Source organism: Anolis carolinensis, unplaced genomic scaffold (genome assembly GCF_035594765.1).
Source record: "Anolis carolinensis isolate JA03-04 unplaced genomic scaffold, rAnoCar3.1.pri scaffold_14, whole genome shotgun sequence".
Lineage (NCBI taxonomy): Eukaryota > Metazoa > Chordata > Lepidosauria > Squamata > Dactyloidae > Anolis > Anolis carolinensis.
In genome coordinates this window covers 14,758,454-14,830,542 of record NW_026943825.1, presented here as the reverse complement: position 1 = coordinate 14,830,542, position 72,089 = coordinate 14,758,454, and the positions used below count along the sequence as shown (strand labels likewise).

Here is a 72,089-nt window from a genome sequence, read left to right as displayed (position 1 = left end):
ATTGCATCTACACTGTTGAACGAATGCAATTTGAAACCCCTATAACACAAAGCTATGGAATGCTAGAAGTTGTAGTCTGGAAGCAGGGGCGGTTCAACCGCCAGGCAAACTAGGCACTTGCCTGTGGTGCCATCTTGTAGGGGGCGCCGTTGAGGTGTTCCCGGGTGCTGCCGGCACCTCCTCCTCCTCCTCCTCCTCCTCAGAGGTTGTGAAGTCTGTAGGAAACAATGCAAGTGGGGTTTATTTATCTGTGGAATAATGTCTAGGGTGGGAAAAAGAGCTCTTGTCTGAGGCTAGTGTGAATGTTGCAATTGGTCAGCTTGATTAGCATTTAATGGCCTTGCAGCTTCAAAGCCTGGCTGCTTCCTCTCTGGGGGCATCCTTGGTTGGGAGATGTTAGTTGGCCCTGATTGCTTCCTGTCTGGATTTACCCTGTTTTCAGAGTGTTGTTCTTTATTTAGGCTTTTCCTTAATCTCTCCTTATTATCTAACATTTTTGCTTATCCAACGCTTTTATTTTTCAGTGATTGGTTTTGGGGGGGGGGTGCCAAAATTTCTGTTCGCCTACACTTGAAAATGACCTTGGACCTGCCCTGTCTGGAAGGACACCAGGACTCTTCTGCGATGAAGGCGAAAGACTATGGAAAATGACAATCCCAGAATTCCATCACATCAAGCCATGGCAATTAGAGTCAAACTATGTTAACTTGACAGTGTAGACCAGTGGTTCCCAACCAGATATTTTGGCCATCAACTCCCAGTAATCCTAACAGCTGGTAAACTGGCTGGGATTTCTGAGAGTTGTAGGCCAAAACATCTGGGGACTCACAGGTTGAGAACCACTGGTGTCGATGCACTGAACAAGAAAGTTGACACTTTCTATATGGGTTCAATAGGTCCCACTTACGGAGAAGTTACTTCCTGAAAGATCTCTTCTGGTCCTTATTGATGGGTAGACTAGGTTAAGCCGGTTTACCCCAGAGTAAGAAATTTGGAAAATATCCCAGATTTTGAGAGAAGCTTTTAAATGAAAACATCAGTAAATCAAATAGTGAATGCGGTGACAGAAGGGATGCTCATCAGCAGTCAACAAAAGAAATTTCAAGCACTGTGTTAGAAAACTGTCCAACAGCTGATGCTGGGCTCAGCGTGAAATCTCCTGTTGAATTGGAAAATGGAGATGGTGGTGAGTTTGGGGACTTTGGTTCAGTAACAAAAAAGTTTCCGGACTCTGATGACTTTTCAGACTTCAGTTCTGCTGGTTGTGACCAAGGTGCAGAGTGAAATGCTTTTGAAGCAGAGCAAAAAGATAGCTGCTTATGGGCTGCATTTGAAGATGAACAGGGGGCGGATTCTCATACTGGAAAAGATGAGTGGCCTTCGCATAGAAAAGGGTCAACATCTGATGTTGAACATCCAATGAGTCAGATGACCGACAGTGTTTCTACAACATCTTTGCACGGAAGTGGCAGTGAGCAATTGCAGGAATTGTCAACGTCATCTCAGGTAATTACCATCATTTGCTTCTGATGATAAAGTTTTTCACAATTTACTTTTTCGGGGAAAATTTAAATAGTTCATTCTACGGTATTCAAGTTGTTGCTTTTGTAATCCAGTATGAATGTTTGGAGCTCCTCCTGCAATGCAGTTTCTCCTTATACATGGACCTTCTAAATGCACATGTATTAAGTATCCACAAATTATGTACTGTACAGTTTTAGTAATGAAAAATATTTCTTTTTAGTTAGCAATAATATAGTGAAAGTGCCACTAAATACAGAGAGAGCTTTTAACTGTTTTAACTGTTTAACGTTTTAGTTCATTGTATAACGATGTAACGGCATCAATTGCCACTTGTAAGCCATCCTGAGTCCCCTCGGGTGAGAAGGGCGGGGTATAAATAATTGAAATAATAATAATAATAATAATAATAATAATAATAATAATAATAATATACAGTTGTCTAGTTTGGGCAGAGTGTGGACAGTGTGACTGAATCTGATATAGACCAGTCTACTGCCCACATAGGTCACCACCACCATCTCCTTCTACTTGACCTATCTTTATCCGCTCCCAATACATCTGTGCTGTATATCAATAACAAATGTATGAAGCTGTCAAGAGAGCATCAGATAGAGAAAAGATGTGAATAGATGAAGGTGTCTCTGGTTTGATTTCAATTGCAAGAACAATCCAGTCATATTTGTTATTATTATCTGGAATGTGGGACGTAATCCTTGATCGAACTGGAATGTCACCCGAGTTCAATTATCTCTGCTCTACAATGCTCCAAATAACTGAGATGCTATTGAGTGTTTATGCAATTAACTACCTACAGGTATAAGGAAATAGCAAAGGCATGCGAGGACTGAAGGTATCTGGTATTTTTATTGATCAGCATCACCAATTGAATATGTACATTAAAGCAATTGATTGATACCAAGATCGGGATATCTCTAATTTAATCTCAATTAGAACAAAGTAGAAATAATAATCAGCAATGGGCTATGTTTCCTGGCCATTAAAGAATGGAAATGGGGAATTACGTTGTGCTGGTACGGCTGTACCAGAAGCTCCAACGTTATTTTCTTTCTGCTAATATTTGCAGTCATAGGGCAGACCGCCTGTCCATCATCATTAAGTTTGGTTCCGCCCCTTGTTCAGGGCTCTGGAAGGGAAGGAGCCATTTTTAAGTCAGTCGCACTTAAGGAAGCTAAGCTATAGGACGTAGACCAGCTCGTCCCGTAGAAAAGCTTCATATCTCAAGAACATCTGGAGATATAGAACATCCGAGGAATCAGAAACAGAAATTCCAGGGGAAAGGTCCCAAAGGTTCTGGCTAAGAGCTCACAGCCCCTCAGCCTCATAGCTCCTGAGGGAAACAGCCCTAAAGCTTTCAAAGAAACCTCAGAGAGGGAATAGCACCACAGATCCACGGAACCCCAGCTGAAACACCTGCAAGCCTTGGTTGTTAGGTCCACTTGATACCCAGACACATTTGGAATCAGTAGAGGGACCCACATCAGCTAGGCCCATATAATAGACAGCCTGGGAGAGGTTATAAGAGGGTTTTCTTCTTATAGAGAAAGCACAGTTATCCAAAGCCAATTGCCTGTCCCCTGGGGACAAGACTGAAAAGGCCAACAGTTTATTAAGGAAACCTTGAAGTGTTATTTGACTCCTTGAAGATTTATTATTTGTTCAATAATAAAGACTTTGTTATCTCATTAAAGACTCAATCCTTTTCAGGAAAATCCTCAAGAACCTCTCTTTGAGGCGCCCTGGCTTCCCACTGGGCATAAAGTATACGTCCTACCCTGTTTCTCCGAAAATAAGACATCCCCCAAAAATAAGAGGTTTTGCTGAATTGCTAAATATAAGGCCTCCCCCAAAAGTAAGACCTAGCAAAGTTTTTGTTTGGAAGCATGCCCTGCGCCCGCCAAATAAAACACCAGAACTTGCAGGATCGGTAAATGTACATACCAGTTGTACATGGAAATAATGGTAATAATATATTAAAATGTCATATTATTTATATTTATACAGTAGTAACAAGAAATTCTTGACAGGAGTCATAGTTTGTCTTGTTTGGTTATGTTGGTTTGTGATGACAACTTCTGTACAGTATATAATAAATGCTCATTTTTTTGTTCAACAATAAATGTGAATTCTTCTTCATGGAAAAATAAGACATCCCCTGAAAATAAGACCTAGCACATCTTTGGGAGCAAAAAATAATATAAGACACTGTCTTATTTTCGGGGAAACACGGTATACAAAGACAATAGCTACAGGCCCAGCGCGTGACAGAACATACGTCTTTCCAGATGTTCTGGTGGGCAATCCCACCAGTCCTGGCCAGTATAGCTGCTGGTCAAGAATTGTGGAAACTATGAATGTAAGACATCTAGAAGGTCAAGGTTTTCCATGATTCATCTAGAATTTAGGGTTTATCTACACCAGTGGTTCTCAACCTTTTTTGACCAGGGACCACTTTGACCAGGGACCACTCTCCAAAATTAGTGCCGAAAGGGTTCTGAATCAGTTTTTGTTCAACTTTAGATTCAGTTTGGTTATTTGGGGTGTTGATTCAGAAAATTGCATTGGATAGACCACATCAGCTCTAGTTTCTGATACAGAACATACGCCTTCCAGTAATCGCCATCTACTCGCCCACAGAAAACTATATTTAATCATCTAGAGCTGATGTGGTCTATCCAATGCAATGGTCAGCTTTGCAGAAAAGAGCGGAAATAAAATAACTAAAATAAATAAATAAAGAGGAAGGAGGTTCATGGATCGGATTTTCATTCTCGAGGCCCACTGCTGGATCGCAGCCCATAGGTGAGAACCACTGGTCTACACTGTAGAGTGAATTTAGTTGGACACCACTTGAACATCCATGGCTCAATGAGATGGCATTTTGGAAGCTGTAGTTTTCCGAGACCTTTTCTGCCTAAGATTGATGGGGCCTCACCAAACTATGAAACCCAGGATTCCATAACATTGAGTCATGGAAATCAAAGCAGCTTCAAATTTCATCCATTCTACAATGTAGATGCACCTCTATAGAGTCTGTGGCCACAATAGAAGTTTCATGCTAAGGATAATGACTTATCAGCAATGAATTTCCTGCATCAACAGGAAATTAGACTGGTTGATTTATGAAGTTATTAATTAAAGTCCTACTCCATACTCCTCCTTCTCCTCTGCCTCCGCCTCCTCTTCTTTTCTCCTTCTCCTTCTTCCCACTTTCCTGTTCCTCTGCCAAAATCTGTGCCTGATGTGGCACAGGAAGTGGATTCAGAAAAAAAAAGGTTGTCTACCACTGGTGAGATCATTCCTACTAGTGTCTTAAAAACAGATGGAAGTATTTCAAAATATGTTCTTCTGGAAATTATTATTATTATTTATTATGACACAGCAAACAAGATAGATATGCTGGATTTCGTATCACAAAATCACAAGTCGAACACTTCTCAAGTGTCTAGGACTGTGTGATGTATTTTCGGATGATGCGTGCAGATCTTCAATTTTGTCAAGGAACTTTCCATGCAATGTTTTGTTGTGCCAGCTGTCAGCTCTAGTTTGTAGTGCGGTTTTCTTGTACTGATTTTTGTCTGTTGTTGTTGTTATTATTATTATTATTATTACTATTATTACTATTTTATTGTATGACACAGCAAACAAGATAGACATGCTGGATTTCATATCTCAAAATCACAAGTCAAACACTTCCCAAGTGTCTAGGACTGTGTGATGCATTTTCGGATGATGCGCGCAGATCCCAGTAGGGTGGCCTTTTGCAGTTGTTGTTATTATTATTATTATTATTATTATTATTATTATTATTATTATTATTAGGTTTGTGTATACCCCACTTTTTCCCTCCACAAGAAGACTCAGCACATCACCATTCTCACACCTGTTCAACCTTAGCAACGAACAGGCATCTAAATATTGAGTCATCCAACCCACTGGTCCAGGTGTAACTGGGTAGTTGTTCCTCCACCTGATCCATCACACCTACTTCCTGAGACATCTCCCTATGTTTACCTGTCCCTATCTCTTCCCATCAGACTCACCTTGGTTGGGCAAACCCAGTTAAAGAAGCCAGGTTACTCAACCTTTGTGGTAGGATTCATTTTGCTGTGTGCTCATTGCCTCTCCTGATCAACCACCTCTTTGAACTCCTACCCTTCTGACATTAAAAATACAATTTTTAGTTCTCTATATAATTATGGCTTCAGAGGGCTTTAGGTGAAGAGGGAGCCACCAAAACCTCTTTTTAATCCCTTCAAATTTGAGAAAATTTCTGCCCGAAGGATGCAATCCAGATCTTCTCATACTCTCCCTGTGTTGGTGGATTATAAGGTCCTTTTGAGGGAAAGGAAAGCAGACTCACTGATGTTGGATGGGGGCAGTGGCAGTTTTCTTTGAGTTTCAAAAGGAAATAATTTTGGTCAGTAGTCAGGGCTGAACCTGTGAGCCTCAGGTTGTTCTCACAACCAAAATGTAATCCTTTGTCCCATGAGCCACTGATGTAACTTCTCTTCCATAAGCTCTATAGCAGTGGTTCCCAATGTTTGGGCCTCCAGGTGTTTTGGACTTCAGCTCCCAGAATTCCTAACAGCTGGTAACCTGGCTGGGATTTCTGGGAGTTGAAGTCTAAAACACCTGGAGGCCCAAAGGTTGGGAACCACTGCTCTATAGGAGCTTGGCTTGAATCTCCCTATAAAATATAACTGGTCTTTCATGATAACCATGGCTTGAGTGCTCACCTAGAACATTGATGTGTTCCACTTACATCTTCTCCCAACTGCTTTTTCCTCCTTTTTTGGGAAGCAACGTTGATATGGAACTGACCAATGGAACGGCCCGGACTTTGCTCTTGGATCTCGTGATTTACTCTGTTGTCAGAGTCAAATGTTAATGGTTTTAATTAGGTTTTAATTGTATTTTAATGACTTCTTTTGTATTTCGTTTTAAAAGTTATTGAATTATTGCCACATTGTCAAGCCACCCTGAGTCCCCTCTGGGGTGAGAAAGGCAGGGTAAAAGTATAGCAAATAAATAAATAAATAAATTTCAGGAGATCTTCTGCTTTCTGCTCTTGCTGGTGGACATCCCATTGGTTGTAAGACCAGAATGGACATACTGGTTGTGCTATGGTGGCATTTTGAGATCTTTTGAAGTCCTTCCAGCAGTAGTCTTGCCAAGAAAGTCCTACGATAGGTCACCATACATGGATACCTCTTTACCAATGGTTCTTCACATCTTCTTTCCTAGTCACAGTGTTGACTAACTATGATTCAATGGGTTTATTATAGTTCTGAATGGCTAACATGGTCCAGCTCATATAGTAGAAGGAGAAGGAGAAGGAGAAGGAGAAGAGAAAGAGAAAGAGAAGGAGAAAGAGAAAGAGAAGGAGAAGGAGAAGGAGAAGGAGAAGGAGAAGGAGAAGGAGAAGGAGAAAGAGAAAGAGAAGGAGAAGGAGAAGGAGAAGGAGAAGCAGAGGGAGAAAGTTAAGTGGGAAAGAAGTGATAAGTCCATGGCTTCTTTACTTTCTACCCCAATTGGGAGGGAAATCTAACTATTTTTGTACCTAAAAGTAACTTTTTCCCAACCCTTTAATTGCAGGCACGGTTTACATATCTCACAGGAACTCGCCCAGGATGGCTAATAATAACGTTGCATACCTGCCTTCTTCTGAAAGCTATAGGAATGAGGCAAGCTCTTATAAATCTCAGCACCTCCCTGCTGCTATGGCCCCATGGCATGTTGTAATTACATCCAACCCTCAATTTGAACCTTCCCTCTGTCTTTACACCTTCTCACACCCAGAGTCGGTCCTCCTGAGACAAAATAACAATGTGAGTCATTCTCCAAACATGTAAAACATTCTGGAAAAACCACATGAAAATAAAGAAGGCTAAGTAAATTGTCCTTTGATGTCAACACAACGGTAAATCCGCCAATGCCCAATGAGATTTAGGCTCAGGGAAGTAAGTATAGGCCTTTTTTTTTTTGCTGGTCATGGACCGTAATAAAGTGTTGATGTTGTATAGACATTTTCACTCACATGTCTAACCATATATGTCTACTCAGAAGTAAGTCCTCTTGAGTTGATGTCATTGGTCTTGCTCCCATGGTTGTATGCATTGGATTAGGCAGGCATGGGCAAACCCAGGCCCGTGGGTCCAGGCCCGGTTCAACATGGAGGCCGTTGAAGCGGCCGCGTCAGGCGCATGTCAGGGGGCTGCTGTCAAGGCCTCGACAGCGCCCCATGTAAATTTACCGAGGAGGGAGGCGGGGCGGGGACCATCGCCTCCCTCCTCGGCGAAGAGCTAGGCCTCAGATGAGGCCTTCGCCGAGGAGGGAGGCTATGATCCCTGCCACCGCCTCCCTCCTTGGCAAATGGAGAAGGCCTAGCTATTCTCGCGAGGTCTCGCGAGGACTCACGAGACCTCGCGAGAAAAGCTAGGTCTCAGTAGGCCTTCCGCGTTTGCCAAGGAGGGAGGCGATGGTCCCTGCCGCTGCCTCCGCCCCCGGAAAACACGGAAGGCCTCATCTGAGGTCTAGCTCTTCTTGCAAAGTCTCACGAGGACTTGCGAGGTCTCGCGAGGACTCACGAGACCTCGCGAAGTCTCGCAAGGACTCACGAAGTCTCGCAAGGACTCACGAAGTCTCGCAAGGACTCACGAGACCTTGCGAGAAAAGCTAAGCTTCAGATAGGCCTTCTGCATTCACTGAGGGCGGAGGCAGCGACCATCACCTCCCTCCACGACGAACGTGGAAGGTCTTGTGAGAAGAGCTAGGCCTCAGTTGAGGCCTTCGCCTGGGAGGTGATAGTCCTACCCCTGCCACCGAAGGAGGTATGTGCGGGCCCTTGGGGGTGGGGGGCGCAATTTTGGGGGGGGGCGCGGCCACTTTCGCTTACAAGGCGAAATTACCTGCGTGGGTCAGATACAGCCCCTTGGGCTCTTTCCTCCAGTTCACATCCCCAGGCTGAGCGGAGGGCCAAGGCAGAGATACACAGCTGGCAAGAGCTCTCCAGAGTCACATGCCTCCTTCTCCTCACAGCCTGGGGCTGTGGTTGGCCATGCGTCCCCAGGCTGAGAGGAGAGCTGTGGGAGAGATACATGGCTAGTGAGAGCCCTCTATAGCTCTCACTATCCACGTGTCTCATTCTACTTTCAGCTTGGGGACACGGAGGGATGCCATGTTCCCAGGCTGAGAGGAGGAACCTTCTTTCCATCCAAGGAGGACCTCCAGCAGCCACTCCACCAAGGCCAGGAACAATGTAAATCATGAACATGTGGTGTAGCTATGTTCTGCAAAGTCACCCTTGGATTTTTTTTTCATTGTTGGCCAAAGCAACTACGAGCTCATGTTGGTTTCTAAAGAACGCAACTCTCCGTCTGCACACTAGATGGTGGTATTTCCCAGGATGCCCTTGCTTGACATGATGTGAAATGTTTGCAACCTCACAACATGCTCAACCTGTTGTCTTGGATTGGGTAATATAGGTCTCTAGAAAAGCAATTCACTTCTGACCTCTGGTGGAAACTTTCAAAACTAACCCAAAGAGTGTGTTTACACAGTACAGGTGAATGCAGTTTAGCATCACTTTAATGACCATGACTTGCTACTTCAGAACTCTGGGAGTTGTTCTTTGGCAAAGCACTGGCGCTCTTTGGCAGACAAGGTGAAAGACCTTCTAGAACTACAGCTCCAAGGAGTCCATAGCATTGAGCCATTGCAGTTAAAGTGGGGTCAAACTGCATTCATTCAACAATGTAGATACACCCATAGACATGTAATGTCTATTGCTCTTGATAGACCAAGCAGGCAGAGGCGGTCCAACGGTGAGGCTAAGTAGGCGGCCGACAGGGGGCGCACTCAAGGCACCCCCGTGAAAATGTGGTGCCACTGCGGCACCGCCGTTACTCACCGCCACCTCTCATTTTTTTTCCGGGGCAGAATTCCTGCGCATGCGCAGAGGAGGCCCAAAATGGCCGATGGGACCTTTCTGTGCATGTGAAAAGAGTCACTCACGTGGTGACGTAAGGCACACAGTGTGCCTTACGTCACTGTGCAAGCGAGTGAGCGAATGCACAGAAGGGTCCCATCGGCCATTTTGGGTGATGGGACCCTTCTGCGCATGCGCAAAAGGTCACTTGCTTGCGAGTCATGAGTAAGGCAATGGAAGCCTGCCACCGCCACCTTCAGGTCAGCAACCCTTGGCTGTTCGAATTTGGGGAGCAGGGTGAGCTCCTGCTGTTAGCCCCAGCTTCTGCCAACCTAGTAGTTTAGTGATTGGATTTTTGGGGGGGGGGTGCGAAAATTTCTGTTCACCTACGCTTGAAAATTACCTTGGACCGGCTCTGACAGCAGGTGTTGATGCTTGTTACAAAATGTTATAATAATAATAATATCCAACATAGATAAAATCCAGCACATAGATCTCATTTGCTGTATCATACTGTGTTTTTGTGTCATTAAAATAATAATAATTTCTTACCTGCCTCTCCTTGAGACTAGAAGCAAGGCAATGTTATGAATTGATATGGTTGTTTGGTCTCTGTTTCTCCATTTATTAATTTATATATTTTAATAATATACAGTGGGGTCATTATTTGCTGTTTTAAGTTGACTTTATTGCCATCTAAGATGCTTGTATAAAAGCAAGGATCTCCTCACCACTACCACTATAACCATAAAATAATTGCAGAGTTAAAAAAACTGTTAGAACTGAGGTTTACCACAAGGGGGCGCTGCTAAACTTTAAATAAGTCCTTTTGAGAGTTGGAGGGTTTTAAATGGCTTTTTAAGAGAATGCTGTATTATATGAATTGCATTGTAGATTGCTCTTATATTTTTATTTATATGATTTATATTGTCTTAATGCAATTAAGTTTAATTCTATGTCGATATTGGCTTTTTGCATGTTTTAAACTGGATGTGGTTACTCAATGATTGGTAGAGACTAGGCTTGTGCTTTTGGGGAAAACCTTGTCCTGTTTTGTATCCTAACTTTCGTTGGGGGCTCCAATTCATTTTTTGGGAGCTTCCCGAAATTGGGAAGGTAGATATTTGTTTTCAGTTTGGGGCCCCAAAAATCAGCCCATTATTGGGGGGGGCGTTCAACCCATTGGCTGTCCTTCCCCACATGTTTTATGGACGCGTCCGTTTTTCCTACGTGGCTCCTACTGTTTCTACTCTCAAGTGAGAAGCGCTTGGCTGCAGGAACTGGCAGGTGCCTCTGTTTTCCGGGCCTGCCGCCACGTCAGGCCACACACGCACTGGAAAGCATGCTTGCCTGCCAGTGCCTGCAAACAAGAGTAAGAAGCACTCTGCTGCAAGCGCTCTCTGTTCCTGCCTAACTCCCTGCCACACATGCACTCTCTTTCCAAGGAGGCAAGTTTGGCTGCAGATGAAAGCCTGCTTTCGTATCGAGCAGGTTTTCGTGTCGGGAGGGGGCTTCCTGTTTCGTGCTCCCAAAGAAATGGAAAACATGAAATAAATGGTAGAAATGGTAGGAACGAATCCCGTACACATGTCTAGTAGAGAGTGGAAAGAATTGGAGAAGAGTTTTGCTATATCTCTGTCTTCTTCTTCTTTTTCTTCTTAGGCGATCCCTCGTCGTTCGAGGATGATGGTCCTCCATTTCTTGGAAGACGCCTGTGCGTGATTTTTTTTAATGTGTGGAGGTCGGTGCACGGCCGGTCAACACACAGTCTTCACAGATTGAGGTCCCAGCAATGGTGTGGTTAACACAACAAGAGTGGCTTCTCAGTCTGTTGCAGCCTTCTTCCGCCTTCACAGGCGTTGTAACATGTACCATGTTATCCTCCGCCTGCTCCACCGTTGAGGTCTTTGGGTCTTCGGATCGTTCTTAGTCTGAATCCTCCCCTGTGACCACTCCTGGGGTGCGTGACTCCAGTGGTTGTGCCCTCAGGTTCATTGGAACACGCAAGCCCCCCCACCACGTCAAGGTGACAATCCATCGAGGGGGATATATCTCTGTATCCAAGCACAGACTGATGGCATCATCTGTTGAGACCTCCAGAGGACCTTGGAAGATCATTGGCTACCCTTGTACCAAGTTCCGAAAATCCAACTTGTTCAAAATATGGCAGCCAGTTTCTAGGAGTGAGCATCTCACACCTAAAGTCACTCCACTGGCTGCCAATTAGTTTCTGGGCAAAGTACAAGGTGATGGTTTTGACCATTAAAGCCCTACATCAGTGGTTCTCAACCAGTGGATCCCCAGGTGTTTTGACCTACAACTCCCAGAAATCCCAGCCAGTTTACCAGCTGTTTCGATTTCTGGGAGTTGAATTTCCAAAACATCTTGTGACCCACAGGTTGAGAACCACTGCCCTACATGGTTTGAGCCCAGGTTACCAGGTTGCCTTCTCTCCTACAATCTGAATTCCCAGCCAGTTTACCAGCTGTTAGGTTTTCTGGGAGTTGAAGGACAAAAACATCTGGGGACCCACAGGTTGAGAATCACTGCTCTACATGGTTCGAGCCCAGGTTGCCTTCTCTCCTACAATCTGCCCCACACACTTCGGTCTTCTGGAGGGGATGGGGTCTGCTCCAAGCAGCCCAAACCCAACTGGCAACCACCACCTAGAGGACCTTTTCCTTGACCACCCCAAGACTTGCGGGTAGAACTCTGACAGTTAAAACAGTCTTTAAAATTTAATGCTTTTTCTTTTGTTTAATCTCTGTTTGGTCTGTTTTAATATGTATTTCATAGAGATATGTTTTGGCATGTAATTTTTATGATGGTACATTTTAGTGTGTGTATTTGTAGTGTTTTTGCTGTGTTTATGTATTTAATTGTTTTGTAACCCATCTCAAGCCATGAGGAAAGGCAGGTAAGAAAATTGTTGTTGTTGTTGTTGTTGTTGTTGTTGTTGTTGTTGTTATCTCAATGGATGATCCTGTTGATTTGGAACAGAACTAAACTTTTCCCCATCACCTCTCTCCACCAGCCACTCAATAGCCAAGGAGACCACCATAGCTAAATTGTAGGCTTGATCGATCCATGAAAAATTTGATTCTAAACTCGTTTCAATACTAGAGGGGGCAGTTTTTTCGTTTTTGTTGCTAATAACGAATTTGGCCCCCAAAATTTTTCGAAATTAACGAAAATTCGTTATTTTCTAAATTAATTCGTTAATGGCGGATGCGCATGCGCGGTGGCCCAAAAACAGCCCGAAGGGGGGGGGACTTAGGGGGCTCTCCCGCCCTTATTTTTTGAGTGATCTTCTTCAAACTTGGTACAGTGGTAGAACACATTTAACACTGATAGCTCACCAAAATGTGGAACGTTTCCCTTATCCTCTGATTTTTGGCAAATTTTCATAGCTTTTATAATAAACCTTTTTTTAATAATTGCAGTAATCTGTTCCTGGTTTGAAAGTCTTATTTCCTGTTAAATTGGGTTGTCTTTACTGTGAAAGTCATTGTTCTACTTCAGAAACTTTGTTTTTGTGGCTGAAACTTTGTTAAATTGGTGTGTGTGTGATATATATTGTGTATATATATATATATAGTCCCTGCTTGTGTGTGTGTGTGTGTGTGTGTGTGTGTGTATAGGTAAAGGTAAAGGTTTCCCTTGACGTTAAGTTCAGTCATGTCTGACTCTGGGGGTTGGTGCTCATCTCCATTTCTAAGCCCAAGAGCCAGTGTTGTCCATAGACACCTCCAAGGTCATGTGGCCGGCATGACTACATGGAGTGCCATTACCTTCCCAGAAACACCCAGAAAATGGGAATTCCAGACAGGAAACAATCAGGGCCAGCTAATACCTCCCAACAAAGGATTCCCCCAGGTAGGAAGCAGCCAGGCTTTGAAGCTGCAAGGTTATTCAATGCTAATCAAGGTGACCAATTGCAACATTCACACTTGCCTCCCACAGACAAGAGTTCTTTCTCCCACCCTGGACCTTCCACAGATATATAAACCCCACTTGCCTAGCTTCGCACAGACGTCAAAACCTCTATGTCTGCCACAGATGTGGGTGAAACGTCAGAAGAGAATGCTTCTGGCACATGGCCATAGAGCCCGGAATACATACCACAACAGTGTGATCCCGGCCATGAAAGCTTTCGACAACACAACCACAGTATCCATTCAAGTTCATGTAGCGTAGTATGGACTGGAGACCTGTATTGGGGGGAGGGAGGGTGCGAATCTGGGCCCCTGGGAGCAGCCGAGGACGGGCCTGGCCCACACCCCCTCGCATCCCGGGCCTCTTCCTTCCTCTTCCTTTTGTTATTTAAACTATATATTGTGAAATTATGGTGTGTTTTTTTTCATGCGTGTTCTGTGTTCAAGATAGGGAGACCAAAGAGGAAAAGCAAGGGAGGGACGGAGGCCCCAACACTTCCGGCTCCCATGCGAACTCCCCCCTTGTGTGCCTTGGAGGGTGGAGCATGCGCACTGGCTCTCCCTTTCTCTATGGCTCTTTTCAGGTCGCTTGGGAACCCGAAGTGCCTCCTCCCTTTGCCTTTGTGTCCAAGAAGGAGAGAAGGACGTTGCAAGGTTTGCATTGAGGGTGTTTCTCTGGTGGGTTTGGCTTGGAAGGGGGCTCATTAAGGCCCAATTAATTAATGCACTGAGCTGAGGCGAGGCGGCGGCGGCGGCCATTTCCCCCCTCCGTCTTCCTCCTCCTCCTCGGCCTCCTTCCCCCTCGCCCCCTCCCATTGGCTGAGCCTCCCATTGGCTGAGGGGCAAAAGGAAAGGAGTTTGGGTGCTTTGCAAAAGCTTTTTTTTCTTTTCGAAAAAAACGAAGAAATAAGAAAAAACGGCCTCTCGCGATTCGAAACCGCGATATCCACACGTGTGGACAACCAAGGTTCGATATTGCTTCAAAACAATCGAAAAAAACGAATCAATAACGGTAAACGGGGAAAACGAATTATTTGAGCAAGCCTACTAAATTGTCAATCTGGGGAAAGCTTTCAGGAGAAAAGATATAACATAGTCCTATAGCACACTACACCATCCAGGATCTTGTCGTGAGAGGGAAACATCACCAGAGGTTATGATTTGGTCAAGCAACATTTATAGAGTTGAGATATGTGTCAAAAATGGAGAGGAACCATCCCAATGGCTCTTTAACCCGCATCTTGGTTTTGTGGCAAAGAATACGAGAAAGAGAAAGAGAGATTCAAGTGTTGGAAATGTTGACAAAATATGAGGTCAACAACAAATGGTGGTGTCATTGAACCAAGGATGTACTTTTCCATTTTTATGCACTGGGAATGATTCAGCTTTGTGGCTTGGTGGAAACCATCCATGCCTTCCAAAAGACATGCTGGAGAGGATGAAGAAATCTTTGGGCAGAGCCAACATCGGGAATTTTCTGAGGAGGCCTCATCTCCAGAGCTTTGGGCGGTGGTGGGGGCGAGGCATCTCCATAAGAATTTGGGATAAGCACACTTGAAAGGAAACAATGTAGGTTGAGATTTGCAAGCCGAGAAGGAAGGCTTGAATACAAAGGGGTGGTGGATCAACCATCCTTAGGGCTTTCCTTACAATAATTGCCTTAATATCAGCTCTCAGCGGTTTCCTCCCTTGTGGATCATCTCAGCCGATACCTGCCCAGCTGCCTACTCCTTCTAAAGATTGTTTTTTTATGACCCAGATGAGCCTGAAGAAAAGATGCCTGTAACATGGAGGGAAAGCACACATACAAGAACCCCAAGAACTCTTTGGAAGAGAAACGGGATTACAGATAAGTGGTATCATATCATCTGCAAACATGTTGTCCCTCAAGGGGTGCATCTATACTGTGGAATGAATGCAGCTTGACATCCATTTTCATTATAATGACTCAATGTGATGGACACCTGGGAGCTGTAATTTTACAAGTCTGTCTCTGCCAAAGAGTGCTGGTGCCTCAGTAAACTACAACTCCTAGGATCCCATAGCCTTGAAAGTATGGTCAAACTATGGTAACTCTACAGTGCAGATGTTTTGATGACTGCTTTTTAACACCTATGATGCCATCAGGAGGAACTCCAGGATTTTTCACTCCATGCAGGAACTAGAGTTCTTTCCCACAGACCTGTACTGCCTCCCCAAATTACAAATCTCAGGATTTCATAAGTCACAGTGAAGATGCACCCCATAGCAGAATAACAGTAAATGCATTTCAAGTTTTCTTTAAAGGGTCCAAAAGAGCTTCCTACTCTTTGAACAGAAAAGTGGACAACTATTAGTGTAGAGAATAGGTCATATTTAGACCGTTTGCCTTCATTCACAAGCTTTCCATTTGCAAGGATTTTGTCATAAGCCAGCCAAAAGGGAATGTTCCCAAATCCCACATACAACCCAAATTGTTATGATTGACTCGAACCCTGCAAGGTTTTTCCAAATCATTTTATTTCAAGATCGTCTTCTTTTCTGGTTCCAACTTCTACTTAGCGTAGCACGACTTGAAGGTCTTGGAGGTGGTGTACTGGTACATATTGCGAGGTGGAAAGCACTGGGAAGAGCTGGGGAATCCATGTGGCCTCCCCATGCTTGGACCACATGACGGAGAGCATAAAGACATACCCGGCATGGAGGGACAGGGGGGGCGTTGGGAGCTACACCTATCGGTGGGCTGCGATGAATTTTTCATGGTGCAAGATTCGTGGCTCAAGGTGTCACATGAAGATGCGTGTTTCTCAGTGCTCTTGGCATCACTGGACTCAACGTATTTGCTATCACAAGGGGCTGGGCCACATGGGGCGCATGGCATGCTGCCCTGTATGTTGCAAAAATTCATTTTGTAGGGTTCCGGGAAGTTGGCGGGTTGGTTCATGTTCATGAATGGTGGCTGGTTCATGTTCATGAACGATGCTGAGGGCTTCATCATACCATACTGGGGACCTGGGCCACACTGGGGACCTGGACCACACTGGGGACCTGGACCACACTGGGGACCTGGGCCACACTGGAGACCTGGGCCACATTGGGGACCTGGGCCAAACTGAGGTCCTTGAGGTGGGAAATTCTGAGGCCAGCATTGATAGTTGCAATTGGTCATTGCCATGGGAGCAGGAAGTCCTGGAACAGAAGAATGAGGAGTACAGAAACACCATTTTCATCATTTATAAGGCTGGAAATCAAATTTGGGAATCCTCAACAATGTGTCAAGCATTGAAAATAGTCCTCACGTGAAGGAATACATTTCTAGACATGGTAGACAATAGCACAGTCAGTCTGTTAATTATATGAATTTTTCCAAACAGGGGTACTTAAACTTTTTCTACTTGCAACCGCTTTCCACCCCAGAAATGTTTATGCGACCCCATGCATGTGGATATATAAAAAAGATATAAAATCAAATATAATAAATCAACATTTGCAAGGCTTGCTAAACAGTCTGATTTTTATGAAATACAAGAAGAGCGTTTTCTGCAGAGTCTACTGTAAACACTAGAGTTGTGCGCAAAATTCGTTCCTACAGTTCCTACCATTTATTTTGTGTTTTTCATTTCTTCAAGAGCATGAAACGGGAAGACCCCTCCCCACACAAAAATCTGGTTGACACGAAAGTCAGCTTTTGTCTGCAGCCGAGCGCCTCCCAGAACTTGCCTCCTTGCCTTGGAAAGAGAGTGCAGGCAGGCCTGGAAAGCATGCGCACCTGCAGCTGAGCGCCTTTTACTGTAGAATAAGAGGCGCTTGGTTGCAGGTGTGCTCCGGTCTTGCCTGCATGCTACACCACACACACACACTCTTTCCAAGGAGAATGCACGTGTGGTATGGTGTGGTGTGGTGTGCAGGCAGGCCTGGAGCACACCTGCAGCTGAGCGCCTCTTACTGTAGACTCTACTGTAATAATAATGTATATATTTGAGTATAAACCTAATTTTTCAGCCCTTTTTTAGGACTGAAAAAGCCCCCCTCGGCTTATACTCGGGTGAGGGTCCTGGTGGGCTTATATTCAGGTCGGCTTATACTCAAGTATATATGGTATATTTATTATTTTTCTCTATTATTATTGGTATTGATACCTTTATTATTTTACTCTATTAATTATTATTATTACATTTATTATTTTACTCTATTTTTATTATTATTAATACATTTATTATTTTACACTATTAATTATGATTATTACACTTAGTATTTTACTCTATTCATTATTATTAAAATTATTATTTTACTCTATTCATTATTATTATTACATTTATTATTTTACTCTATTCATTATTATTATTACATTTATTATTTTACTCTATTATTGTTGATACTTTTACATTTATTTTACTCTATTTATTATTACATTTATTATTTTACTGCATTTATTATTATTATTACATTTATTATTTCACTCTATGATTATTAAAAGGATACATAAGCACATTGACATTGAAGAAGAGGAAAATAATGGTTTAATCAGAGTTGAACCGTCATATCTTAAGTTACAGTTTGATGTAAAGATTCAAAAACATTTAAACGACTGAGGCCTCAATTAATGTAATTTTATTGGTATCTCAGCTAGGTATTTTTCAAGTGTAGGCGAACAGAATTTTGGCGCCCCTCTCCAAACCAATCACTGAAAAATAAAAGCGTTGGATAAGCAAAAATGTTGGATAATAAGGAGGGATTAAGGGAAAGCCTATTAAACATCAAATTACATTAAGATTTTAAAAACTAAGCACCAAAACATCATGTTTTACAACAAATCAACAGAAAAAGCAGTCTCGACTGCACCACAGGCGACTGCCTAATTCGCCTCACTGTTGAACCGCCTCTGATCTCGGCTTATACTGGAGTCAATGTTTTCCCAGTTTTTTTGTGGTAAAATTAGATACCTCGGCTTATATTCGGGTCGGCTTATACTCAAGTATCTACGGTATGTATTGGGTACCCCTCAACATTGAAAATTTACCCCATTATTCACCTCGAGGGCCAAAGTTTGCCCATGCCTGCTCTAGATACAGCCTAGAGCTGTATTGGCTTTTTCAGTTGCCACATCACACTCTTGGTTCGTGTTCAGCTTGTGGTCTACTAAGACTCCAAGATCCTGAATCACATGTCACCCTTCTATATTTCATCATTTTATTTCATTTCCTCATTGAAAGTAATGTTGTTATTTTTGACTCAACTCTCCAATCTGTTAAGGTAATTTTGAGTTCTGATCCTAATTTCCAATTGAGGATCCTTACGCATTAGGTGAAGTTTTTCCTCATATAGAGAAGATCTGAATCTTTCCAAGCTTTCCAACCTCTTACCTTATTGTTAATAGAAGCCTTCTCGAGCGGATCTGCCAGAACAATGCCAAGGAGGGGGGAAGTTTTTTTATATATATATGCTTTCTTGCCCATCTCAGGCACCAACGGGAGGCAACCCGGGAGAAGTGGAGGCAATAATTAGGAAAGGACCCGGAGCATCATTTCTTTTTTTGGGTCGCTGTCAATGGCTTGGGTTTCATTTCGGATCTTGCACACACCTGCTATAAAAGTTAAACACCTGCTTTGCCATCCCCAGAAAGGCGCCTTTGATTTCGGAAGGAGGAAAAAGTCATTTTATAGGACGCCGTCAACTGCTTCCAAAGCTTTGAAGACAAGTCTGGGCATGGCTGTTGGCTTGATTTCCTTTGCAAGAATTCTTGCAACTTCTCTTTGGAAGGAAAGCAAGTACAGAGAAGTATTCCAAAAACACCTGGAGGTCCAAAGTTTGGGAGTCATTTGGACAAAGGCGGGATACAAGTGAAATCAAGGGATACAATAAGGAATCATTATCATCTTTTATAAGGTTCTACATCTGGCAAGGTTTGGGAAGCACTGACAGAGGGTGATGGGGGTTGTAGTCCACCCACATGTGAATCCAACTGATGATGGATCTTGACCAAACTTGGAACACAGACTCATCATGACCAACTCAAAATACTGGTGGGAATTTGGGTGGGGGGGATTACAGAGGATCATGGGAGTTGAAGACCTGTGTGAATGCCACCAATGATGGATCTTGTCCCAACTTGGCACACATACCCATCGTTAAGAACTTAGAATACTGGCAAACTTTCAGAGGGGATTGACAAAGGATAATGGGAGCTGTAGTCCACCTACAGATGAAAATTCATGTGTATCCTACACAGGGCTGTAGCCAGAAAAATTTTTGGGAGGGGTTTTGAAAATTTGGGGGGGGGGGGGTTGAACCCCTAGCACACACCTCTCCCCGCTACAAACCTGTCAATATCTGCTTGAAATAGTGCCTGGAGGGACTCTTAATGTTTTGCCTCTCATAGACTTAGTATGGGGATTTGGTTAACCAGTTAAAATTCATGAGTAAACCAGGTTTTTTTTATAACCTGAAAAATTTCGGGGGGGGGGGGGTTGAACCCCTAAAACCGCCCCCTCGCTACATGCCTGATCCTACATCTGGAGAGCCATGCGTATTTTTAATGGGACCATTCATAAAATCCAAAACCAAACAATGACTATTTCTAAACAACACCATTACAAAATAACTAATCTGAGCTAGGTGCCTAAGATAGTTTACTATAAATGTGCAAAATCTTTTTATGAAAGAGACCCACCAACTCCATCTCATGACTTGTGTCAAGGAGCAAAATGCCGAGCTTACCACACAATGAAGGATCTACCGATCCATCTTGGTGACCTACTTTAGCAGATGATTGTGTGATGCAATCCAACCAACATCTTAAATCCTTATGGAAGCAATACTCAGCAGTAGCCTATAAATCCCTAGCCATGGTCATAATGCAGGGAGTAAGCACTTTTTACTAGGGGGTTGGGTGTGCTTTAAAACCCTGTTGAAATCCAGAAATGCTGAAGCCGCACAGGTAAAAAAAAATGGAGTGTCACATGGAAGGCTTGATAAATGCTTGGTTGGCACGTGGGCATATAGCTATGGATTTATGGGCACCCAAGAACGATAGAGTTGGAAGAAACCCAAAAGATCATCCAATCCAATCTCCTGCTAGTGTTGTTGAGTATTATTGGAAGGTGACTAACTAAGCACTGTCTTATTTTAAAAAATGAAATAAATGTGGAACTGGTCAGATAAAAAGATTATACACAAATCTGGGAAGATCCTTAAACTTTCCCCGCAGAATTTGCCCCCGAATATTAGAGTCATTAAGTTAGAAGAGTTTCAAAAATTCTGTGGCTTGTGGTTATTGGTTGCTGGCCACACTGCTATAGATCTAGCACTATGGAGGGGGAAAGGAGATTCATTGGTGCAATGCAAAGTTTGGGGTAGAAATTAGACTTGTGCACAGATCTGTTTTTCTTCGGTATCTTTGGTTTTTTTGGTATCTTTGTTTGCCCCTGAATATTAGAGACATTAAGTTAGAAGAGTTTAAAAAATTTTGTGGCTTGTGGGTATTGGTTGCTGGCCACATTGCTATAGACTGAGCACTATGGAGGGGAAAGGAGATGCATTGGTGCAATGCAAAGTTTGGGGTAGAAATTAGACTTGTGCACTGATCTGTTTTTCTTCGGTATCTTTGGTTTTTTTGGTATCTTTGTTTGCCCCTGAATATTAGAGACATTAAGTTAGAAGAGTTTAAAAAATTTTGTGGCTTGTGGGTATTGGTTGCTGGCCACATTGCTATAGACTGAGCACTATGGAGGGGAAAGGAGATGCATTGGTGCAATGCAAAGTTTGGGGTAGAAATTAGACTTGTGCACTGATCTGTTTTTCTTCGGTATCTTTGGTTTTTTTGGTATCTTTGTTTGCCCCTGAATATTAGAGACATTAAGTTAGAAGAGTTTAAAAAATTTTGTGGCTTGTGGGTATTGGTTGCTGGCCACATTGCTATAGACTGAGCACTATGGAGGGGAAAGGAGATGCATTGGTGCAATGCAAACTTTGGGGTAGAAATTAGACTTGTGCACTGATCTGTTTTTCTTCGGTATCTTTGTTTCCTTCGGTATGTTTGGGGGCACATAACGGGAAGTGCCCTCCCAGCACAAAAACCCGCCTGACAGAAAAGCAGCTTCTCCTCCCCTATTTGGCATCACAATTTAATATTTTTTCATTAATTCCAGCAAATAAAAAGTAAACCCTTATTTCTTATTTAACCTTAAATGGTCCAGGACCTGTCTATCTCCGCGATCGCCTCCTCCCCTATGAACCTGCGTGGGCCCTAAGATCTTCCGAGGAGGTCTTCTTTCGCTCCCACCTCTGTCCTAAGCACGACTGCTGGGGCCTTCTCAGTGGTGGCCCCCCAGCTCTGGAACTCTCTCCCCAGGGAGATTAGGTTGGCTCCTTCATTGCCCATCTTCCACTGGGAATTGAAAACGTGGATGTTCTGGTGTGCGTTTGAGTGAAGTTAGCTCATCAGACATGCAATCTGTTTACAAATATGTACGGCACTTTATCACTGCTCCTCACACTATATGTTTTAGCACTTTAATGGAACTGTTCACTTGTTCTTTCCCTATTTGCCCTGATTTTACCTATGGATCTTTCGGAGCTAACTAACTAACCACCCTCTGCTGTATGTAGCAATTGACGCTCAGGCTTTTAAAGTAACGGTTATGTTATGTTGTTTATACATTTGTTATATTGTTTTAAATTACTGTTTTAATTACTGTTGTATGTAATGCTATGTTGTTGTTTGTGGGCTAGTCCCTAAGTAAGCCGCCTCGAGTCCCTTTGGGGAGATGGAGATGGGATACAAGAATAAAGTTATTATTATTATTATTTTATTGTATGACACAGCAAACAAGATAGATATGCTGGATTTCGTTTCACAAAATCACAAGTCGAACACTTCCCAAGTGTCTAGGACTGTGTGATGTATTTTCAGATGATGCATGCAGATCCCAGTTGACAGATCGTAATTTTGTCAATGTCTATTGTTTCCAAATGCTGGCTGAGATCTTTTGGCACAACACCCAGTGTGCCCATCACCACTGGGACCACCTGTTGTTGTTGTTGTTGTTGTTATTATCATTATTATTATTATTATTTCCTGATAACTATTACCACTTAGTTACCTTTTCTCTACTAGAAAGTAGAATCTGCTCTCAGGAATCTTCCTTATCTGAAAATGGAAAGCCTCCTTAAAATGCCCTGGAAAGAGTGTGTGGCACCTGGAAGAGAAAGCACATGCATCTGCCTGCAGTGCCTCTCTTCTCCTCCTCTTAGAGTAGGAAACAGCTTAAATGCCTAAAATGATGGGAAGGGAAGCCTGGGAAGCCCCCCTAGAATGGGCTGTATAGAAAACAAAACTTCTGGCTCCCCAGAGCAAAAACAGAAGTCTGCCGTCCCGAATTCAGGAGACTTCCGAAAAAACAGATCTGGGCCCCAACGAAACCCGGGAAAGAAATGGATTGCAGTTTACCCAGATTGCACAAGCCTAGTGAAAATGGCCAAACCAATAAGATGGCTGCAAAGTACTACCTCCTTACTCATGACTCTCGAAGTCTGGTACCTGAAGATGATACATAATAGTGGATCTGGTCTAAGGTTCCACATGCCACTACAGAGATAGATCTCTTTCATACCATACTGTTATTAAACTCTGATACTGCTTTAACAGTTATGGCACCGTTCGGTGGATTCGTAGGATTGCTAACATGCAGTATCTTCCAGGGAAATCGAATGTCTCCCCAAACTACAATCCCAGGATCCCACAAATTGTAGTCACACCTGTTAAAGTCGAACCAGAGGTCTAGGGTTATGCAATGTGAAGAAGACCAATACCAGAGTATTTTTTCAAATGGGTCAGTTTCCCTCATCTGCCCAAAGGTGGCAGTGTTGTATGTTCGCAGAGAGATTCTAGCCATTTGCTCTCTCTCTTCATTGTAAAATTGTAGGGTGACGTTATCCTCCTCCTTTCCGCCTAGATCCCATGATAGATATGCACCTGGAGAGGTTTCATGATCAAAGAGAAAGCCGAGCCTGGTATGAACAAGTTTGGCTGGTCACCATTGTAACCATAATAGTGGGCCGATTTAATCTAGCGCCCACTTTTCTGCATTCAAAAGAAAATAACTACACAGTAGCTTAAGATCTTTGATGCCCTTGTTCCATAATCATTTGGATTTTTTTTACCAAGTCAACCTGTAGCTTTTAAAAAAATCAAAATACTTGTAGAGCAAGGGCATCAAGCTCCTCACTATCACCCTCAGAGCCTCCACGGAGCACAGTTTGAGAACCCCTGATCTATACTAATAGAACTTTTATTTGTTTATCGTGTCAGAAGCAAATTGAGGGTACAGTTGTAATGTATTTTAAAAATACAAACAAAGTTAAAAACTTGACATTTTATTAGATTTCCTTTGACCAGAAGCTGGTCCACTTGGAGTGCCTCTGGTGTCTCTGTAAGCAGGTCGTCCATTGTGCATATGGCAGGGCTCAGGCCGCATTGTAGTAAGTGATCTGTGGTTTGCTCTACTCCACACTCGCATGTTGTGGACTCCACTTTGAAGCCTCATTTCTTAAGATTGGCTCTGCATCTCGTGGTGCCTTCCACGTTGCTCAGACTTCGGTGTACCTAGGAAGTAGTTTCTCATTCGGTATCACTGAACTGCAGCATGCAACTATAGAACTGATGTAGTTTGATATCCTTTTAACTCCAATGCTAGGAAGTCCTGGGAGCTGTAGGTTTACAAACACGTTAGCCTTCACTGTCAAAGAGTGCTGGTACCTTACCAAACTGCAACTTCCAGGATTCCCTAGCATTGAGCCATTGTAGTTAAAGTGGGGTCAAGCTGCATTAATTCAACAGTGTATTTGCACCCAAAGACAGCTACAATCACAATTCTGTAAGACTGGAAAAAAAGACAAAAGGTGCCATAAAAATGGAAGAATGGAAGGCAACCAATTTGAGAAGCCAGGCAAAACTGGGGATTGTGCTGAAGAGTGAATTGTAGCATGTGTTACTGGTGCGAAAGGTGTACAAATCTTCTCATAGTTTGGGACAAGTATTTTGAGCCATTTTCCTTCTACTGCAGGCACAGCTTCAAAAACTATGGAGGTTTCAAAAGCCATTTGCAATTTGAGAGTCATTCTGCGCAAAAATTCTCACAGGGTGGTTTTGCGCAGAAAACTGCATTTTCTCTGCAGAAAAAAAGCATTTGACATAGGGAACCATTTTTTCAGCACAGAAATATGGATTCTTGCATGGAAAAGGATCACAATAAGATATAAAAAATATAGGAGGAATTTCAAGAAATTTCAGCAAAATCAAATATTTTGGGGGCATTGGATAACGAGTCTGTGGATAAAGTGTGTTTATTTACTGTACTAAACTAAGAGTATTACTGCATGGAAATGTTTGTTTTCTCCTAGATCAGATAGACAGTGATGGAAATGAATCCTTCATGAAGATAAAACTGTTCTTGGGACCCACCAAGGGATCTCTAAAACCTTATAGACCATCTCCTCTTGGTCTACCTCTTCTGAATTTTGCCATCTTTGAAGTCTTTAAGTGTCCCAGTGTCCTCCACATTTCCTTAAGAGACGTTGCCAAAGGATTTCCAAGTCATACCTCTTGGGGGCAGTCAAGGACCATCTTGGAACTTCCACCTTGGACTAGGCCAAAGTAGCCACTCTATGATAGTCAAGGAGAATGCTGACTCCTCCAAATTAATGCTCAGAAGACATGTCATTGTGCAATTATTAGGGTTTATATGATTTAGTTTATGCCTTCAAGCCAATGATTGACTTTTGTGGTGGCCCTCTGAATTTCATAGGGCTTTCTTGAGTACTTTAGGGTGGTTTGTCTTCTTCTTAAAATAGTCGATAGCATCTTGCGTTCTCTGGCAATCAGCCATACCAATACAAAATACAGGAGAGTTCTGGTTGACCAACTTCTGGTTAACCAACATATTATCCGACGTGCTTGCCAGAGTTATGAGACTCTTCCCTTCGGCGAGCACCTGGTTTAGGGAAGCCTGGTGTGTGTTGCTGCCTAGGGCTCCCCTAAACTGGGTAATTGCCAAAGGGAAGTGTTGCATCCCAAGGCAGCTTGAACACTGGAAACCAAACAGAGCCCAATAATCATATTATATCTTTATTAAAACAATAATCAATTCAGGAAAGAATAAGTGGAAAGGATGAGTGAGCAACAGTCCTTTAAGGAATGGTATAAATTAGTCCAAAGAGTTGAAGAGATATTTCCAATATTATTGTCCAAAGTCCAGAAACCGAAACACGCTCAAAACTGTCGAGAAGTTCTTGAGCGGGGAAAACAACAAGAAAGCAGGAGTGAATAACAAGGTCCAAAGTCACTAGGAAGTCTTGGATTTCAAGGCAGGCAGAAGACAAAGCTAAAAGCAATCTGGATTCAGGAATAAAGCAAGGACGTGAATTCACTCCGGATTAAACCAGGAGTCGCGGCTCGGCTTGGCCGCCAGGAACAGGAGACTCGGCTTGGAAATCAGGGAACTGGAAATGGTGAAGTCGCTACGTTGACACCACAACTTGTTCACAGTGCAAGACACTTTCATAGAAGTTAGATCTAATAACAGCGAAGGGAAACTAATTCCCCAAAGGTTCCCAAGGCAATCTGCTATCCAGTATCCCCTCTAGATGCCAATTGTTGACTCCTTCAAAACTGCTGTGTCTGAGATCTCTGTTGCTGCAAAAACTGCCTTCTGTTAAAGGATACATTCCCTGGGGAGCTCGGAATATCTGGTTCTTCCACGGGAGTAATGTCAACAATATCTCTCCCAATTAAGGATGCCTCGGAGCTATCCACAGCTGGGGTCTATAATTGGAAGGAACTCGGAGGAGAACTGGGTAAAAAATCAATGTAAGCTTCATCCTGGTCAAAGTTCATTTCTGAACCAGGTTCAGAACCCAAAGGTGGCTGGGATACAACAGGAAGAGGCTTTTCCCTCCGGCAAGCACCCGCACTTTGGAGAAGCCCGGTGCATGTTGCTAGTCAGCAACACGGCCCGGGCTTCCCTAAACTGGGCACTTGTGAAAGGGAGAAGGCTCTTCCCTTCCGCAAGTGCCTGGCACTTTGGAGAAGGCTGGGCCATGTTGCTAGGCAGCAGTACAGCTCGGGCTTCTATAAACCAGGTGCTTGCTGAAGGGAGGAGGCTCTTCCCTTTCGCAAGCGCCTGGCACTTTGGAGAAGCCCGGGCCATGTTGCTAGGCAGTAGCATGGCCCGGGCTTCCCTAAACCGGGTGCTTGCCGAAGGGAAGAGGCTCTTCCCTTCTGCAAGCTTCTGCCACTTTGGAGAAGCCCATGCTGTGTTGCTAGTCAGTAGCATGGCCCGGGCTTCTCTAAACTGGGCACTTGCCGAAGGGAGGAGGCTCTTCCCTTCCGCAAGCACCCAGCTTGCTGGGAGGGATAATAGGACCTCCCTTTTATCCAACAGTTCTGGTTATCCGACATTCGGCTCGCCTGTTTATCTTGGATAACCGGAACTCTATTGTAAGGGTTTGTTCATGCTATGTAATAACAATAAAATTTCATAACAGTCTTGGTTGTATCCTATGGCTTCCTGGAATTTGTAGTTAGAAGAGACATTATCTGGTTGATCATTTGCGGTGGTGCAATGGATGAACTGCTTGTGAACTGCTGACCTGAAGGTTGGGTTGCTGATCTGCTGTTTATTGGCACCGAGCTGGGTTCAGCACCATCGTATGGTCAGGACTCCCTCCCACCTCCAAAGCAATGGTCAAAACCATCCCAAGGCAGATCTGACATTTATCACTGCAGTTACCATGGAATAAAAGGTCCATATTGACTCATTCTTCATGTCCTCTTCAGGTTCTCACACTTTGGCAGACATACAATAAACCCATAGAATAAACAAGTGGACATGCAAACATAGTTGAAAAGTAATGGGGTTTTATTAAAGGACTCAGCTGAAAGAGGTACCAATAAATGTTGTACATGGGGGGGGGTATATTTTCCATGAAACGATATTTCTGCAATTATACAGTTGCCATGTTGTGTTATTGCAAGGATTCCGTATTGAACAAAGACGTGGTTAAATCAGATTTGGCTCATCATCAAGACCTCAACCCATACAGATCCTGTGTTGTTTGACATAGTTACGAGTTGGATAGGATCTCATCTGGATGTCTTGTCAATACTGATGAGATGGGGGGAATGATGCTGAGAAAGGGGTCAAATATGCTGAGAAGAAAAAGCAAAAATGGAGGGGCGTTTCAGCTGGAAATGCATGCTGGGACATGCCTGGTCTAGTGCCCAATCCTCGATTGGTTGGAATGTATATGTGTGTGTGTGTGTGTGTGTGTGTGTGTGTGTGTGTGTATATATATATATATATATATATATATATATATATATATATATATACTAGCTGTGCCCGGCCAGGCATTGCTGTGGCTAGGACTTTATTTTTCTTTTCTTTTTGTTGTATCAACCTAGAGGCGTGGATGATGGGTTGTGTTGTTAAATTTCGAGGTTGGGGGGCATGTAGTTTTGTTGTTTTGTCCGCTGCCCTGATGCCATCACATATATATATATATATATATATATATATATATATATATATATCTTTGATCCCTGTTTGGTTGGAATGTATATAATTTTGAACCCTGATTGGTTGGAATTTATGTAAGTCCGATCCCTGATTGGTTGGAATGCATATAATTTTGATCCTTGATTGGTTGGAATTTATATAAGTCCCATTCTCAATTAGTTGGAATTTATATAACTTTGATCCCTGATAGGTTGGAATGCATATAACTGAAATCCCTGATTGGATGGAATGTATATAACTTATTCTGATTGATTGGAATTTATGTAAGTCCAATCCCTGATTGGTTGGAATTTAAATAACTTCGATCCCTGATTGGTTGGAATTTATATAAGTCCGATTCTCAGCTGGAGTTTATGTAACTTTGATCCCCGATTGGTTGGAATGCATATAAATGCAATTCCTGATTGGATGGAATGTATATAACTTATTCTGACTGATTGGAACTTATGTAAGTCCAATCCCTGATTGGTTGGAATTTATATAAGACCGATCCCTGATTGGTTGGAATTTAAATAACTTCAATCCCTGATTGGTTGGAATTTAAATAACTTCAATCCCTGATTGGTTGGAATTTATATAACTTCGATATTTGTTTAGTTGGAATTCATATATGTGTGGTTCTGACTAGTTGTCTCATAACACAACACTGGCAAGCTGGTGCAGAGGCTGTCCATTTCATTTTCTATTGGCTTCATAGGTTATGCATTTCAATATGGTCTAGGGTCCAGGGGTTGTGGTGGTGAAGACTTGGCATTTACGCACATTGTTATAAAGAGCGGATCCCGGGAAAGTCAATTCCCATTGTTTCAGTTGTATTCCTACTTCCGTCCCATGACTGATTGAGGCTATGTTTCTTCCACAGGATCTGGGACACGACGGGTAAACACAACAGCTTTGCGACTGGCAAGATTTCAGAGGAGATGGGCTATAGCAGCCATCTTCTTTCTAAAAAATTGAGTTAAAAAAAGAGAAAAATAATACATCAATTTTACCCTGATTGATTGGGATTTCTGTAAGCTTGATCTCTGGGACATACTGAGCTTCATTCTTAATTGGTTGAGAGATATGTAAGCGTAACACCTTATTGGCTGGGATTTATATAAATCGGATCCCTTGTTGGTTGGGATTTCTGTACGCTTGATCCCCAATTGGGTGGAACTAATGGAAGTTTGATCCCCGATTGGTTGAGATGCAAGTAAGATTTTGAAAAAGATCTTGGAGTCCTCATGGACAACAAAATAACATGAGTCCACAGTGTAAGGCAGCAGCTTAAAAAGCCAATGGGATTTTGGCCTGCTTATATAGGACTATAGTGTCTAGATCCAGGGAAGTCATGCTACCCTTCTATTCATTTCTGCCCTGGTCAGACCACACCTGGAATCACTCTGTGTCCAATTCTGGGCACCTAAATTCAAGGGAGATGTTGACAAGCTGGAATGTGTTCAGAGGAGGGTAACTCAAATGGTCAAGGGTCTGAAGAACAAGCCCTATGAGGAGCGGCTTCAAGAGCTGGGCTTGTTTAGCTTGCAGAAGAGAAGGCTGAGAGGAGGCAAGATGAGGTCCATGGATCAAGAAGTGAGGGGAAGTCACAGGGAGGAGGGAGCAAGCTTGTTTTCTGCTGTCCTGGAGACTAGGACGTGTAACAGCGGCTTCAAACTACAAGAAAGAAAGGAGATTCCACCTGACCATGAGGAAGAACTTCCTCACTGTGAAAGCTGTTCAGCAGTGGAACCTTCTGCCCTGGAGTGTGGTGGAGGCTCCTTCTTTGGAGGCTTTTAAGCAGAGGCTGGATGGCCATCTGTTGGAGATGCTTTGAATGCGAATGCCCTACTTCTTGGCAGAATGGGGTTGGACTGGATGGCTCATGAGATCTCTTTCAACTCTACTATTCTATGATTCTATGATGTCCAGTTGGGTGGGATTAATGGAAGCTTGATCATTGATTGGTTGGGATTCCTGTAATCTTGATCCTGATTGGTTGGGATTAATGGAAGTGTGTTCCCTGATTGATTGGGATTCCTGTAATCTTGATCCTGATTGGTTGGGATTAATGGAAGCGTGATCCCTGATTGGTTGGGATGTCTATAAACTTACTACCTGAGGGAGAACAAAATCACCTGACCCCTAAAGTGGAATGAATTTAACCATAATTGCAGCGATTTAGCCAGACCATCTCCCCATTCCCCACCCCCAAACAACGTACAATGTGGCATGATATTCTGAAGGGCTGGTTGGTGGTCTTGGCAGAGGGTGGGGGGATTAGAAGGGAACTCCTTCCTGGGGAGACCCTCACTACTTTGTCAGAAGTCCAGCCAACGAGCACCGCTCCGTCATCGCTGTTGCTACCGAAGCCACCACCGTGGGAAGTACACGATGACATGCAGCATGCCATCTTGTGGGATGAACCAGATCCTGTGAGATATGGGGGGGGGGGGGGAGAGAGAGAGAGAGAGAGAGAGAGAGAGAGAGAGAGAGAGCAATTAAATAGAGAAAATATATGTGCTAATTAATGGATTGATTCAGTTTCACCCAACTTTAACTGTCATGGATCCTGGGATTTGGTGAAGCTGAAAGCATTTAGTCATCTAAACACATAATAAAAGTGAAAATATGTATGTGGCTGGGGTGTCCACTTCCACAGACAGGCTCCCACTTCCACAAATAGCTATAGCTCCCACTACTCAGGAGACACCGATGGCCATCCATCCAATGACATTGCAGGTTATGGCGAGTGCCGTGAACACGTCCAAGAGCCATGCCAATGTCCTCCACAAACACCATCCTGCCCACCACCCAAGTGAACGCTTTCAAACAAGGACAATTTCCTCTTAGAATTTCTGTGCTTCCTCTACCACAGACATCCCAGTGTTTCTTATTTTCTCCATTAGTATGGAATTTGCATGACCCCACCCACTGTAGCATCTGGGATGTATAGTTCACCTGCAATCCAAGAGCATTCTGAACCCCACCAATGATGGATCTAGAACTAACATGGCACATAGAATCCCCATAGAATCCCATATATATATATATATATATATATATATATATATATAGAGAGAGAGAGAGAGAGAGAGAGAGAGAGAGAGCGTAGGCGAAGAGGAAATGGAGATATAAACATAGGTTAAAATTATCAGGATAGAGAAAAGATGGACAACACATTATTAATAATATTACATGTAATATATAATATATAATGAATATTATTATATTGTATTATTAGTATTATATTGTATTACAAAATAATATTATTAATATTATATGCATATACAATATATTATAATCTATATATATAAAAGAGTGATGGCATCACGGCAGTGGACAAAACAACAAAAGTAAACACCCCACAACCTCGAAAATTGACAGCACAACCCCTCATCCATGCCTCTAGCTTGATACAACAAAAAGAAAAGAAAAATAAAGTCCTAATTAGAGGGAGAGGAATAATTGTTTTTATCCAATTGTTGCCAGTTAGAAGGCTAAGCTCTGCTCACTTGGTCTCCTAGCAACCCACTCAGCCCAGGGGACCCTTTACCTTAACTACCACCAATTCCTCAATACTTTATTTCCCATACCACTATACTTCGCCACAGCAATACGTGGCCGGGCACAGCTAGTATTATATATTATTGTAAATTATATTGTATATATGTATATATGCATGTGTATATACATATATACATAGACACACACACACACACACACGCACACATATATATATATAATTAGCAAAGCATGAAGTTATGAAGTAGCAACAAAAATACTTTTATGGTTGGGGGTCACCACAACAAGAGGCACTGTCTTAAGGGTTTGCGCCGCAATAGGAAGGTTGAGGACCGCTGTGGTAGATGGTACAGGATGACAAAGACAAGGACAAACAGACTGAAGGATAGTTTATCCTAGAGTTGTGACTATGTTGAACTCTGTAGTTTTGCACTGATGTGGCATTGGGGGATGTGTGGTGTTGGTGAGGATATGGAGGGATGGATGTGTTGCTTTGTAGTGTGTGTGGTGGAAGGCATGTAATTTCATTGTGCAATAGCACAGTGACAAATAAAGCTATTTTAATCTCAAGAGGAAGACATCAACAAAATCCTTCCCACCCCAAACCATGCAAGAAAACCCTATGATCTTAGGATCACCATAAGTCAAAAATGACTTGAGGGCACACAGTGACAATGAAAGTGACACCTGTCCAAGGATGCTATTAACATACTCTACTTTTAAGATGGGTTCTCTATGGGATCAACTAGGCAGCTGGCCATTTTCCTTTGCCTATTGCCAAACAAAACGAACAAAGTAAAGCTTACCTGAGTCTACTGGCTGTGGATGGAGATGGACATCAACGGCGACACTGGAAGAACTGCTGGGTTTTAAAAACACTTTTATACAGAGCTTCCATGCAGCTCAGTGTTTTAATTATAGGTGGAGGACAACCCAGCAATGTCATTGGTTTCCAGGCTATAACAGAAAAAAAATGTGATTCATTGCTTGTGAAAATGTCCCATAGAAGGAAGCGTGGAGACTCCAACAAACCAGAGTGAGGGCAAAGGGCACGTCATGAGATCTGGATGCTTCTCGTTGACTCATGGCTGTAGATGAAAAATGCATGGGTCTCCACTGGGGGGCATGGTATGAGCATCTCTGAGATGGTTCTCTTCAGATTGCAATAGCTGGGGCTAGAGAAGAAGACACTTGTGTAAATATAGACAGGGTTATACAGTAGGTGCATTGCAAATTGTGCTGGTACGGCTGTACCAGAAGCTCCAACCTTATTTTCTTTCTGCTAATGTTTGCAGTCATAGGGCAGGCTGCCTGTCCATCATCATGAAGTTTGGTTCCACCCCTTGTTCAGGGCTCTGGGAGGGAAGGAGCCATTTTTAAGTCAGTCTCACTAAGGAAGCGAAGCTATAGGACGTAGACCAGCTCGTCCCATAGAAAAGCTTCATATTTCAAGAACATCCGGGGATATAGAACATCTGAGGAAACAGAAACAGAAATTCCAGAGGGAAAGTCCCAAAAGCTCTGGCTGAGAGCTTACAGCCTCTCAGCCTCACAGCTCCTGAGGGAAACAGCCCTAAGTTTCTAAAGACTCAAAGAGAGAACAACATCACAGATCCACGGAACCCCAGCTGAAACATCTGCAAGCCTTGGCTGGTAGGTCCACTCGATACCCAGACGCATTTGGAATCGGTAGTGTGCCCCACAACAGCTAAGCCCATATTGATAGACAGCCTGGGAGAGGTTATAAGAGAGTTTTCACAGTTATCCAAAGCCAATCGCCTGTCCCTTGGGGACAAGACTGAAAGGGCCAACAGTCTATTAAGGAAACCTCACAGATCCACGGAACCCCAGCTGAAACATCTGCAAGCCTTGGTTGGTAGGTCCACTCGATACCCAGACGCACTTGGAATCGGTAGTGGGTCCCACATCAGCTAGGCCCATATAATAAACAGCCTGGGAGAGGTTATAAGGGGTTTTCTTCTTATAGAGAAAGCACAGTTATCCAAAGCCAATTGCCTGTCCCCTGGGGACAAGACTGAAAAGGCCAACAGTCTATTAAGGAAACCTTGAAGTGTTATTTGACTCCTTGAAGATTTGTTATTTGTTCAACAATAAAGACTTTGTTATCTCATTAAAGACTCAAAGGACTATCCTTTTCAGGAAAATCCTCAAGAACCTTTCACTGAGGCGCCCTGGCTTCCCGCTGGGCATAAAGTATACGTCCTATACAAAGACAATAGTTACAGGCCCAGCGCGTGACAGAACACAAACCTAAACAGTAGCAAAATTACAGTTGTGAAGTAGCAACGAAAATAATTTTATGGTTGGGGGGTCACCACAACATGAGGAATTGTATTAAGGGGTCATGGCATTAGGAAGGTTAAGAACCACTGCCCTAGATCTATTCCTGGACACTTTATTGCACTTAAAATAGTTGTATTTATTGCCGTAAAGCTGCCTGAGATGGATAGTTATTATCTTCGACATTGGTGCACTAATAATACCTTTTATTGTAGCTTGGCTTCAGAGGTCAACCCATAATAAGTGTGCTTCTACATAACTTGTAAAGAAGCCAACTGGACCCAGTGGTGTCACAAAACCATCCTTGGCTATATTAAGAGAGGGGTCAAATTGGTGCCTTCGTGTTGTTTTAACAATGTTATTAATGGATCTGTTTATATTGTTTTGTTTTTATGATTGCATTTTGGGTATTAAATTTTGCCAATTTTTGTAAGCCACCCTGAGTCCCCTCGGGTGAGAAGGGCGGGGTATAAATGTTGTAAATAAATAATAAATAAATATCTTCAAATACTCTTTCATTCCCTAATATGCCTCTGTATGAGAGCCAGTGTTGTGTAGTGGACTGCCTCACTAAAATACATCTCCTAGGATTCCATAATTCATGTCACGACTTTTGTTGGGGGCGTTGATCCATTATTTGGGAGCATTCCAAAATGTGATGTTTGTTTTCGGTTTGGGGGCCCAAAAATTGGATTAATATTGAGAGGGGGCTTTCCACCCACTGGCTCCCCTTCCTGGCATGGAGGCTTCCGTTCTTCTTACCTGGCACCTGCTGTTTCTACTCTAGAGTAAGAGGTGCTCGGCTGCAGTCCCTGGCAGGCGTGTGCACTTTCCGGGCACTAAAATGTGTTAGCCATGTGGACCTGGTGCAGGCAGGCCCAGAAAATGTGCATGCCTGCCAGGGCCTGCAGCTGAGTGCCTCTTACTCTAAGAGGTGCTCAGCTGCAGGTGCACTCTGGGCCTGTCTGCACACCCCACCTGTTGTGACTCAGCCACAGTATAGCCAGAGTCAGGATGAAGAAGGGGATTCTGGGTTTCAGATAGAAGAGCCAGAAGATGATGGCATGAGAATGCAAGCTGAATCAGAGGCTGGAGAATTGCAGTTTGAGCAGAATGAACTGTTGACCCCAGAAGCCATAGATAACAGCCAGGATGACATTCCCATGGGAATTAATGAGCAAGAGAGCACTCAAGTCCCGGTTCAGGTGCAAGATAATGAAGACCTTGATCTATCTAGGGCGGACCGTCTGTTATGGAGAGGTTCTCAGGTCTGTAGGAGTGAGAGGCTAGCGGGAAAGAAAGAGGCCAGTTCTGGGAAACGAAATGCCTTTCTTGGGTGCTTTTAAAAGTGTGTGTTTGCAGATAGCTCGTTGTCAAAGCAAATCCTCGCTTCATCTGTATGGAAGTTCTTGTTTCATGCTTAGGAAAAGTCTTCCTGGATCTTTGTACTTTTGGGCCTTGTTTTTGGGATCTACTGACTACTGCCTTTGCCTTATGGATTATTAGACTGCTATGGTTTATGGACTAATGGATTTTCATGACTTATAAACTATTTGGATTCCTATTGACTCTTTTACGGCAACTTTGAAAAACCTTTCAACTCCCTGCTTTGATTTATATATTTGCTTTTGCTCAATAAAACTTCAAAAGACTGTCTTCTGTGTCTGACTGAGTGTCTATAGCAAGGTAAACTATTCTGAGGTGCGACACAGACAAAACCCTGAATTCATCTCGAGCAGTTTTTCATGCTTGACATGCTCAGGAGGGGGCTTCCCATTTCGTGCTCCCGAAGAAATGGGTGACGCGAAAGTAACTGTAGAAATGGTAGGAATGGTAGGAACAAATTCTGTGCACATGTCTATTATGGATGCACCAATAGTTATGCGGATATAACAAAATAGTGGATATATTATACTTACATATGTTTCTCCCACAACCGTCTTTGCTCCATCGTGGTTTTACTTAAACTTTTATATTTTTGAATGGCACTGCCTCTCATGACGAACTACACTTGGTTGTTGGTAACTTTCCAAGTTGAATTTAACTTGCTGGCTGTCACTCTTAATGTCTGGAATGGCTTAGTACTCTACTCACCACAAAAGTGTGATTTTGCCAGGCATCTAGACTTTATGTGATAAAATAGTAAACCACATCGTACGCATGAATCAACAAATGATGCTTGCTTTTCCTATGACTGTACTTGAAATAAAGGCATGCAAACTCTACAATGGCTTCCTCGTCCCCATAAATATATAAAAAGAAAGCAATTTACAGTGTCGAATCTGGACGCCTTGTTATATCATGCCCAGAATAGGGCACGAGTGGTTATTAAATGATTGTGGGAGTGAGGCTTCCTGGGAGGAGGGGAATGCAATTTGTAGATCTTTGCTAATGAGAAGCCACAACTAGTGTCTCACTCTCCATGTGACACCCTAAAACTGTATATAAGTCCTCGTCCTCTCACAACTTTTCCAATCAATCTCCAGTTGAGTCTCCAAACGTTGCATTCCACGAAGAAGTCGGTAAGTGTCATTTGAATCTATTGACTTTTCTATCTTCTAAGGGTTGTGCATTTTTTCCAAGTACAGTGGAAATAGTCAAGGAGATGGGGTACATGTGGCCAACAGATATTAATAGACTGAAACACTGACTATCCCATAGTAATGGCATTATGAAGTGGTAGTGATGAGTGGTAGTGGACCATGCACTTCATACAATGGGACATCCATTATCTTCATGATTTACCTGTGGTCTTCCTGTAGAAACCTAGACCGCATTGGTCAGGAACCTAGACTGCATTGACTTTTGTTGTGATCCAAAATTGATCGTATAGAAACATTGAGACAGTTTGGTTAATTCAGACCCAAAATTCATCTAAATGGGGCAGTGAACCCACACCCAAATCACCATACTTTGAAAAAGCTATCTAAACTCCAAGCAAACCAACTAACCGTAGGAGAAAGTGCCAGTTAGTCAAGAGGAAGGTCAAAATGTCTTGGAAGATTTCGATCTTGAAATCTCTAATTGCATAATAATGGTAGTTCCATAAATGTCTCTTGAAGATGGAGAAAACCATAGATTTGGAACAAAGCCGGTCCAACAATGAGGCGAATAAAGGGGTCGCTTCAGGTGCCAAACATACAGGGGCGCAGTCGAGACTGCTTTTTCTGTTGATTTGTTGTAAAACATGATGTTTTGGTGCTTAATTTGTAAAATCTTAATGTAATTTGATGTTTAATAGGCTTTTCCTTAATCCCTCCTTATTATCTAACATTTTCACTTATCCAACGCTTTTATTTTTCAGTGATTTTTTTTTGGGGGGGTGGTGCCAAAATTCTGTTCGCCTACACTTGAAAAATACCTAGAGCTGGCTCTGATTTGGAAAGAAGCCCATAGGCCATCGAGTCCAATCCCCTGCTCAATGTAACATCTCCAGCTACAGCATCCCAGTAGGTAGCTGCCCAGTCTCTTAGCAAGTGGTTGCATTGTCACATTGCTCGTAGTGCCAAGATGTTCCTTCTCATAATTAATTTAAATCTACTGTCCTGTAACGTAATACCCATCACTCTTCTTCTTGATCAGGCTGAACATGGTCAACTCCTTCAACTTTTCCTCATAGGTTTAGTTCTCCATCCTTGTCTCCAGCTCTTTTTGTTCATGGTCTGCTTGGACTCGCCAAGCTTTGTTGACTCAATATCTTCCTGCAAAGCCCCTTGACTCTTCTCTTTTTTGTCTGTGTTTCAGATTTCCTCCTCGTCCACAAGATGTCCTGTTGTGGTGGTGGTTGTTGTGGTGGCTGCTGTGGCGGCAGCTATGGTGGCGGCTATGGCGGCGGCCATGGTGGTGCCGGTGGAGGTGGTGGATCCTTTGTTGGCTACACCTTAGGCAGAGATATCCACGTCACCCCTGGCGAGTGCTACATGATCACCCCTGGACCATACCTGAGAGACTGCTGTGGGGTCTCAGTGTGTTGCCATTGTGTGTGCGTTCCTGACTGCTGTCCTTGCGGCTCTGGAGGCTACGGTGGCTACGGAGGCTATGGCGGAGGCTGTGGCGGTGGAGGCCTGGAGGTCGACATCATTGGCGAAAGCCGCAACATTACCATGCCAGCTACCTACCTCTGCAGCAGAGTTCATTGTGCCGAGTCCTGCTGCACGTGCTGCGAGCCATGCTGCTGTACATGCTAAACTCACCACCGAAAGCCAAGAATCCAAGGAATTGCCGAAGACATGAACAAACATTCAAGCTCCTGGGCATGATCTCCAAAAGGAATGCTTGTGTGCCAGTCCAACGAGGAGTGGCTTGCAAGCAGGACTTATGGAGATACATCTCCCAAGGCTCTTTCTTCATATCCTACCTATCGTTGCTTTCCTCACCCATCTCCATGACTTAATACACTCTCTACTTCCTTATTTATTCCCATGTTTCTTTATTTGTATTTTTGAGACCATATTTACTTTTTTTTTGCAACAACCTAGGAAAGGCATGCTTTTCCATATGTCTAGAGGTATCTAATGTTCTTCTAAGACAGTAGTTCTCAACCTGTGGGTCCCGTCCACAGGTGTTTTAGCCTTCAACTCCCAGAAATCCCAGCCATCTATGAGAATTTCTAAGAGTTGAAAGCCAAAACATTTGGGGACCCAGAGGTTGAGAACCATTGCTCTAGAACAAAAGCTTGGTGCTTTGGAGGTCCATAAGTGCCACCTTAAACTAAAACAAGCAAGCAAACAAAAACCCAACTAGAAGTCACTTCTGGTTGTCCAATGCACCAACTGATCTATTAATGAATTCAGGAAAGTCTTTCAAATGACTTAAAATTTTTTGCTCTTGGAGCAAGAATTCAATCTTACTTTTTCTACCCATGTTCTAGAACAAGCTGAATTTTCTCCTAGATATCTGGCCTAAACGGAAAATGGAGGTCGACAAAAGTGTGTTAGTTCCTTTAACTGGTGTTTAAATAACAAAAGCTAAAGGAGACACAAAGAGTTTGAGAGAAGGGGATGTATTGTTGTGGTTAGATGAAATGGTTGATGACGGTATGAAGGATACGGTGTCCCAGAGACCTCATGTTACGGCCGCTTCTTGGAGAAGGATCGTGTGCTTCCTCCATTGCCAACTTTGTCAACTTTGCTTCTTTCGTTCATTAAAGTTTCACACAGCATTGCAATTTTCAGTCTCAGTGTCTCCTTGGTTTTGTCTGTCCATTTTTTTTTAATTACTCCATTTGGTTTGGGGTTGTTGTGTGTTTTCCGGTCTATAGGGCCATGTTCCAGAAGCATTCCAGAATGCTTCTGGAACATGGTCATACAGCCTGTAAAACACACAACAACGCTGTGATTCCAGCCATGAAAGCCTTCAACAATCCATTTGGTTTCATCCATTTCACTGGCTGCATTTATTATTTGTCTGATTTATACTATGCAGTCATTTTGGGTAAAACTTATTAAAATAGTGCTTCACGTAAACACACACTGAACAATATTTCACAATTCTTGGAAGAGAGCAAGACTTTGGTACAATACGAATGAGGATGATAGCAATGAAGGGCAAATTAAAGCAACAGTACCTCAAAACACCAATAAGCAAGAAATACAACTTTAAATAAAAAATAATCAACACACACATTTACTCGAAGATGCCGAGTTTTTCAGCCCTTATTTATGAGCCGAAAAAGCCTCCCCCCCCCTTATAATCGGGTCAAGGTCAAGGCCAGAAACAGAGCCTGCAGGCTGTTGCTTGCAATATGTGATCTATTTATCTCTTCTTCTCCCTTATCAGTGTGTTTTCTTTTGCAAAGCCTCCCTCGCTCTTAATCAAGGGAATGTATTGAAAAGTGAAAGCACCCTTGCAAGTCAGGAACAAAAATATATATTCATTAATCTTATGAAAGCATTTTCTCCTGAAATTTTTGTTAAACTCTCCTACAGATATATAGGCATTAACCCCTTGTAAGCTTTTGCAATCTCTATGTACCTTTATATGTGTATCTATCTATATACATTAATTTTATATATGAATTTCCCTTCATATGTTTGGAGGTCTTTGCAAATCCTTTATACATATAGATCCATGTACCTGTGTATATGTAGCCATACATATACATTATTTTTATATATGAATTTACCCTCATATGTTTGCAAGTCTCTGCAAATATCTATATAAAGAGAGATATCTGGATAGATATGAATATATTCTTACCGACCTACCTTGCACACAAATATATATAGACATGTCTAGATAGATATGAATATATATATATATATATATATATATATATATATATATATATATATGTCTTGCAAATATTGCCAATCTCCTCCACAAACACCACACTGCCCATCATCCAAGTGAAGGCTTTCATACGGGGACAATGTCCTCCTAGATGTTATGTGTTTCCACAAACATCCCAGTGTTTCTGACTCCCCATGTTGATGTGGAATTTGCATGACTCCGTCCACTGCCTCTCCCTTAACCCTTTCCTATTATTTTCTATGACACACAGCAAACAGAGGAAGTGATCCGCAACTGAACATACTAGAGAGGTTTGGGGAGAATTCACCATGATTTATAGGAGTTGTAGGGACTGGGATGTATAGTTCACCTGGAATTAAGGAGCACTCTGAACTCCACCAATGGAACTAACTTGGCACACAGAACCCCCATGACAAAGAAAAAATACTAGGGGTCTTTGGAGGGATTTAGAGGAGTTGTAGTTCACCTACATCCAGAGCGCACTAGGAACCCAAACAATGATGGATCTGGACCAAACTTGGCAAGCATACCTGACATGCCCATATTGGAATACTGGTGGGTTTTGAGGGGAATTGGCCTGGACATTTTGGAGTTGTAGGTACTGGGATGTATAGTTCACCTGCAATCAATGAGCACTCTGAACTCCACCAGAGATGAATTGGACCAAACTTGGCACACAGAGATCCCATGATCAACAGAAAATATGGGGGGTCTTTAGGGGGAATTCACCTTGATTTGGGGGAGTTGTAGTTCACCTGCATCCAGAGAACAATATGAAGCCAAACACTGATGGACCTGGAGCAAACTTGGCACACAGACCTGATATGTTGAAATATAATTACTGGAGGGATTTGGTGGAACTGACCTTCCTGTGACCTCCACTGATGATGGACTTGGTCCAAACTTGGCACACAGAACCCCCATGACTAACTGAATCTACTGGAGGGGTTCGAGGGGACTGACTCAACATAGTTGCAGTTGTAGTTTATTCTACATGGTTTTTCTAAACAATATAATTAAGCAGACGTCCACCATGGATATGATCCAGCATCAGCTTGCCATGTAAAAATAAGTGGTTCCCGGCATTACTGGTTTCACGGTTTGATTGGAAACAAAATGATTCAGTGTCTTTTTTGTTTGTTTGGTGGTCATCATTACACTGTTCAAGACCGCATCTAGGTCAGGGAGGTGATTTTGGTGTAAATCCGACCTGGATCCAGCATGTATGTGGTGTAGTACTCAATGAATGGGTTGGAGTCCTGAGGAACCTAGGTTGGAATCCCAGCTCCACCATGAAAATCATCTAGGTGACCTTGGAGAAGTTACACTATCTACCTGATCTTTTAGTAGTAATTTTAGTGTTGAATTAGGACTCTGAAAAACCAAGGTTCTACACATCTACGTCAGGGAGGTGATTTTGGTGTAAATCCGACCTGGATCCAGCATGTATGTGGTGTAGTACTCAATGAATGGGTTGGAGTCCTGAGGAACCTAGGTTTGAATCCCAGCTCCACCATGAAAATCATCACCTTTGAGAAGTTACACTATCTACCTGATCTTTTAGTAGTAAGTTTAGTGTTAATTTAGGACTCTGAGAGACCAAGGTTCAAATTCTTATTTGGCCATGTAAACCCAATATATAAGGACTATATTTTACGCTGATGTTCCACCTTAAATGCGTGTATGTATATGTATATATATGTATATATGTACATATGTATATATGTGTGTGTGTGTGTGTATGTGTATATATATATATATATATATATATACACACACACACACACACACACACACACACACACACACACATTCTGCTTCAATAAACAGCTTGTGTGTCATATTGGCTCCTGTCTGGTTTTTGGGTGCTCACGCTGCCTTGGGGTGCAATACACTACCACATTCCAAGGCCACATACACAACCATTCAACAGCTTTTATGACCCGGACGTTCTTCCTAATAGGAATCTTTTTTTGAGGAGTTTGAATCCATTGTTCCATAGTGTCCTAGAACAGCAGAAACCAAGCCAGTCCCATCTTCAATATGGCATCCTTTTCTATTTTTTTTTTATTGAACGTGTTTATACATACAAAAGAGTGAGGACAATATCAGGTATAGGAAAGATATGGAAATGAAGAAAGAGAAAAAAGAATTTAAAAAGAATGGTGAATTGTGAGCGTAAAAAGAAAAAAAGAAAAATGATAAAATTGGGAAAAAATGGGAAAATGTAAAGAAAAAAAATAAAAATGTGAAGAATAGAGAAAAAAAATCAAAGATTAAAATTAAAAGGTTGGTTGTACTTCCTGTCTTTTCTTCAGGGTAGCAAAATCTGCTGTTTATCTATATATATAAAAGGGTAATGAAATTTCGGCCTAGGACAAAATAACAAAACTACATATCCCAGAAACATGAAACTTGGCAGCACAACCCCTCATCCATGCCTCTACGTTCATACAACAAAAAGAAAAGAAAAATAAAGTCCTAATTAGAGGGAGAGGAATAATTGCTTTCATCCAATTGCTGCCAGTTAGAAGGCTAAGCTCCATCTACTTGGTCTCCTAGCAACCCACTCAGCCCAGGGGACAAGCAGAGTTAGGCCTCACTTAGGCCTCTTCCACACTGCCTATAAAATACAGATTATCTGATTTCCCATACCACCACAGCAACGCGTGGCCGGGTACAGCTAGTATTATATAGGTTATTGTCTCTTTATCTCTAAGTTGTTGTGAAAATATTTTCTTATTTAATAAAATATGTCAATAAAGTCCAGTCTATTCTTTCTTTTGGTTTACAATGGTGGGTCTTCAAGCGGTAAGTTAAATTGTCCATATTCTTTATGTCCATAATTTTTAATATCCATTCCTCCTTAGTTGGTGTCTCTGTTGTCTTCCATTTCCTTGCATACACTATTCTTGCTGCCGTTACAAAGTAATTAAACAGGATCTCTTGATTCTTGTTGAAGTTCATAGCTGTCATACCTAGTAAAAAATACTCCGGTTTCATCTGAAAATTGTTTTTAAAGATTTTTTGTATTGTCCCATGGATTGTTTTCCAATAATCTTTTGCAATTTTGCATCCCCACCACATGTGGTAGAAAGTGCCCACTTGTTTGTCGCGCTTCCAACAGTGGACTTTTATATTTTTGTAACACTTTGCAAATTTTCGATTCTCCATGATAAACATCTACGGATGCCTAAGTTGCTCCTCAGATGGATTCATGGTTTCCAGACCTTTGACAATTTTGGCTTCCTTCCTCTGAACATGATCATGCTGGACAATGGGATGTTGGATGTTGCAAACTTAAAAAAGCAACTTTTCTCATCTCACCCCATTTTTGTTTCCTTAGGAATAAAAAGAAATACACACCTTCTGTTGCTCTCCTTCCCCTCCTTCCCTCCCTATTGGCTCAAACATTCTTGCAATAATAGTAATAATAATAATAAATCCTGCAAATTTGCAAGAGTCTCTCTTTTTCTTCCCCTTACACCCAAGCAATCTTATTTCTTCTTCCTGACTTGCAAGAGTCTCTCTTTTTCTTCCCCTTACACCCATGCAATCTTTTTCTTCTTCCTGACTTGCAAGAGTCTCTCTTTTTCTTCCCCTTACACCCATGCAATATTTTTCTTCTTCTTGGCTTGCAAGAGGCTCTCTTTTTCTTCCCCTTACACCCATGCAATCTTTTTCTTCTTCCTGGCTTGCAAGAGGCTCTCTTTTTCTTCCCCTTACACCCATGCAATCTTTTTCTTCTTCCTGGCTTGCAAGACACTCTCACTCACTCTCATTTCGCTTTTGAAAATATTTCCTTGTCTCTCTCTCTCTCTTAAAAAAATAAGATAACTCCAGCCTGGGAGGAGAAGCAGAGAAGGGAGGTTTTGGAAAAGAAAACATACTGTGGCCTCCAGGCTCCGCTGCCTGGCTTGACCTTGACCCGATTATAAGCCAGGGGAGGCTTTTTCAGCCCCCAAAAAGAGATTAAAAAACTCAGCTTATCTTCGAGCATATATGGTAAATTGGAGTCCAAAATATGGGTCTGACCTTTTCGGCCTTCGAAGGTAGTTCCTGCAGAATCAGATCTAATTTTATTTTAATACGATGTTGTTCTTCAAGTTGGTTCATTTAGTGGCAAGTGTGGTTGTTTTGAGGGTGGAACCCCCATAAAACCCAAAGCTGAATGATGTGATATTACTTTCGATGTCATCACAATGTGACAATATGGCCCATGGGAAGGAAGCAGGGGTAAATGGATCCTTCCCCCTCTGCTATTGCCTAACCACCGCAAATGTTACATTTTTGGATTGTTATCAATGGGGTGGAGAACCTGTAACTGGTCTCCAGGGTAAGCATCTACAGATGCCTAAGTTGCTCCTCAGAGGGATTCATGGCTTCCAGACCTTTGACGATTTTGGCTTCCTTCCTCTGAACATGTTCCAACTTGATCACGCTGGACAATGGGATGTTGGACGTTGCAAACTTTAAAAAGCAACTTTTCTGATGTATTGCTTCCAACTATGAAGCTACCAAATTCTATTAAACGTAGAAGTGTGAGCCTCTACACGTACACATTATTGCCAACTCAAGCTGATTCTAGATTTTTGGGTCTACACAAAACCCAAGGATTAAACAAACCGTGAAACATTCGACTGTGTTGTCCTATAAATTTTAATAGGAGCTACTTTGGCAATTATATACAGAGAAGGACGCAGTTCCTATGTTGTCAGAGCTTCTAACAACCATGTGGCATCACGTTCCTAGTGGGAAAAGCCGAGAAAATCAATGAATAATGTCTGATAATGATGAGAGATGCAACCGTGGTATGTCATAAATGGTGTATTTATTTTCTAAATAGATATTATGGTACTATTCTGGGTTTCAGATGCCAATGACTCAACAGACTCCCAACAGAGAAAGAAAGGGACTAAAATAATACTAAGAATTTGCACCCTAGAGATGTTGGCTTGCTAATCCCAATTGGCCCAATCCATCTTGAATTGGAGAACTTTCAAATCCTGATGTCAAGTATCTCCAAGGCTTCCCACTGATCAATTCATCTTGTAGTAACAACACAGGTTAGTAACTAGGAAAGCCAGGAGTAGTTTTCCAACACTGTTGTGGACGTAATGTTCAACACTGTAAAAATCTTTGATGGTTGAGTTTTGGCTTAGTTCATTCACTAAGCAACACATGTCAAAAGTAGAATGAGATTTTCATCCATCATTTCTTGTAATGATCTTGTGTGTTGTCGGAGATGGACATTATTAGGTAGCCCATTATCCACGGCCTTCTCAATCTATTGGCCCAACAATGAGTCTGCTGACCTCATTGTTGTACTCACAGCCCATAATACATTCTTACCCACATATATTATGTTGTTACTATAACTATATTTTAATATGTTTACGAGGAACTCTACATTTTAGTCAACTGTGTTGGGGCTGGCTTTCAAGCTTTTCCCTTTGAAGGAACTTGGACCTATAAATATATTTTTGTGGTTTTTCTAAAGGGTATAATTAAGTAGACGTCCGCCATGGGCATGATCCAGAATCGGCTTGCCGTGTAAAAATAGAGCACCCATAAGTGGTGGCCGGCATTATTGGTTATTAAACCCAGGTTCCCATTTTGGGCTTTCATGGTGAGTAAGGATTAATATGGCGTCATGGTGTGGTTGGGAACAAAATGATTCAGTGTCTTTATGTCTTTTTCTTTGGTGGTCATCATTACACTGTTCAAGGCCGCATCTACACCAGATAGGTTATTCTGGTGTCAATCTGGCTCATATCCAGCACGTATGTGGTGTAGCACTCGATGAATGGACTGGAGTCCTGAGGTTTGAGGACTTGGTTTGAATCCCAGTTCCACCATGAAAATCAACTAGGTGGCCTTGGAGAAGTTGCACCATCTAGCTGATCTTTTAGTAGTAATTTTAGTGTTGAATTAGGACTCTAAGAGACTAAGATTCAAATTCCTATTTGGCCATGTAAACCCACCGAACGGTGTTGGTCAAGCCACATTGTCTTAGCTTCTGATAGAAGCAATCTTGCTGAGAAAAGCACTCAGTAGGGACATGGTAAGGTCACCGTAATTCAGAAATATCTTGAATGTACCCTACAACAACTCCAAAGTCATAATATTTGTATGTGGTTCAAATATTTCTATTTTCTTTCCCTTGTGGCCTTCTTTGCCTTGAATGATCATTGCCTGATGAAGGAACACCTGGTCTCCAAACACTGCAAAAAAAAAAAACATTTGGAGACTTCGTGAAGGTACGACCTCAATGTGGACCATGAAATATTCGGTGTGCTGTTCTTTTGCTTTCTTTTTCTTGTGACTCCATTGATTTTTTGGTTTTTTAGAGTCTTAACTCAGAATTAAACAAAACTACTTAAAAGAAGAAATGTCATGTCCTGGTCAACCCAACTCCCCTCGCCTTCATTGGATGGCATTAACCAAAGTGAATGCAGTCCAGTTCATTTCCCAGCTCCACAGCTGACCATAAAAGTATAAAAAGAAAGGCATCCATGGGGTGCAAACGAGATGCCTTGTTAAATGGCTTTAGAAGGAGACCACAATTAGCAAGCAGTTTTGTAGAGTCACACAAGGAGAACCAAGCACGATGGTGTTAATAATTGGCAGCTGATGTGGGACTGTGTCATCTTTACTCACCAACCGAGGAGTGTATAAAAGCACCGGCAGGTCAGCTACCTTCCATAACTTCAGTGAACGTCCATACAACTGTTTCTTCTCCAGACATCTTTTTGAAGGACTAGGTAAGCCATTGCCTTTGATCTACAGTGGTCAATGCTGGTCCCATGTCAAGGTTTTGGGTTACATTTGAAGGGAGCCGTCCAAGGAAGGTGGTGGGTTCTTTGTCCTGACTTCCAAGAGGCATCCAACTATATTGGGTCATAATTTCATGTTGGTTCTTTGTTTGAATGAAGATTGATTGATATTTGTAGCATATCTTCCATATCTTCTACAAGACCCAGAAGCTATCAAGCTGTTGTATGTCTTTCGGGCTGTGTGGCCATGTTCCAGAAGTAGTCTCTCCTGACGTTTCGCCCACATCTATGTCAGGCATCCTCAGAGGATCCTCACAACCTCTGAGGATGCCTGCCATAGATGTGGGCAAAACATCAGGAGAGTATGCTTCTGGAACATGGCCACACAGCCCGAAAGACATACAACAACCCTGTGATCCCAGCCATGAAAGCCTTCGACAACACATTGAGCTATCAAGCTGCTACTGTTGACCCAATGGGGATAGAAAGAACCTCATTCCATGAATGAGCAGCTGCTTTGAACTCAATGAGGGAAGGTAGGGAGAAGAGCTCAAAAATGGAGTGCACACTCTCTGCTTACTTCCCTCTGAGTTCAGACCAGCCCCATCTTCATAGTCCAACTAATTGTCAGAATGGAGTGGGGCCATAGATACTTGAAACCGCCCTGAGTCCCATCCGGGAGATAGGGTGGTATATAAATAAAGTATTATTATTATTATTATTATTATTATTATTATTATACCCAAACTGGTTCTGTTTTTCTTTATGGTTTGCATGGACGTATCTGTCATGATCTCCAATCCTTGACATTTCTGGTCGGCTGACAAGGAACAGATGCCAGCCATAAAACAGGCCAGCCATAAAACCTCAATGACCCTCTGGTATGTGGGAGCCCCTATATATGTGGGCCAAAGAGAAGGTTCTGGCATTCGGTACAATAAAATCTGTTGGAATCTACCAGCGTGTCTTGGTGCTTTTTTCCTTTGGAAGATTGACCCACAGCACAACTGGGAGAAGAGAATCCGACAGTTTCCAAGCTTTGTTGACTGCATGTTCTCCCCCAAAGCACGTTGTCTCTTCTCTTCCTCTGTGTTTCAGATTTCCTTCACTTCCTCAAGATGGCCTGTTGTGGCTCTGGTTGTTGTGGTGACTGTTGTGGTGGCGGCTATGGAGGCTACGGCGGCTACGGTGGAGGCTACGGAGGAGATGGCGGTGGAGTGCTGGCTGCCGTTGGCGTTAACAAAAACGTCCACGTCCGAGATCATGGTTGCACCATGGTCTTCCCCACTCCTTACATTACGAACAACGGCGATTTCCGAATGTGCTGCCGCGAAGTGTGTGCCCACGAATGTTGCAAACCCTGCTGCGGTGGTGGTGGCTATGGGGGCTACGGAGGCGGAGATGGGGGCTATGGAGGCCAAGGCCCTGGCCTGAGAGTTGACATGCGTCAAGCCGGCTCGACCGTCCATGTGCCAGGCTCGTACCTGTTCAGCTGTTACCCATGTGCTAGTTCATGCACTGAATGCTGCGACCCATGCTGTTGTGGGTCATGCTGTGGGCCATGCTAAGATGTGATGAACAATACTCCGGATTAAGAAAAACCAAGGAACATAACCCAAAGCGTCTGAACAAAGCAGTGCTAAGACCCTGCTGCCCCCCATCATGATTAATATGATGGGGTGTGCAGGTCTTTAGTCTCTTTCCATTCTTCTGTGTTTCTCTACTTCTCTTAAACACACACATATGTAGATGGTAGTAGTTACTTGATTTTTTCATTCTTTTGATAATCACTCTATTTAATATTTCATAGTCAGTCAATTTATTGGTTTGGGAGGCGCTCGACCAAATGTACTAATGCTCTTCCAGTGCCCGCGAGGAGGCGTTGTACCTTGCCTTGCTTTCCGATTGTATGCAACCTTTGTCTTCTACCATTAAAATCTCAAGTGCATTGCAACCTTGGATTTGTCTCGTTCCTTTATTCCTACATCTCCTTCCGATCAAGCAATGGGTGGAGAGGATTCCATGACTATTTGTGCTGGTACAGCTGTACCAGAAGCTCCGACTTTACTTTCTTGCTGCAAATGTTTGCAATCTTAGGACAGGCTGTCTGTCAATCATCATTAAGTTTGGTTCTGCCCCTTGTTCAGGGCTCTGGGAGGGAAGGAGCCATTTTTAAGTCAATCTCACTTAAGGAAGCTAAGCTATAGGACATAGACCAGCTCGTCTCGTAGAAAAGCTTCATATTTCAAGAACATCCGGGGATATAGAACATCTGGGGATATAGAACATCTGAGGAAACAGAAACAGAAATTCCAGAGGGAAAGTCCCAAAAGCTCTGGCTGAGAGCTTACAGCCTCTCAGCCTCACAGCTCCTGAGGGAAACAGCCCTAAGTTTCTAAAGACTCAAAGAGAGAACAACATCACAGATCCACGGAACCCCAGCTGAAACATCTGCAAGCCTTGGCTGGTAGGTCCACTCGATACCCAGACGCATTTGGAATCGGTAGTGTGTCCCACAACAGCTAAGCCCATATTGATAGACAGCCTGGGAGAGGTTATAAGAGGGTTTTCACAGTTATCCAAAGCCAATCGCCTGTCCCTTGGGAACAAGACTGAAAGGGCCAACAGTCTATTAAGGAAACCTTAAAGTGTTATTTGACTCCTTGAAGATTTATTATTTGTTCATCAATAAATACTTTGTTAATTCATTAAAGACTCAAAAGGCCATCCTTTCAGGGAAATCCTCAAGAACTTCTTTTTAGGTGCCCTGGCTTCCCACTGGGCATAAAGTATACGTCCTATACAAAAGACCATCAGTTACAGGCCCAGCGTGTGACAGAACACTGTTCTCTTGGGTAGCATTTCCACTAAAAACATCTCCAAATACCAAGAGATCATCTGAATTGAAAATCAAGGAGATCCAATTCACAGAATCATTTAAGAGGGAGGAGATGATGATATGGGAGATCTCAGTTTTTTTTATCAACCAAGGATGAATAAATTGGAGTCCACAATATGTGTCTGATCTTTGGAGCCCTCAAAGACAGTTCCTGCAGAATCCGATCTAATTTTGGGTTGTTGTATGTTTTCCAGGCTGTATGGCCATGTTCCAGAAGGCCATACAGCCTGGAAAACATACAACAACCCTGTGATCTCGGCCATGAAAGCCTTCGACAACACAGATCTAATTTTATTTCAATACGAAGTTGTTCTTCAGGTTGGTTTATTTAGTGGAAAATGGGGTTGGTTTGGGTGTGAAGACCCCATAAAACCCAAAGCTGAATGATGTGATATCACTTTATATATATATTGAAGTTTTATCTTATAAGATAAATTAAAATTGAAAGAGTGAGAACATTTGATTGTATAGAAAGTAGGAAAATTGAGATTTAAAAAGGATCAAAAAGGGAGAGAGAGAAAAAAAAACCCAAAAACCAAAAACAAAGCTAAAATGTCCATATTTATATAAAAAAGAAAAAAAATCTGAACAAATGGCGATATAAAAATGCAAAAGTACTTGACAAAGAAACACACCAAAAAGCAAAAGCAAAAAAGCATTAGCACTGGCATTAAACACTTTGAGTAAATCGCTAGGTTAGAAGCAGCTGACATTGGTAATGTTCTAACAAAGAACTGCCAAAGACTGTTAAAGTTAAACTAAACAATCATTGTTTTTCCAGTACAACAGTTGGAAAATAAAATAATAATAGTAGTAGTAGTAGTACTAATAATCAGGATTTCCAAGCAGTATGTCATCATTTGGTATAGAAGAATAATATAACGTGCATTTATGATAAGTCTCTATTTCATTAAGGCTAGTAATAAATCATGTTCTTACTCCTAGAATAGTATATTTTTTGCTTTTTAGTACATTAAGAATATTTTTAATGTATTTCCTTAGATGGTAGAATATAAATGCACTCCCTAGGGGAGTGGCGGCATATAAGTTTAATAAATAAATAAATAAATAAATAATAAATTTCAGGCAGAATTATCCTATGGTCCGTTGTATCACTTTTTTATTTTAGGAATGTTCTTTTATTAAATAAAATAAAGCATAATAAATTATAATATGCAGGCAGTGAGTCGGAGCATTTCTACAAATATATAAGTTGTTCTTCAGGTTGGTTTATTTAGTGGCAAGTGGGGTTGGTTTGGGTGTGAAGACCCCATAAAACCCAAAGCTGAATGATGTGATATCACTTTCGATGTCATCACGATGTGACAATATCGCCCATGGGAAGGAAACAGGGGTAAATGGATCCTACCCCCTCTTCCGCAAAGTGTGTGTCCACAAATGTTGCAAACCCTGTTGTGGTGGTAGTTATGGGGGCTACAGAGGTGGAGATGGGAGTTATGGAGGCCGAACCACCCCAAAATGTTACATCAACAGGGTGGAGAACCTGTAACTGGTTTCTCTCTGTCTCCTGGAATTCCCACTCTCTGGTATGTAAACTCTGTCAAGGTTGGCTAGGACATGGAACCCACTGGATAATCTTTGGTGAGACACACTCTTTCAGTTTCTGAAATTCCCATGAAAGAGTCAGCAGAAGTTGGGAATAACTTGAAGGCACACAAGGGAAACTAAGTATACAGTTAACTTCCAAAGCAGCTGGAACTGAGAGATACCATAGAATCATAGAAACATAGAATCCAAGCTAGTAGTATATATATAAAACAATTGTATGTCCTCAGTTGAGCTTTAGGACATGACTTCAAAGGAGTCATTTTACTAAGTCTTGCACCAGGTTCAGTTGACTTCTATTGTGTGGGTTGAAGATGGTGGACTTTTAAACTGAGATGTTCAACATGCAAACCATATTCTCCACCATCAAAATGTAACCAATTTCTTGATGTATAACTCCCTGGTGCCTCAAGGTGGAGCCAAATGAATGAGAACAGAGGTAGACCTAATAACTCAACTTCAGGAGGAGATAACTTGTAAAAGAGAGTGAACAAGGTAGTGAAAATGAAGGAGATGAGTACACATAAATGTTGCTTTCTCTCTCTAGAGAAAATCTATTTCTTATTTCCTTGGAAACCAGCTTATTGTGCCAGTCTCCTCGCAATTTTTTTTTTCGTGTCAGGAACGACTTGAGAAACTTCAGGTTGCTTCTGGTATGAGGGAATTGGCCATCTGCAAGGATGTTGCCCAGGGGACATTGCCTGGATGTTTTGATGTTTTTACCATCCTTGTGGTAGGCTTCTCTCATGTCCAGCATGGAGCTGGAGCTGATAGAGGGAGCTCATCCGCGCTCTCCACGGGCTGTTTTCGAATCAACAACCTTCAGGTCAGCAACCCAACCTTCAAGTCCTTTTTTTTCATGTTAGGAGCAAGCGGAGTTGCTTCTGGAGTGAGAGAATTGGCTGTCTGCAAGGACGTTGCCCAGGGGACATTGCCCGGATGTTTTGATGTTTTACCATCCTTGTGGGAGGCTTCTCTTATGTCCCCGCATGGAGCTGGAGCTGATGGAGGGAGCTCATCCACGCTCTCCCCGGGTGGGATTCGAACCTGGCAGCCTTGAGGTCAGCAACCCAACCTTCACGTCACGAGGCTTTTATCCCCTTGGCCACCGGAGGCTCCTATCAGTCCTGCTAACAAAAGGCTTTAACCCACTGCGCCACCGGGGTCTCCTTGTAATAATTAGAAAAAGAGAAATATAGCCTGAACTATTGGTTCCAGTAAAAGCTTCATTGTAATTCAAACAATAACTTAACAGTGGTCTCCGAATTTGTGGATTTTTCAGCCTTGGTGGAGCAATTGTACAGTAGAGTTCCGGTTATCCAACCTACCGTATTATCCAACATGGAGGGACGAGACTCTTCCCTTCGGCAAGCACCCAGTTTAGGGAAGCCTGGTGCGTGTTGCCGCCTAGCAACACTCACCGGACTTCCCTAAACTGGGCGCTCACCAAGGGACGAGCCTCGTCCCTCCAGCGAGCGCAGCACTGGGCTTCTCCAAAGTGTGGGTGCTTGACGGAGGGACGAGACTCTTCCCTTCAGCAAGCACCCAGTTTAGGTAAGCCCGGTGTGTGTTGCCACCTAGCAACACGCACCGGGCTTCCCTAAACTGGGCGCTCGCCAAGGGACGAGCCTCGTCCCTCCAGCGAGCGCCCGCACCGGGCTTCTCCAAAGTGCGGGTGCTTGCCGGAGGGACAAGACTCTTCCCTTTGGCAAGCAGCCGGCTTGCCAGGAGGGATAATAGGGCCTCCCTATTATCCAAAAGTTCCGGTTATCTGACATTCCACCCAACGTTTATGTCGGATAACCGGAACTCTACTGTATATGCATTTGTTATAGATTTCCTACCACCTTATGTCCAGAATGGTGAATTGTATTGTTTGATTTATCATTAAAAAAATATTTAAAACACACAGCATAATCGACTGCACCATATGTAATTATGTGTGCAACTTAAAATTTTGTAACAATGATGAATATGTAATTTTAAAAAGTGTATAAATGCCATTTTAAACTAGAGACCAATGATGAACTCGAACAAGAGTACAGTATACAGTTGAGTCCAAAAAGTTTTGGCTTAATGTTTTTATGGATGTAGGAGAGAAACCATGATCCAAAGATAAAATTTATTTTGTGCAAAAATATACAAGCAAACCTGCAAAAGATTTTATATATATACCAGCTCATTGTGTGTTTTCTGGGCTGAACATATTAAACTATTCCAAACATGCATAAAAGTATCGTATATACTCGAGTATAAGCCGACCCGAATATAAGCCAAGGCACCGAATTTTACCACAAAAAAACCTAGGAAAACATTGACTCAAGTATAAGCTGAGAGTGGTAAATTTCAGAAACAAAAATGGACAATAATAAAATTACATTAATTGAGGCATCAGTAGGTTAAACATTTTTTAATATTTACATAAAACTGTAATTTAAGATAAGACTGTCCAACTCTGATTAAATCATTATTCTCATCTTCAATGTAAATGTGCTTATGTATCCTTTTAATAATAATAGAGGAAAATAATAAATGTAATAATACTAATTAAATAGAGTAAATTAATAAATGTAACAATAATCATATCATAGTGAAATAATAAATGTTTTTAATGATAATAAAAATGGAGTAAAATAATAAATGTAATAATAATAATAATAATTAGAGTAAAATAATACATGTAATAATACCAAATAAATAATAAATGTACCATATATAATAAATAATAAATGTATCATATATACTGTAGTATAAGCTGACCCGAATATTAGCCAACCATGACCCTCACCCAAGTATAAGCCAAGGGGGGCTTTTTCAGTCCTAAAAGGGATGAAAAACTTGGCTCATACTCAAGTATATACAGTACTTGTTTTCCAGGCTTTCTCATTGAAGAAGCAGTCCAAAATATCTATGCAGTTATTCTAAACAGGATTTATTTTTTGAGAAACTTGCAATTTTACAACAGCAATTTTTTATAAAAGAGAAATAAATGTCAGAGACATGCACATTATTTATGTTAAATTTTATTTAAATTGTGATAAACTTTATTCTTAAATATCTAAAATGTTAATACTGTACAGTTGTAGGGTGTCACGTTCTCAGTTTCCCCTCCCATTCCTTCCGAAGAATGATGAAATCATTGAAATTCTTTTGTAGGAAAGCTGCACAGAAAAATACTATTTTCTGTGCAGAAAACATCTTTATGTTTGTTTTTCTGCACGGTATTTTTTGTGTGCAGAAAACTCTTTTTGCGTGCAGAATCATTTTGCCGCAACTTCTTGGGATGTTTGAACACTCAGAGAAAGTCTTCCAAATTTCTCACCGGTCTGTTGTGTTTCCCAACCATTGGGGAACCTGCTGTTCAACCTTGAAATAAACCAATATGAATATTCCTCCCAGCATTCATGATAAATGTTCCTTTTCATTTCACAGTAGACTATAGGAGGATTTAACATAACAGAAGATTAAATTAGGACCAGGCCATAACTGGAATTGTTTGTCCTAATTTCCGATCCTTTTCCAAACTAGAATCAATGATATTTACCTGTATGTCTACTTCCCGTTTACTGAATGGATCTACTCTAGTTGGATCTAGTCACCAGAATTCCATTAATTCTATTTATTAAGAAATCTTTATTTTCAGTTCAAGAGTAGTTATCCACCACCATCAGAGACTTTCCATGGTATCCCCTCAATATATTTCTACCCCATTCCCACTCTTGTACACACATCTAAACACACACACATCGCACACTCTCCCTCCCAAATTGATTTAATTTGGTCCAATCTTTTCAGGGCTGATCAGAATATATATTTCACTCGCAGAATCATAGAATTGGAACAAACCACAAGGCTATCTGGTCAACCCTCTGCCAAATGGTTGGCTTAGACTCAACTAAGCAATATCTCAAAATACTTGTTTGTCTACCCTTAGACTCAACTAAGTCCTGGTGATCTTGTAGTTGGTACAACAAGTAAGAAAACAGTGGTCTTAACACACTCAAGTCATGGGCTTAGAAAGATCCAAGTAACCCTTGTTCAGATACACAGCCCAGGCTGTTTTGAGAATGGAATGATATTTTGGTCAGTTCCTGATACAGTTTGAGAGAAGCCATGGTGGACAAAGTACAGTCATCCCTTGAGATTTTCAGCTTTGGCTTTTGCTGATTTGATTAGGTGGATTAGGAATACCGCATCTCCCTCTATGAACCCACACGTTCTCTTCGCTCGTCGGGGGAGGCCCTTCTCTCGCTCCCACCACCCTCGCAGTCGCGGTTGGTGGGGACGAGAGAGAGGGCCTTCTCCGTCGTGGCCCCCCGGCTTTGGAACTCTCTACCTAGAGAGATCAGGCAGGCCCCTACCCTCCTCTCCTTCCGGAAGAGCTTAAAAACCTGGCTTTCCCAAAAGGCCTTCGATGTTTAGTTGTTGCTGGATTGATCTATCTGTCCATTCCATAATAGTCCCATTGTTGTTGTCTTGCAATTTTATACCGCACTTTATTGTCCATTCAACTGTGAAATTTCCTTTTCCCATTTTGTAACACTCTGCACTTTGCCTGGGATCTACGAATTTGTCTCCTGTTTTTAACACTGTATCCTGCTTGTTGATTTTAATGATTGTTTTTATTGATGTTGATGTTTTTTTACTGGGATAATTGTTTTATTGCTTTGTTACTGTTATTTGTTTGTTTTATCGGGCCATGCCCCATGTAAGCCGCCCCGAGTCCCTTCGGGGAGATGGGATGGGGTATAAAAATAAAGTTATTATTATATTATTATAATACCTAGGTCCTTCTCTGTGAATCTGTGGTCAGCTTTTGCTGGAGGACCTGGAAATTCCTAGAAATATCACTTCTCTAGGAACCTCTAGGTCCCCCAATACTAAACTATGGTTGACTTCTGGTGGACATTGAACACAATCATGGAGTGATTCCTTGAGAAGTATTCTCCTGGGTTTTTCATTTTCACAGGGACCCAGTGCCCAAAGGCTATGGAATATGGAGGGCTTATTGCCTTTTCAAGCTAGTGTAAACATGTTGACAACCAAAGATGGTTTTCTACTACTTGCTTCCTGGATGTGTGCATTTTCAGTATGCCTTACTAAGTGAAACAAAAGACAATAGGTAAAGGTAAAGATAATGCAAAGTTACATATAAATGGTTGACATATCAGGTCTAAAATAGAAGTGGGAATTGTACAGATCTCCGGATGATGTTGGACTAACAATGGAAGATACTGGAAATTGCACTTCAAAACATCTGTAGGATCAAAAAGTCTCCACTGCGAACCTAAAATCTATTGTTGGTCCCAACCAGGGATGTCTAGTGTATTCGACATTCTAGGGGTGCCATATCCATGTTGAATTTCATTGCTGTTCTTCCCATAGTTATTCTGAGTTGTACAGGAGCTCTATAAGTGCATACCTGTAATTGTAAATCTATTTTCAACCTTGTTTAAATTAATAAGGCAACCTTCTGCTCTATAAATTCTGAGGACTATTAGTTTACATATAATCTTATAATGTGTCACGTTTATTAGTCTTCAGAGCTCAAAAAGGAAACAAGCTTGTAAATGTTAATTTGCATGGCTTCTCTCTGAACTATATTAGGAAGAATTTACGGCATTCCTGAATTAGTCTTACAAGCTGCTCCTGGGCCCAACAATGATAGACTCATCGAAGCAATGAGATTTACGTGGATGTTGAATCCCAATTCAGCAATAAGTCAATGGGTAATAGCAGTTAGTACTAACAATTGGATTGAGGCCTAGGATCTTAACCAGTTGAGCTTTGATAGCAATTCAACCCAAGTATTTCAGAAAACATACATTTTGGCATTGAGTCCCACCACACTGACAAAGTTCTGATTTTTTTTAATGTCCAAGTGGCTAGAAGGAGTTAAATGAAGGTTCATGCATATCAGTTAACCCATGTGTGCCATTTTTTTCTTCTGACCATCCCTGGTGCCCCCATCTTCTCGGGAAGTTTAGTATGATGGCCGGTAACTCATAGAGCTCGTATTGCTCGTAGAGCTGAAGCCATTGTGGTATTTTGAGTAACGAGATAACTGATTTATGGTGTTTCTTGACAAGACGGACCTGCCGTATATCTCACCCCAGGGACGAGAGGGCCTTCTGAGATCCGGCAGAGGATGTTTCGTGGCACACAGAGAGCTCCTTCTGGTGGCCAGGGCTCTTGAGGGTGTCATCTCATTGCTGCACAGTGCATAAGGCTTACTGCTGTCCAAGGCTGGGGTCTCAGAGCCGCCTGAATTCAGGACTTCCACTTTGCATGTTTCAGGAAAAACTTGAAGGATTGGCCCAGGCATGTCTACTTCTATTGGCGGTGGCTTGACGACAATTCTCAGCTCTGGCCCCTCCGAGACACATGAAGAAGCACCTAATAGTGCACAGATTGTAGCAGAGTCCTTTACACGTGTGGCCAGGGCTTTGCTTTCACCCGTGTCTTCATCCCCACTAGTGATGGCGCATTGTTCCTCGCCTGTTATTGCTTCACACGGGTTGTAGACTTCCACTGCACACTCCGCGGCCATAATTTCAACAATAGGGCCAGGCAAGCAAATTTCAATCTCTGGGGGGTGTATTATCACTTTAGAGCCTGGACCTTGTGTTACGCATGGATTATCACTTGGAAGCCCACATGGAACTGAGGTGGAGCGAGTTGTGCGTTGTGGGATAACAGAGCAGTCAGAAATGGAAGATGAGCGGGTTAAGGCAAGTGGGTGGGTCTCACTGGGGACGCAGGGGATTGAGCTTTCGATGAGGCATTCATTGGGATGGCTGCTGAGCATTGCCCCAGGTATCATAATGCAAACCGGTGGGGGATAGATCACCAGTTGTGAGTCTGAACATGCGGTGGTGGAACATGGAGTATCTCCCCCAGAAATTGCACGGAGACCAGAGGATTTCGTGACGACAGCCTTGCAGGATCCTTCTTCGCCATTGATGGGACACGACGTCTGGGTTTCCACCAGGCACTTACCAGGATTTGTGGTGAGACGGAGACCCGGTAAAGTGATAGCCAGCGGTGGAGGGTGGATCACCATTTTTGCATCCGGACATTTGGTAACACATGGCTCCGTCAAACACTTTACAGGCGTGCCAGACATTCTGTTGGGAGGGTGGTCAGCCTGGGATGAAAAAGAAGATACGTCAAAGAGCAGCTTTATTACATTGACCTTTAGTCAGTGGAAATAAAGTCTTGTCCCTTTGATGGTTGTCTACAAGAGGAAATTTCAGTAGTTGAGTAACATTTGTTCAAATTCCCGCTTGTATGAAAACATTTAAACAGTGGTTCCCAACCTTTTTTTAATCAGTGACAACTTGACCAGGGACCACTTTGACCAACATTAGTACCAAAAGATACCTCACAACCTCTGAGGATGCCTGCCATAGATGTGGGCGAAACGTCAGGAGAGAATACTTCTGGAACATGGCCACACAGCCCGAAAGACATACAACAACCCAGTTACAAATCAATTTTTGGTCAACTTTAGATTCAGTTTGCTTATCTGGTGTGCTGATTCAGAAAACTGCATTGTCTAGACCACATCAGCTCTAGTTTCTAATACAGAACATACGCCATCCAATCATCGTCATCTGCTCACCCACAGAAAACAATATTTAATAATCTAGAGCTGATGTGATCTATCCAATGCAATTTTCTGAATTAGCACTCCAAAAGGGAAGAGGAGGAGAAGCAGCAGTCAGGAGGCCTGTTGTCACGCCTTTTGTGGGTAGTCAGCCACTCCCCTCCTGACATCTCCATTGCCTTGGCATTATAAGAGGGTTTCACAAGGCCAGTCATTCTCATTGCAATAGTGTAGTAACGGTGAGGTCATGGGCCATATTTTAGTTCTTGGGGACCACTGGAGGTCCATGGACCACAGGATGGGAACCACTACATTAAAGCTTGCAAGTCTTGTATCTTGTTTCACCTGGAAGCTAGGCGATTCACTACTAGAATATTTGCAAATGTTTAAATGATAAACAAGGAGTTTCTCAAGAGCCAGGAAACCCAACCAGGAGAATCCTGAACCAAATCAGAATCATTGCAGTTCAAGTCTTCTTCTGGGCCAACTACAAAACCAAACCAAAAACACAGTGTGAGGCCTTTTTGTTTCCTTGTTTTTAGGTGATGGGCACAACATGTGATAATCTGCACAAGGAGGAGTTATTGATGACTCACGTAATGAGAACGTTCATGAGATGATTCCTTCTCACCAATGAAGTTAATGACAAAGTGCATAAGAAATTAGACCTTCACCTTCTGATAAATTTCACTTATTCTATAACAGTGGTTCTCAACCTGTGGGTCCCCAGGCTTGCAACTCCAGAAATCCCAGCCAGTTTACAAGCTGTTAGGATTTCTGGGAGTTGAAGGCCAAAACATCTGGGGATCCACAGGTTGAGGACCACTGGTCTACACCATCCACAGATTGTTCCCCTCTTGATCTACATGACCCACAGATTGCCCATCTTGTGCTATGCAATCTACAGGCTGTCCACTCTTGGTCTACACTCCAAAGATGGTCTACAGCCTGTTCATCCTTTGGTCTACACCAGTGGTTCTCAACCTGTGGGTCCCTAGATGTGTTCACCTTCAACTCCCAGAAGTCCTAACAGCTGGTAAACTGACAGGGATTTCTGGGAGTTGTAGGCCAAAACACCTGGAGAACCACAGGTTGGGAACCACTGTTCTATAATGATGTTTCAACTTTCCTCTGGAGCCTCCGGTGGCCTAGGGGATAAAAGCCTTGTGACTTGAAGGTTGGGTTGCTGACCTGAAGGCTGCCAGGTTCGAATCCCACCTTGGGAGAGCGCAGATGAGCTCCCTCTATCAGCTACAGCTCCATGCAGGGACATGAAAGAAGCCTCCCACAAGGATAGTAAAAACATCAAAACATCCGGGCGTCCCCTGGGCAACGTCCTTGCAGACAGCTAATTCTCTTACTCCAGAAGCAACTCCGGTTGCTCCTGACACGAAAAAAACAAAACTTTCCTCCTATCCCATTGGAACTTTTGTGCTCAAGTAACCACGGCAATCTATATATATAAAAGGGCAATGAAATTTTGGCCTAGGACAAAACAACAAAATTACACATCCCAGAAACACTAAACTTGGCAGCACAACCCCTCATCCATGCCTCTACGTTCATACAACAAAAAGCTCCAGCTACTCCGGAAAATGGCCAGGCTTTGAGACTGCAAGGCTATTCACTGGTATTCCACCTGGCCAACAAAGGATTCCCATAAGCCACAGCAATGTGTGGCCGGGCAAAGCTAGTATATACTAAAAGCTCACACTCTAGATACCTTCCCTCAAATCTGGTAAATGAGGTTGAGATTGTAACCTGATCAAAACTCATCCTTTCCACCCCTTTCTTTAGAATATCTCAGATATCTGGACTCAGATTTTCCAAATTCACTGGTATGGATTTGCATTTATTCAAACTATCAGTCTAACCCCATAATTTGTACTCATGGAAGAATCCAGAAAAGGTGTAACAAACGCTCCTGACTCACTCAATCCAACTGTATTTACTCCAAGTGCCAACTGTATTGAGTCACAAATGCCCTGCTTGCCTTGGATGTTCCTTCTTTACATTCTTTATGTCCTTCCTATAATGATTTAATGGCCTCTCTGTGTGGCCTACATCTTGCAGAGCACAGCCTACAGATGTTCTGCAACAAGCCCTTCCGAGTTCCATTCCTGGCCATCCCTCCTTTCATAAAAAAGCACCACCCATCCCATGGCTCTCCTCCCGGTCATATATTCTCCTCCCTTCTCCAAGTTGGTTCCGCTTCCCTTCTCTCCGCCCGCCCCGCTCCAATCCAGCTTAGCCAGAACCTTCACGATTTTGGAAACACGAACCCAGTTACATACCTGCTTTGCTTTGGCTTGTCACTAAGAAATCTCACACCACCCATGTGGAGTATACACACAGCTATTTCCCCAGCTTTATAGCTTGCAAGACTCTGGCACTCCCTTTTTTTTAATTCCTTCCTCTCGGCATTGCTAATTAGGAACTCTAGAAGCTCCAGAAAGCTTGGGATTTGCTCTGAGACATCTGCTTGGGAAAGGAAGGCCATACTCATCCCATAAATTGATGTTTTCCCAAGACGAAATTAAGTAGTACAATGAAAATAAGCATTTGCAGTTTCCAGCTTAGCATCTGAGTAAGGAAGACGGGCAAAGAGCAATTCGGGAGTGGGGAACCTGTGGTCTCCAAGTACTTTGGGGCTCCAACTTTGATGGATTTATTTAACTTGCCATTCCCAAACTCCAATCCAACTATTCTAAGGCATTCTCCACACCCTCTTTCAGGAAGCAGTTGAAAAATTGTGGGAGAGTTATGGGTCCCAAAGGGTCCAAAATAGGAAAAGACTCCATCACTGGCCATGGAGATGTGGTGGTCCGGCCAAATTGTGGCTCTTTCTGGAGTTCAATTAATCGTATGCAAACATAGAGAGGATTGTTGTTTGAGCTTTTCCCAAACCCTTTGTCATGCTCTCCCACCTAACAGTTTGTCAATATCATATTCTCAGTCCCAAAAAATTTACATTAAACCCCTGACTGGTATCACACTAGGGCTCAAAGAGGAAGCATCCCATCTGAAATCCTGTGGCTGTCTCCTGCAGAATTCTGGACCTTGTAGTTTAGTGAGACCTAGGGCCTCTCTGGCTGAGCTTTGTAAATGCTCCTCCCCTAAACTACAAGTTCCAGAATTCTGCAGGAGGCAGACAGGATTTTAGATGGGATGCATACTCTTTGCTTAATCTTTGAGCTTTAGTGTGATAATACACAAGGTTTATGTATCAGAAAGAATAAAACAGGCTCCCAAGTCCCAATCCAACATTCTAATCAATGGATAACACTGTATTTCAGGTTGTACCTTCATGCTGACTCTGGCTTATGGAGCTCCTATCAAATTTACTCAACTGAGGTCTTGCGATTGCCTTTCTAATCCAACAAACAAACATGCAATAAGACTGACATAAAATCCCCATCACAAGAAAGTCAGGATAGAATCTTTTGAGAGGTTCTCCACAAGTCAAGAGAAAACTCAAGATGAGGAAGAACCTCGGCTTCTGAAGGCCTCCCATTCTTTCTTTTCTGAAGTTCTCCACACTTCAAGAGACATCTCATGAGATGAAAGAACCAGATTCTGGAGAATGTCTGTTTTCTCTCTCTTGAGGTTCTCCACAATTCAGGAGAAACCTCAAAAGAAGAAAGAACCAGAGTTTGGAGAATTTCTGTTTTTTCTCTCTTGAGGTCCTTCACAGTTATGGTGAAATCACCAAATTCTGAAGAATTTCCATTTTCTCCTTGAGCAAGAACGCCACTGGCAACCAGAACCTACCTTCTGAAACTTACCAGATCCTAACTGTCTTGAGCTAAAAGAAAGAGCAAAAGAACAAACACTACCAAGGAATATTCATTAAGAAAGGGAGAGAGGTGGCTTGAAAAACTGCTTCCTGGGTGCACCTCATGCACCTGAGTCATCTCACGCTTCAGGGGAAGGAGGAAATCCAAACTAAAGATGCCCACACAAGCTCTGGAGAAGCCAAAAAAATAAATCTCTATACTCTGCCAGCATGAGCATCATATTACAACCATGTAGCCTAAGGTTCAAAACCCTAACAGACCTTGGAAACCGACTGGATGACCTTCATCAGGTCACAATCTCTCATCCACAGAGGAAGGCTAAGGCAAAATCCAACTGAAGAAATCCTGACAAGAAAACCCCATAATAGGTTCACCTTATGCTTATTGTTAAGTTAGAAATGACTTGTAGGCCCACAACACAATCAACAACACTTTCGATAGAACTGAGAATGCAAAAACTCTCTATTCAGATATCTGTAAAATACGAGGGCTATCCACAAAGTAGGTTACATTTTGGATTTTAAAAAGAACAAAGTATAGGAGAAATCATTTACCATATGCAGCTGAAAGACACATCCCAATAGTATAATCTCATGTAATCCCCATTGAAATGTAGGCACGTCTCATATAGATAAATGAGTTTGAAAAGTACTGCTCCAGTAAATTCCCCGCTTGTGTCCTCAGCTCTTCCCCCTTCTCCCTTCCTGCAGCATAGCCAAAACGCGGTGCTGCCAGCCATGCCCCCATTGTTGGAAACAGAGGAGAGAGGCGGCAAATCCAAAACGTAACATACTTTGTGGATAGCCCTCGTACATGAGGTCAGGTGTTTAATTGGGGACATATTTTAGAGCAATGGTTCCCAACCTGTGGTCCATGGACCACCAGTGGTCCATAAGAACTAAAATATGGTCTACGGCCTCACTGTTACTACACTCTTGCAATGAGGGCGATTGGTCTCGCAAAACCTTCTTATAGTACAGAGGCTTATTAAATATGGTTTTCTGTGGGTGAGCAGATGGTGACTAGTGGATGACATATGTTCTGTACCAGTAACTAGAGCTGATGTGGTCTATCCAATGCAATTTTCTGAATCAGCACCCCCAAATAACCAAACCAAATCTAAAGATTTATTCATAACCTTTTTTGGTACTAATGTTGGAGAGTGGTCCCTGGTCAAAGTGGTCCCTGGTCAAAAAAAGGTTGGGAACCATTGTTTTAGAGCAAGGTGAAATATTTATTCAACTCACAATTCATTTGTTTATTTAAGACTGGATCAACACTTCTCTGTATTCCAAGATCTGATCCCAGATTATCTAATCCAGTTTAAATTTGATAATCTAGAATCAGATCCTGGGATATAGTGTAGTGTAGATCCAGCCTAAGAGAGCATCTACACTGTCAAATTAACGCAGTTTGCCTACACTTGCACTGTCATGGTTATTATGCTATGGAATTTTGTGAGTTGTACTTTGGCAAAACAAAATATGTTGTAAAAGGTGGAAACAAAACAAGTATGCAAGAAAGAGGAAAAGGGGAAAAACACCTCTGAATCATGCCGGAATGATTGCTCTGTTGAAAAGCACGCTGCTTTGTCAGAGATGCAGGGCATTTTACAAAGCATTTTGTGAAATTATAGCACATAAAACAGGGTGGGGTGGCATTCCAAACTTGTTCACATTTTTTGATGCCAACATTTAAACACAACCGGTTGGGGAAGCTTGTGGGGAAACGGTGCTTTGGTTTCTACTGCCCGTATGGTGACATTAGTGGAAAAACTGGTTGGTCTGGAACAGTCATAGATGGAATGAATCCTGAATTTAGGATGCAGCTGTTGCGTTTCTTGGCCTTGATACAGAGCAGGGATGGGCATAATGCAACCCCAAGACTTCATATGCCCCCCATAAGTTTGTTCTTGTGATTCTTGACTGCTCCAGACTGCCTCTGGTTGGCTTTCTGGAGTATGGATCTGATTTGTAAATAGATTTTAGGTTAAACCAGCATTTGATGCATTGGTTTCCATCTATGTACTAGAATGTCTGGTTGGAGGAATATTGATCCTCTAGACCAGTGGTTCTCAAACTTGTTTGACCAGGAACCACTTGACCAGGAACCTCTTTAACCAGGAACCACTCTCCAACATTAGTACCAAAAGGATAACGAATCAGTTTTTGGCCAACTTTAGATTCAGTTTGGTTACTAAGGGTGCTGATTCAGAAAATTGCATTGGACAGACCACATCAGAACATATGCCATCTGCTCACCCACAGAAAGCCATATTTAATAATTTAGAGCTGATGTGGTCTATCCAATGCAAGTTTCTGAATCAGCATCCCAAATAACCCAGGAACAGACCTAAAAATGAAGACACCAAGAAAAAAATTGATTGGGCTGTGTTATTATCCGTTGTAGCAACAGTGAGGCCGTGGACCATATCTTAGTTCTGGTAGACCACTGGTGGTCCATGGACCACAGATTGGCAACTACTGCCCTAGACTCATTGTAAATGCCCATCCTAGACACATAGCATCTTTCCCGAATCTTGTCTCATGCAGATGTGTTTGATGGAAACTCCCATTGTCCACAACCAACAAGCTCTTATCTATAGTGGCTGTGGTGTCAACCAACACACAACCATGTTGGCAGAAGATGATGGGAACTCCTTTCCAAAACAATGTCCATATACAACAATGGGTACCTCTATCTTGTTAAAAATTATTCCTTAGAACTCCCTCAAAATGCCCTGCATGCTTAATTACAACCTTCTTGTGAGTTCTAGACTAATAAAAGCAAATTACACATTTTGTCTAATTAAAAAAGCCACCACACAACAGGATCAAAGAAACATGGTATAGAAATCTCTTAATCTTGGGATTCCTTAGATCACAAGATCGGCTTCAAAATACCCTAAGCTATTTTCGAAACAAGGGGACATTTCAAGCCAAGTTAGAATTTTTTGTCAACCCATTTCCCTATTCTAAGTTTTCCAAGATATTCATAATATGTCCTCCAATTGCATTTTATGAACAGGAAACAGCACTTTCCACACCCAAAACACAAACATCAGTGTTATTCACACCAAAAATAATGATTTGATACAAAAAATGCAGTTTTTCATCACAAAATAACCCCACGTAAATTTTGCGCAGAATAAATCCCAAATTGTGGAATTTTTCATCCGTCCAGAAATTTTCTCATCAGAGCCTCTCATAGAATCATAGAATCATAGAATAGTAGAGTTGGAAGAGACCTCATGGGCCATCTACTCCAACCCCCCGCTAAGAAGCAGGAAATCGCATTCAAAGCACCCCCGACAGATGGCCATCCAGCCTCTGCTTAAAAGCTTCCAAAGAAGGAGCCTCCACCACAGTCTGGGGGAGAGAGTTCCACTGCCGAACAGCCCTCACGGTGAGGAAGTTCTTCTCTCAAACTCAAATAACACATATTTTCTTATTTTCTTCCCAACCACTCCCCGACATTGAACCATCAATATCTCCATCCCAAAATATCCCCCTTATTCCCTAAGTCCTCGACTCCTTTAAGAAAGTTGTGGCCAGAAGAATGACAAAATGAGGATGGACCATCCAGTAGAAAAGACTCATGAGTTTGAGTAACAGTGGTTCTCCAGATCTTGGAAACTTCTAAGATCTTGGAGACTTCAAAAACTGCTCCAAATCTTGGAGATCTCAAATCCCAGAATTCCTAGCAGTTGCTCATGTTAGCTGAGGCTCCTGAGAGTTGAGGACATAAACATCTGGAGAACCCAACTTTGAGATCATTTTAATCCAGGTTGGTCTCAATAAAAGTTAATGGGACATCTCACAAATTTGTAAGCGGAGCCAGTTTTGTTGTGGATTTTCTTATTTCGTTGGGATGGGTGTGTGGCTAGAGAGAACGCATTGGTAGAAACCATCCCCAAAGCTTCATACCCATTGTTGGTGACTTACCTGCTTCTCTCAGCAGCTGAATTCAAAGAAGTTGGTTCAGAGAGTCTCGGGAGCTTTTATAAAGATTCCTCAGCCTCAAGGGGATGAGACAGCCTTTGAAGGCCGAGGACATAATTAGATCCTAACCAAAATTTGCTACACGCGCTCCATTTGTTCTAATTGCAAAGCTTGCATCGTTTGCTTTATTTTCTGACCCAGTCTGGGACATGTGTTTGGAGTGCACATACGTGTCTTTTTGAGGAACATCACCTTAAAACCAACTCTTGGGCTGAGTTGCAGTGGGTCTTATAGAAGAACGGTGGAGGTGGAAATTTCTGCTGATAAGAGCTTTCCCTGTTTTGCTTCATTCAGAACAAAGCCATGCATGGAGTTGGATCCCAGCACCACCCTGGGCTGGCCTGATGTTGTGCCAACCACATCAGAGAGACTATTGTTGTAATGTCCTTACTTGAGACCCATGTATGGCTTGTTATCGTTCATACTGTGCCTCGGGGTGCTCCTTTGGGTTGAACAGGTGCAGGATTTCATAAAGATTACAAGTCCAGAAGTTACGAGATTGTAAAATGGAATCATAGTCTCATAACTGCTGGAGGTTCATCCTTTTAGTCTTGAACACTTGAACTTGAACCTCCCACAATGTACCTACTTCACCTGGACTGGAATGTTTCTGAGGTGGAGAGCAATGACGTCTGTGATGTTTTCTCGGTAATGAACTGCATTGAGGTACAGTAGAGTCTCACTTATCCAACATGAACGGGCCGGCAGAACGTTGGATAAGCGAATATGTTGGATAATAAAGAGAGATTAAGGAGAAGCCTATTAAACATCAAATTAGGTTATGATTTTACAAATTAAGCACCAAAACATCATGTTATACAACAAATTTGACAGAAAAGGAAGTTCAATATGCAGTAATGCTGTGTAGTAATTACTGTATTTACGAATTTAGCACCTAGATATCACGATATATTGAAAAAATTGACTACAAAAATGCATTGGATAATCCAGAATGTTGGATAAGCAAATGTTGGATAAGTGAGACTCTACTGTACTTGTAGCTGGACTCTAAGGGATCTTTCTAGATGCCTGTTGAAGCATCTCATAACTAGAAGTTATCTACACTAGTAAAAAAAAACCCACCATGCTTTCCCTAAGTCTGGTGATGCAGTCTTCACAATCTCTGGTAAGTATCTGGAGTTTGTAGGCCATAACCTAACTTTGCATCACAGTAAGCAAAGTTGGAGGAATACTCTGGAGTTTGCAGGAAATTTAGGAGTATCTATAGGCTTTATGGGCATCTCAACAGGATCCCTTTTGGCCCAATCTGTTTTCCATGCACACACTACCACTATCATAGAATCATAGAATCATAGAATCATAGAATCATAGAATCATAGAATCATAGAATCATAGAATCATAGAATCATAGAATCATAGAATCATAGAATCATAGAATCATGGAATAGTAGAGTTGGAAGAGACCTCATGGGCCATCCAGTCCAACCTCCTGCCAAGTAGCAGGAAATCACGTTCAAAGCACCCCCGACAGATGGCCATCCAGCCTCTGCTTAAAAGCCTCCAAAGAAGGAGCCTCCACCACTACCAATCTTTCTCTGCAGAGCAATGGGTCATCCACATGTCATCACCTGGTATGTCAAGGCTGGAAATAAAGTGAGGTGAAAGAGAACCATTGGATGATGAGTGGATCTTGTATGTCTAATAAATCAATAAGCTATAGACGATGGTTAGTTAAGGACAAAAGTAGTCAAAAATATGAACTAGTACATTATATGGGAATTGTACAGTAGAAGCTTGGTATCTGTTGAGTTTTGGTTCCAGGATCCTCAATGGCAGTGGTTCCCAACCTGTGGTCCATGGACCACCAGTGGTCCTCAAAAACTAAAATATGGTCCGTGGCCTCACCATTACTACACCATTGCAAGGAGAGCAAAACCCTCCTATAGTGCGAAGACTGTGGATGAGCAGATGGTGACTACTGAATGGAATGTGTTCTGTATCAGAAAGTAGAGCTGATGTGGTCTATCCAATGCAATTTTCTGAATCAGCACCCCAAATTACCAAACCAAATCTAAAGTTGACCAAAAACCGATTCATAACTCTTTTGGTACTAAGGTTGGAGAGTGGTCCCTGGCAGAGCCGGCCCTAGGTATTCTTCAAGTGTAGGCGAACAGAATTTTGGCGCCCCCCCCCCCCCCAAACCAATCACTGAAAAATAAAAGTGTTGGATAAGCGAATATGTTGGATACTAAGGAGGAATTAAGGAGAAGCCTATTGAACATCAAATTACATTAAGATTTTACAAATTAAGCACCAAAACATCATGTTTTACAACAAATCAACAGAAAAAGGAGTCTCGACTGCGCCCCTGTATGTTTTGCGCCCGAAGCAACCACTTAATTTGCCTCATTGTTAGACCGGCTCTGGTCCCTGGTCAAAGTGGTGCCCGGCCAAGTTGTCCCTGGCCAATAAAAGGCTGGGAACCACTGCTCTATGGACACCAAAATCCACACATGTCCAAGTCCCACTATATAGAATGGTGTCTTCAAATAGGTTTCCTGATATCAAATGTCAAAACCAAAGTTTGCTTTTGGGGATTTTTTTTCAAGCTGTGGATGGTGGCCTCTATGGATGCCAAATCTGTGGGTATAGACTGTACAAAGTATGTTAAACTCTGTATTACTTACTTCTTTTGAACCTCAACATATGTTTTATTTTAATTTAGTGAGTGGGTGGATCATAACTGAGGCAAGTGTAGTAAGACGACTCGATGAGGCAAGTTGTACTTGCTAATATCCGAAGATAATTACAGGCCGCTTCCCGCTTTGTGGGTAGTCATCTACAAAAGCCCCTCCAGAGTCATCAGACGCACCTTAACACTAATGTGTGACAATGGCCCATGGAATAGGCAATAGGTATAATCCTAAACAAGCAATGATCGTGGTCGTCAACATTGGATGTTTTGTTTGTACATATGTGAGACTAAAGGAAAATTTGACTAGCCTGTTACTATAGGTTGAGCATCCTTGATTCAAAAATCCCAAATTTTCCCTATGGCTGTCAATGAGAGTGACACCTTTACTTTATGGGTGTTCAATGTATACAAATTTTGTTTCATTATTAAAATAGTGTACACTACACAACTCTTCCTTCAGGCAATGTGTATAAGAAGTATCTAAAATACAAATGAATTTATATCCCACTCCCCACAATACCATAAGTTTTTCTAAATATGGAAAAATCCAAAATATGGACACTTCCAGTCCCAAAAACTTTGGAGAAAGGATTTCCAACTTGTACTGGAAAAGAAACAAGTGGGTTAAACACACAACATGGCAGATAGGAAGTCACCAGAGAAGGCCAATTGCTTATTTCTCTTCTTATTTTTCTACAGTAGTGGTTCCCAACCTGTAGTGCATGGACCACCAGTGGTCCCCAAGACTTAAAACATGGTCCACCATTATTATAGAATCATAGAATAGTAGAGTTGGAAGAGACCTCATGGGCCATCCAGTCCAACCCCCTGCTAAGAAGCAGGAAATCTCATTCAAATCACCCCCGACAGATGGCCATCCAGCCTCTGCTTAAAAGCTTCCAAAGAAGGAGCCTCCACCACAGTCCGGGGCAGAGAGTTCCACTGCTGAACAGCCCTTCTCACAGTCAGGAAGTTCTTCCTGATGTTCAGGTGGAATCTCCTTTCCTGTAGTTTGAAGCCATTGCTCCATTGCAACCTAGTCTGCAGGGCAGCAGAAAACAAGCTTGCTCCCTCCTCCCTATGACTTCCCTTCACGTATTTGTACATGGCTATCATGTCTCCTCTCAGCCTTATCTTCTGCAGGCTAAACATGCCTAGTTCTTTAAGTTGCTCCTCATAGGGCTTGTTCTCCAGACCTTTGATCCTTTGAGTCTCCCTCCTCTGGACGCTTTCCAGCTTGTCAACATCTCCCTTCAACTGCGGTGCCCAGAATTGGACACAGTGTGATTCCAGGTGTGGTCTGACCAAGGCAGAATAGAATAAGGGGGAGCAGGACTTCCCTGGATCTAGACGCTATTCCCCTATTGATGCAGGCCAGAATCCCGTTGGCTTTTTTAGCAGCCGCATCACATTGCTGGCTCATGTCCAACTTGTTGTCCACGAGGACTCCAAGATCTTTTTCGCATGTCCTGCTGTCGAGCTAGGTATCGTCCCCCATTCTGTATCTTTGATTTCCATTTTTTCTGCCGAAGTGAAGTATCTTGCATTTGTCCCTGTTGAACTTCATTTTGTTAGTTTCGGCCCATCTCTCTAGTCTGTCAAGATCGTTTTGAATTCTGCTCCTGTCTTCTGGAGTGTTGGCTCTCCCTCCCAGTTTGGTGTCGTCTGCAGACTTGATGATCGTGCCTTCTAACCCTTCATCTAAGTCGTTAATAAAGATGTTGAACAAAACCGGATCCAGGACAGAACCCTGTGGCACTCCACTTGTCACTTCTTTCCAAGATGAAGACGACGCATTGGTGAGCACCCTTTGGGTTCGTTCGCTTAGCCAGTTACAGATCCACCTAACTGTAGTTTTGTCTAGCCCACATTTTACTAGTTTGTTTGCCAGAAGGTCGTGGGGGACTTTGTCGAAGGCCTTACTGAAATCCAGGTACGCTACATCCACAGCATTCCCTGTATCGACCCAACTCGTAACTCTATCAAAAAAAGAGATCAGATTAGTCTGGCATGACTTGGTTTTGGTAAATCCGTGTTGGCTATTAGCAATGACTGCATCTGATTCTAAGTGTTTGCAGACCACTTCCTTAATGATCTTTTCCAGGATCTTGCCTGGTATTGATGTGAGGCTAACCAGACGGTAATTGTTTGGATCATTCTTTTTTCCCTTCTTGAAGATTACACCATTGCAACAAGAGCGACTGGTCTTGCGAAACCCTCTTATAGTGATAAGGCCACAGGGATGTCAAGAGGGGAGAGATTGACCACTCATAAAAGGTGCAACAACAAGGCTCCTGACTGCTGCTTCTCCTCCTCCTCCTCCCTCCCCCTGAGTGAAGCTGTTGCATGTGGCGCCTGCAAGTGGAGGCACCCTGTGTCTTCGTGTTTAGGTCTGTTCCTAGGGTTATTTGGGGTGCTGATTCAGAAAATTGCATTGGATAGACCACATCAGCTCTAAATTAATAAATATGGTTTTCTGTGGGTGAGGAGATGGCGACTATCGGATGGCATATGTTCTGTATCAGAAATTAGAGCTGATGTGGTCTATCCAGTGCAATTTTCTTTTTCTTTTTTTTACTTTTTATTTATAAGTTTTTGTGATACATATAAAATACAGTAAAAAAATAAATGTGAAAAGAAAAAAAATGTGGGAAACATATAGGTGATTTCATGCATATGTGGTGGAGGTGTAAGAAGGTCAAAAGATATTGGCAGACAATACACAAAGAAATGGAGAAAATAATCAAAAAGAAATTTGGTTTTAAG

The 72,089-nt window shown here is 42.4% G+C and overlaps 2 protein-coding genes and 1 long non-coding RNA gene across 5 annotated transcripts; 1 reads left to right on the top strand and 2 right to left on the bottom strand.

Moving 5' to 3' along the window:
* Nucleotides 1–15,888: 15,888 nt before the first annotated feature.
* Nucleotides 15,889–19,010, bottom strand: LOC107983360 (uncharacterized). The gene is made up of 2 exons (XR_001730804.2): nt 18,750–19,010; nt 15,889–16,575 (listed from the first exon to the last, which is right to left on the bottom strand). It is a non-coding gene; the product is annotated as an uncharacterized LOC107983360 (long non-coding RNA).
* A 17,819-nt stretch (nt 19,011–36,829) lies between these two features.
* On the top strand, nt 36,830–48,363 carry LOC107983367 (keratin-associated protein 5-1-like). The gene is made up of 3 exons (XM_062965212.1): nt 36,830–36,896; nt 37,512–37,943; nt 47,894–48,363. Exons 1-3 carry the CDS (start codon nt 36,830–36,832, stop codon nt 48,361–48,363), a joined length of 969 nt encoding a protein of 322 aa, XP_062821282.1.
* Nucleotides 48,364–54,267: 5,904 nt separating this feature from the next.
* On the bottom strand, nt 54,268–66,709 carry LOC107983359 (uncharacterized). 3 transcript variants are annotated; one of them, XM_016996798.2, is made up of 2 exons: nt 66,611–66,709; nt 54,268–58,407 (listed from the first exon to the last, which is right to left on the bottom strand). In XM_016996798.2, exon 2 carries the CDS (start codon nt 58,384–58,386, stop codon nt 57,244–57,246), a length of 1,143 nt encoding a protein of 380 aa, XP_016852287.1. In that variant the 5' UTR covers nt 58,387–58,407; nt 66,611–66,709; the 3' UTR covers nt 54,268–57,243. The 3 variants fall into 3 exon arrangements, with proteins under 3 accessions (XP_016852287.1, XP_016852288.1, XP_016852289.1); XM_016996799.2 differs by lacking the exon at nt 66,611–66,709 and adding an exon at nt 62,641–63,102; XM_016996800.2 differs by lacking the exon at nt 66,611–66,709 and adding an exon at nt 62,655–63,102.
* Between the last annotated feature and the right edge of the window lie 5,380 nt (nt 66,710–72,089).

What these genes read in the sequence shown, in the direction of transcription:
- LOC107983367 (XM_062965212.1), top strand. Translation starts at nt 36,830, where the DNA reads ATGGAGAAAACCATAGATTTGGAACAAAGCCGGTCCAACAATGAGGCG. An exon ending in GAATAAAGGGGTCGCTTCAG is followed by an intron (nt 36,897 to 37,511) that starts GTGCCAAACATA and finishes TCTGTGTTTCAG; the next exon opens with ATTTCCTCCTCGTCCACAAG. An exon ending in GTGCTGCGAGCCATGCTGCT is followed by an intron (nt 37,944 to 47,893) that starts GTACATGCTAAA and finishes TCTGTGTTTCAG; the next exon opens with ATTTCCTTCACTTCCTCAAG.
- LOC107983359 (XM_016996798.2), bottom strand. Translation starts at nt 58,386, where the DNA reads ATGTCTGGCACGCCTGTAAAGTGTTTGACGGAGCCATGTGTTACCAAA.